The sequence below is a fragment of the Eschrichtius robustus genome, chromosome 3 (assembly GCF_028021215.1).
Source record: "Eschrichtius robustus isolate mEscRob2 chromosome 3, mEscRob2.pri, whole genome shotgun sequence".
NCBI lineage: Eukaryota > Metazoa > Chordata > Mammalia > Artiodactyla > Eschrichtiidae > Eschrichtius > Eschrichtius robustus.
In genome coordinates this window covers 96772420-96843509 of record NC_090826.1, presented here as the reverse complement: position 1 = coordinate 96843509, position 71090 = coordinate 96772420, and the positions used below count along the sequence as shown (strand labels likewise).

Sequence of the window (71090 nt, the reverse complement as noted above, 5' to 3'; positions counted from 1 at the left end):
CCGGGTGTATAGTAAGTACTCTATCATTGCTGGCTGCTTTATATATCCATCTTAGCCACTACTGTCAAATTGATTTTCCTAATGAGCAGCTTTGATTCTGTCCGTCTCTTGCTCAGAATCTTTCTTTGACTCCTTCTTGCTTGTTAAAATAAGCCCAAACTCCTTTGCCAAGCATTCAAAGCCCTCCTTGATTGGTTCCCTCCTGCCTTCCAGATTTTATGGTCTGAATTTCTCTACTCACTGGACCCCATACATACTCCTGGTTTTCCCTCCTCTTTAGCTTTGTTCAAACTGTTCCCTCTTCCTGGAATGCCCTTCCTCCTCCCATTTTGCTCAGCAAATATTTGCTGAGTAAATAGATGCTATCCTTTGGAAAAGCTCCTCCCGAGAAGCCAGTTCTTATCCACGCCTTATGACCCTCCTGTGCTGGAGACACACAAGGGAGCTTATGTTTATTTTCAGCAGGACTCTCTGTAGGGGAGACATATATACAAATAGAGAGGTTTTAAAGAAGTCACCCCTGCTCCACAGCCCTCTCCACCCCTCCTGAATACTAATGCCACATAAAACTGATGCCAAGAGGAGATATTGCTCATGTCCTCTTGTTCAGTGAACGTCTCAGTTCAGAGCATGTTTTTGGAATACCTACCAAGTGCTCTGCAACGTATTGGGAACTGTGGGGGTCAGAGCACATTTAAGACCATCTGGTTGGTGGAGAGAAGGCTTATGCAACAATGGCAGACAGTGCATGGGAGTTGAGAATCAGGATCTAAATTCTGTGATGCCGAAGAGAAGTATCTGACCAGGATGAGCCTTTACACTAGAGAAGGGGTCAAAGAGGCTGCAGCCAGATGATGCTTTGCGACAGCCATGCCTGGGGTGAGTTTCCACGTCCTGCATGCTTTGAGAATGTATGGTATGCTAAAGCAAACATCTGAAGTGTGCTGGGGAAATGCAAACCAATGAACTTCTCTCTTCACGTGATAAGCCAGGCCCAGGGCAGTTCCTTAAAAGGCAGCTTTCCTAAAACCACTGGTAACTTTCTGCTGCTAAAGGCATGGATACAGGTGGAGATTTTTTCCGAGGACCAGCTTCCCACACCAAATGCAGTCCATTTGGTTCAGCACAAGCTCAGTTATTTAAAATGCTAAGGTATCTTTAATAACCCTAGGAGTGATAAGCTTCAGGTTAATGAAAAAATGAGCATGCGTAGCCTTGTAATTTTACTCAAGACCTTAGCCCACCTTAACTCAATATCTAGGTTCTCAAGGTCTCTAATCTATATTTTAGTTCCAGAACATTCTCAGCTCCTGGATTATTCAGAATAGGATAAGAGTTAAGTTCAATCACTTACTAGCTCTGTGACTTTGAAACTCAGAGAAATGCTCTATGATTCAATTTCCTCATTTTGCCCGTTGGGATGGTACCACTGATGTTAAGGTTTGTTGTAAGGATTTAATGGAATGACGTGTGGAGTGCCTGAAAGAGTAGGTGCTCAATCTTTGATGGTTACTGGAGGCCCCTCTACCATACTCCATTCTATGCCCAAGCTCTCTCCTCCAAAGCTACCTAAATTCTAAATTCAACAGCTTCCTCTGTATTTCCTTTACACCTCTTAGTAACAATAATAGTAGGTATTAATAACAATAGCAACAGCCCAGCTATAATAGTGGGCCTACTGCATGCCATGCCCTGTGGTGGGACTTTCTAAATTTCATCTCCAATCCTAATTATTTCCAGTTTACAGTGCAGGAAACTGAAGCTCAGGGCAAAGAAGTGCCTTATCCAAAGTGGCAGAGTTGGAATCAGAACTCAAGTCTCCTTTCTCTGAAGCATATGCTCTTTCTACTCAACCATATTTTCTCTCCTGGGAGGACATCCCTTTTCTGGACATGAGGATCAGAGACACTAGCTACACCTTAATAACTTTCAGATCTTTTCTAATAATTTGCCTCTGTAACTGCAGTTCATTCATTCATTCATTTCACAAATGTTTAGGGAGTGTTCACTAGGTGCTAGGGATATAAAATTGAATAAGACAGTCCATGTCTTTAAAGAGTTCACACTCTCCAGCAACATGGATGGACCTAGAGATTATCATACTAAGTGAAGTAAGTCAGACAAAGACAAATATTAAATGATATCACTTATATGTGGAATCTAAAAAAATGATACTAATGAACTTATTTACAAAACAGAAACAGACTCAAGACAGAAAACACACTTACGGTTACCAAAGGGGAAGAGGGAGGAGGGCTAAATTAGGAGTTTGGGTTTAACAGATACACACTACTATATATAAACTAGATAAACGACAAGGACTGACTGTATAGCACAGGGAACTATATTCAATACCTTGTAATAACGTATAAATGAATCTAAAGAAGTATATATATATATATATATATAACTGAATCACTTTGCTGTACACCTGAAACTAACACAATATTGTAAATAAATCAACTATATTTCAATTAAAAAAAAATAAAGACTTCACCCTCTCATGGAGAAGACAGACAAATGGATGGGAAATCAATGATTAAATAAAAGGGCACAGTGGGACCCCAGAATCCAGGTAAGGTTGAGGGGAGCAGTGATGGTGTCAGATAAAGCTTTCAAAGGAGGTGATTTGAGTTGATTCATTATCCTGCTCTTTATTTCATTCATTCCCGAAACATATTTTAAGCAACTACTGTGTTTCAGGCTTTAGGCTAAGCCCTGGGATTAAACACAGGCAGTCTCCATCCAGTATATGCCCCTAAGAAACTTACAGTCTAGCCAGGAAGGATGGATTGTAAATAACTCAACATCATTAAAATTGTGTTAGGGTGCACAAGGAATGGTTGATGCTGTAGGCCAAGGGTTGTTTCAGAGGTCCAGTTTCTTTTAAACGTGTTTTTTTCTCTTTCCTATTCATCCCAGTCTTCTGGCACTTTAAACACCTTTGAGGATATTCTATAGACCATGCCAAGTAAAAATAGCCATCCCAAACTACATTTATATTTTACGATAATCTCTAGGGGAAGAAGCTACAATTCAAACCACAATATGTCAAGATGGGACAATGTCTCCATAACCAGCAACATCTTGGTAAAATGAAGGAGATGAAACTTTGACCACTGTATTACAAAATGCAGCTTTAATTATGTTTTAACTGCCTGTTATTTGTCCACTGTTGTCCTTTCTAGAGTGCATAACAGTGCAGGACAAAGTCTAGCTGTACAATGGCATGATTCTCCTTTCATGAATCATTTTTTAGACCTACTGAACCTCAGACCCTGTAGGTAAAAGATTTAATAATAAGTATTCAAAAATAAGGAAATTTAATATATGATAAAGATGTCCTTTGTATCAAGGACAACTGTTGGCCATTTGGAAAAATTTAATTTGATATACTCTAATTTTTCCATACTCTATGCCTTTACACCAAAATAAAATCAAGATGAATCAAAGATATTTAATCTTTGAAAAATGAAATTTTAGAAGCACCGGAAGAAAACATGAGTGAGTTTTTGTTTTCCTTTTCATAATCCTTGAGTACGAAAGGGCTAAAGCTATAATAGAAAGCATTGATAAATTCAGTCACATGAAAATCAAACATTTCTGCATGGCAAAAAAAAGAAAAAAAAATCACCATAAATAGTCAAAGTAAAATAACAAAGTGGGGTGGGGGGGAATATCTGAAACTTAATAACAGCAAAAAGGACAATATATAATATCTTTTTAATATAGTAATATATAATTATGTTATTAATATATAATGCAGGTATGATTATATATAAATTATTATTTTTGGATACTGCAGATAGATCTAAGCAATTCTGGAGGGAATTACATATATATACAAAATTATTATACGTATATATATATATATATATATATATATTTTTTTTTTTTTCCTCCAGTTCCCTCCAGAATTGTTCAGATCTACCTGCCCCTCCAGGACCTCAGTTGTTTGCTCAGTGAAGTGTCTGGCCACTGCCCTTGTTGCCTTGTCCCCAACACACTGCCTAGCTTGTCCTCCACCAGGATGAAGCCTGGGCTAGAACCACAGTTGCATTGATGCCCAGATCTGGAAGATATAATTCTCCCCTCTTTTGAACTCAGATTAAACATCATGCCATGGGACATGGGACCTGGCTTCCCCACCAGCTGCGCCGGGTGATGTAACCCAGAAGTGCAGGGCAGTTGACGCCCTGTGGGGCAAATGTTGACCTATGAGAGACTGCAGATGGGGGGGTGGGGAACTGACAGATAAAATTCTCCTCCCCATTTCCACCATCCCTCCACCTCGACATTCATGAACTGAGCAATTGTGTTTCCTCATGAAGCTGTGGCCAGCTCCATACTGTACCACCTTGTATTTGCTGCCCCTCCTTTTTGGCCTCACTTCCATTTCCCCCTGCACTCTTGCTATCCTGGGATTGCACTCCCCCAGTAAAGCATGAGCATGTGAACTTCCTCTCAGCCTGTTTCCTAGGGAATCTGAGTCAAGACCATGTATAAAGAACTGCTAGAAGATAGTATGAAAAAGACCAACAGCCCTAGAGAAAAGTAGGCAGATATGAAAAAATAGTTCACAAAATTTACTCTAAAAGCGACTATAAATAACTTTAAAAAATATGAAAAGATGATTAATCTCACTCATAAGAGAAATACAAAGTAAAGTTATAATGATATGTATTTTTCAGCCGTCACATTGAACAGTCTGATAACATACTGTGTGAGCAAGGTATAGAGAAAATAGGCTCTCTCATTGCTGGTGGAAATATATATCTATATAACCTCTAAGGAGGATAATTTAGCAATATCTTTAAAATAAAAAATTTGCATACTCTTTAGCCCAGCAATTTAAGCTCATTGTTGTTTTCTTTGTAAAAAGATTGGAAATAATTAGAAGCTGGTTCAGTAAATTATGGTACAACCGTAAAGGGACAACTATGCAGCTATTAAGAAAAAAGAAGAGATTTTTAAAAACAATGTACTGATATGTAAAGATCTTCAGTTTATACTAAGTAAAAATATCTCTAGAAATATACACAGGAAACTGGTAACAGTGGTTGCCTCTGGGGTGGGCAGTCTTACTTTGCACTTTTGTACCTTTTGAATTTTGTACCACATGGATCTATTTTTTCCTTATCAGCTTTGTTGAGGAATAATTTATGTACAGTTAAACTATATCCATTTAAAAAGCACAATGCAATGAGTTTTGAAAATTGTATACACTTGTGAAACCACCACCACCATCAAGATACAGAACATTTACACCATCCCCAAAGACTCTCCATGCCCCTTTGCTGTTCATCTCTCTCTCTTCCCTGGTCCCTCACAACCACTGAACTGCCTTCTGTCATTGGGAGTTAGTTTAGTTTGCATTCCATATAAATGGAATCATATAGTATGCCCTCTTGTATCTGGCTTTTGCACACTGCATAATGATTTCAAGATTCATTGATATTGTTATGTGTATCGATAGCTCATTACTGAATAGTATTCTATCATATGGTTGTACCACATTTTTTTATCCAGCCAACTGTTGGTGAACATTTGGGCTGTTTACAGATTTGGGCTATGTGAATAATGCTGCTGTGAACCTTTGTGTACAAGTCTTTGAATGGAACTATGTTTTCATTTCTTTTGAGTAAATACCTAGAAGTGGAAAGCCTGGATTGTATGGTATATGTACATTAACTTCTGAAGAAATGCCAGTTTTGCAAAATGATTGGACCATTTTCCATTCCCACCAGCAGTGTTTGAGAATTCCAGTTGCTCTACATCCTGCTAATACTTGGTGTTGGTCTTTTAAATTTTATAATGAATATATAATGGTGTATTACCTAATTTAAAAGATACACTTAAGAGTAAAAATAAATAAGTTGGTATTTACTTATAGCATTCCCCCCCAAGTCTGTAAATAATATGATAATAAGAAAGTTAGGTGTTGAAATTTTTAGAAGGGAGGGGTGTTAGTTTTCTATTGCTGTGCAGCAAAACACCACAAATTTAGCAGCTTAAAACAATCTGCATTTGTTGTCTCGTAGTTTCTGTGGGTCAGGAGTCTGGGTGTGGCTTTGTTGGGTCTTTTGCTCAGGGTCTCACACGGCTGCAATCAAGGTTTGAGCCCAGGCTGCCTTCTTTGTTGGAGCTTGGAGTTCTCTTTCAGCTCACATAGCTGTTGGCAGAATTCAGTTCCTGTGATTGTAGCACTGAGGTCCCTGTTTTCTTGCCGGCTGTCATCTGAGGCCTGTTCTTTAGCATCTAGAGGTCACCCACATTTCCTCTCTCAGCATGGCAGCTTACCTCTTCAAGCCGGAGAATCTCTTTCCTCTGAGATAGTTTTATATAATGTAACAGAATCACAAGAGTATCTATCCCATCACCTATGCCATTTTCTACTGGTTAGGTGCAGGTCACATATTCTGCCTGTACTCAAGGGAGAAAGTTATACAAGGACATGAGTCACTGGGGGACATTGTACATGTGTTCATCACAGGAGGCATACTGTGCCAAACTTGGCACGGCTCTCAGATTTGCGTGTGCACAAGAATCACCTGGGGGGGCCTGTTGAGATTAAGTTAGGATTCCTGGGACCCATCCTCAGAGTTTCTGACTCAGTAAGGCTGGGATGGGGCCTAGGAATTTGTTTTGCTGGTTGGCAGTTAATTTTTCAGATGTGTCTAAGCCAGGGTCCCCAGGCCGTATCTACAGAAACACTGTCATGGAGGTTACTTTATGACTTTGGAGAGGGACACACTTGGATCTGAGCCTCCCCTTTGCCAATAAGCAAGTGAGACTGACTGATTCTAACTTCTCTTCTTGAAGACCAAAGGAAAGACTGGATACTTATCAGCAGAGCCCCACAGAGGCAAAGACCACAGCCAGGGACAAAAAATTCTACAAAGCAGAAAAACTCTTAGGACAAAGTAATCCACTAGGACATTGCTGAAAGGCAAGGCTAATGAATCAAAGTAAAACCAACTGGTAATATAATATTTAATACAATTTAAATTATGGTTCTACAACTTCTAGATGTAAAACATTGTCACTTAACCTCCCTGAGCCTCAAAGCCTGCAAAATGAGGATAGTATCTACTTCCCAGATTTGTTACCACATGTCAATGAGACACTGTCGGCCAAAACAAAACGAAAAAAAATGCCCACTTTCAAACATCTGCCAAATCCTACCTAAAAAACTAGAATTTCAAAAAGGATTCAAGGCTGTCAAAATATTACCACAGAGGTTGGTGCTTCTGTTTCTCCACAGAGACAAGTTAAAGAAAACAGGAAAGGGACTTCCCTGGTGGCACAGTGGTTAAGAATCCGCCTGCCAATGCAGGGGACATGGGTTTGATCCCTGGTCCGGGAAGATCCCACATGCCGCGGAGCAACTAAGCCCGTGCACCACAACTACTGAGCTTGTGCTCTAGAGCCCGCGAGCCACAACTACTTAAGCCCGCGAGCCACAACTACTGAGCCCGCATGCCACAACTACTGAAGCCCGCGTACCTAGAGCCCGTGCTCCGCAGCAAGAGAAGCCACCACAATGAGAAGCCCGTGCATCACAACAAAGAGCAGCCCCTGCTCGCTGCAACTGGAGAAAGCTTGCCCACAGCAACGAAGACCCAACGCAGCCAATAAATAAATAAATAAATAAATAAATAAATAAATAAATAAATTTATATTAAAAAAAGAAAACAGGAAAGTAAAAAATGGTGCAATAAAAATAAATATAACTGACAATAAAAGATCATACAAGTATATCATTTATATTACATGTCAATGAGATAGACTTCCCTATGAGGAGAAAATAAGTTTGAAGACCGGGGTATAAAATAAATATAACTATTCATTACCTATAAGAAAAATAATTAAAGCCAAAAGACTTTATTTATTTTTATTTTTGGCTGCTTTAGGTCTTTGTTGCTGTGCATGGGCTTTCTCTAGTTGCGGTGAGCGGGGGCTACTCCTTATTGTGGTGCACGGGCTTCTCATTGCGATGGCTTCTCTTGTTACGGAGCACAAGCTCTAGGTGTGCAGGCTTCACTAGTTGCAGCACGTGGGCTCAGTGGTTGCGGCTTGCAGGCCCTAGGGCGCACAGGCTTCACACTGAGCCATCAGGGAAGTCCAAGACTTATTTAAAAAGGACTAAAATGATGGAAGTATTCTAAGTTCTCTTATGAATGTGTAAAAAACATGATGTCAAATAAATTAGATTTTAGTCACAAATATTAAGGGTGATAACCCAAACTGAGCAAGGAGTGCCTAACAATTCTCACGTTTTTGGTCTTAAATAATGTAATAATAAAGACATGTAAAAAGCTGGTAAAAATTAAAGAGAAAAATAAAAAACAATTGCATTTGGATTCCGTGGCACTTCATTAACTAGTTAATTTTCACTTTAAAAGAGAGAAAATTAAATCATGTATGAAAAAGAAAAGCAATTTTTAAGCATATATATTTTTAATAGTTGTTGAAAAGACTGTCAATAAAGTTTAATATTTATTCCTTTTTAAAGCTTTGAAACAAGGTGTGGAGATTTTTATTCTTTGATGAGAAAAATCACGTACTTAATTTGAAAAGCCAGTGTCACACTTACTGGAGATATGAGTTCCTCTCCTTGAAAGCAGGAACAGAAGGTTCACCCAGTGCCATTCTTTTCAACATGGTATTAGAAATGCTGATAATAGCTATTTGGGAAGGATATAAAAATTTAGGGATAAAAAAATACTGCTTTTTATATTTGACATGATTATATACCTGAAAGTTCCAAGAAAAGCAAACCCTAAATTACTAGAAATAATAAATGAATTCAGCAAAGATACAGCCAAAAGAAACCCACATAGAACAATTGCATTTCCATCTGTCAGTGAAATACAGCTGCATATTAATTAAAACATAAAATAAAAAAGGGAGAAAGATTCCACTTATAACCACAAACCAAAAATAAATTTGAGGATTTTCTTTGAGCCATCAGATTTATTCCAAGAAAATACTTGAACCATAACAGGAAAAGAAAAGGAGGATGTGAACAAATGGAGAGATATACCAGATCGTTAATGAAAAAACAAAATCTAGTAAATGTGACAGTGTTAACAGATTTAATGCAATAGTAGTTAAAGGCCTTATAAAATACTTACAGCAGCTGAGTAATTGATATGAACCTTAGAGAATAATGGGAAAAAAATAAGGACTCTCTCACAAGATTTAAAATGCGTTATAAAAAAAATATTTATCAAAACTATAGGTCCCCAAACAGAAAAAATAAATCAGTGGAACATCTCTACTTGGTATAGCATCTTAAGCTTAAAACAGGACCAATTCCAAAGTCCAAAATATTCCTCCAAATCCCAAACTGAGTCTGCTTCATCTCAGTAAATGGAAAACCACCTTTCCAATGTTCTGGCCAAAATATGCGGAGCCATCCTTGACCTTCTTTTTTACCACCCGCCACATCTAAGAGGTGAAAAACAGGTCCAGAATTGACCACTATTCACTGCCTCACCTCCATCAACCTGACTGAAGCCATCATGGCCTCTTTCCTGTACCACTGTCAGGGACCTCCTAACACATCTGCCATCTCTGCTGCTCTCCTACAGTCTGTCTCAGCACTGCAGCCAGAGTATACCAGGCATATTTCTCCTCAAGGAACTTGACGTTCTTTTACAACTCTGTTCTCTCGACTGGAACCTTCTTTCTCCCAGCTATTTGCAGGCCTATTCCCTCCCTTTCTTCAGGTCTTTGCTCAGATGTCATCTTCTCAGTGAGGTCTTTAAGTTCCCCATTGAAAAATTCAAATTTTCACCCCCCATGCCAGCCTCACTATTATTCTTTCCTACCTAACTTGTTATTTATCCATCTATCAACTCTTTTAAAAGTTTGTCTCTTTCCCCCCATTCCTCCACCAGAATGTTAGCTCCATGAGGGCTGGGATGTTTGTTTTGTTCATATCTGTATCCTTAGCACCTAGAACAGTGCCTGGAACATAGTAGGTGCTCAATAAATATTTGCTGAGTGAATGAAACAAAACAGAAATTCTTGTAGCACAGATGTCCTACTTTAGAAACTTAATTTACAACAAAGGAGAAACAATACAACAATGCAGAAAGACTTCATTGCTTCATTGCTTATTAATTGTTTGGGTAATGGGATAATAAGGAAGTTATTTACTTTAGAGTGATACATCACATCATAAATAATAAATTTCAGATGCATTAGAGTAAAACATACACTAGTATTTTTAAGAATGGGAAAAAATAACATGGCTATCTCATGTTTGAAGAGGTGATAAATGTCTGACTGTTAAAGAAATGAAAAATGTTATTAAGCACAAGATAGAGAAATATGAATATGTAAAGATTATTCTAAATTTTATGGTAGATACATATAAAACAAGGCTATAGAAAGAAAAGATATGTGAAAAATATAGTTACTAGCAGCTTATTCCAAAAAAGGAAAGAACTGATACAAATATATAGTTCATGTCTAGATTCCACTCTGTAAGTAGCCAAAGAAGATGAAGAGTTCATTCCCAAATAAAAAGGAAGAACAAATATCACATAGAAAAATATACAGCCTTGAAAGCGGTAAAAAAATTTATATCTAAACAACTTAAAGATATCATTCTAGAACTATTAAACTACTTTTTTCTTTCTTTTTCTTTTCTTTTTTAAAAAATTAATTAATTAATTAATTAATTTTATTTTTGGCAGCGTTGGGTCTTTGTTACTGCACCTGGGCTTTCTCTAGTTGCGGTGAGCATGGGCTTCTCACTGCGGTGGCTTCTCTTGTTGCGGAGCAGGGGCTCTAGGTGCGTGGGCTTCAGTAGTTGTGGCAGGCAGGCTCAGTAGTTGTGGCTCGTGGGCTCTAGAGCACAGGCTCAGTAGTTGTGGCGCACGGGCTTAGTTGCTCCACGGCATGTGGGATCTTCCCAGGCCAGGGCTCGAACACGTGTCCCCTGCATTGGCAGGCAGATTCTTAACCACTGAGCCACCAGGGAAACCCCTATTAAACTATTAAAGCAAATGAAAATGATAAACTGCTTGTTAACAGAACTGTGGGGAAATAGGTACTGATTTGTTGCTGGTGACAATATGAGTTTGTGTAATTCCTTAAACAATCAAATGATATGTGTCAAAAGCTATAAAAATATTCATATCTTCCAGATTATTCCATTTTAGGAAACTTAGCTACAAGGAAGTAAATAAACCACAAATTAAGCAAACAAAAGAAAAAGTAACCTGTTTTTGTACTGTGTAGAAAAGCGAAGAATTGGAAATGACCCAAGTGCCAAAGAGTAAAGGCATTTCTAAGAAAACTTCTTATAATAACACGTTGGACCATTACAACTGACAATGTGGGGACTTTTTTAACACTTGGGAATGTGAATGTCAACACAGCATAATTACCATGCTAAATGTTGAACTTAAGGTGTGATCTTTCTGTAGTCAAGTAGAGGTCAGAATTCTCATCTTTGGGGCAATGCATCCAAGAACGATTGCATCAAGTGAAGGACTACCTTACACAGCATTATGCTAACTCTTCAGAATGAAAAGTCTAAGGAACTCCTTGGTGAGGCTTGAGGCTGGAAGTTAGGATTTAACTTAGCCTCTTGGGTGCTATTAACTTGGTCTCATGGGCACACTTGTCCTGCGGTAAGTGGAAGGGAGGAGGAATGGCCCAATAGGCAGGACTGTACAGTTCAGAGGCTGAGCACCCACTGAGGAGGAAGCAGTAAACCATCTCAGAGGCTCCTGGAAACTAGAGGACCTCACAGGGAGCCCTGGGCCTGGGAGCTGCCCTCAGAAGCTCCAGGGGTGGCAGGTCTGAGGGTGGGAAAATGCCAGAGGAAGGGTCCAACACTAAGGAATTCCATGTGGACCCAGAGCCCTCTGCATATGAGGCAGGATCCCTGAAAGCCCTAGACAGACAACGTGGCAAGATGGAGAACAGCTGCAGTTTATTTGTCCAACTCACAATCCAGGTAATCGGGAAGATGAGGTGTTTGCCTAATGGTGCTGGACTGCCTGGATTTGAATTCTGACTCCACCACTTATTAACTGAGTGACCCTGAGCAAGTCACTTAAGTTCTCTGTGGCTCGGTTTCCCTCTGGGGAAAATGTGGGGTAACAATAACACCTACCTGCCTCATAGAGTCGCCATGAGGATTAGGTGCAACAAAACAGGTAAAGCTCCGATGCTGGAACTCTTGTCATTTTTATGCACTTGGGGTGACTTGCTTAAACAACAAAGTGCCTGCGAGCACAGCTTGGAGAACTAGAAAGGGCTGGATCATGTCAGAGCATAAGGAATTTATAGCTGAGAGTTACTGAACCAAGTGAGATTTTACCCAGACTCATTTTTTTTTGTTGATGACATTAATTTGGGAGGAGGAAGAAGGAAGACCTTCAAGGTGCTCACATTGGAGATGCTGGGCTGGCTTGGGGAGGTGGGACGTCCCCGAGGGTTTGGGCCCGATGGGCTGTCAGGCAGGTTTCTCCTCCTTGGAGTCAGCCTCGGGGCCCTGGCTGGAGGCAGTTCCCCTAGAATTTCTTCTTGTGACAGAGGGCTGGTCCTAAATATGTCCAAATGGGACCACTGGGGACTCAGACCTCTCTGTGTGGCAGACAGATCTAGGAACACGCCCAAGAATTTAGGAAATGGATAGTGCTTTTTTTTCTTTTTTCCCTTGATAGCCTAGCCATTGGTTGAGAGCGAGTACTGTCAAAATTAAATCCTGATGCTCATGTGTTTTCCCTGGGAACAATTACAAGTTTGGCTGCCTGGGGCAGTGGATGGGCAGGCAAGTGGAGAGACTGAGTGAAGGGGCCTGGAGGAGAGGGAGAAATGTCTCCAGGGCATTTTTAGGAAGCTTTGCTGTGTAATGTCCTCCTCCTCTATGTCTCCAAGAGAATTTTGCTAAAGACTGATTCATCTTTTAAGGCTTCTTTGAAGTTAGATTTAGATTTCATTGAAATGTTGTTCTGTGATGGTCCTTAAGGTGGAAGCAGTCCATAGATATGAGGTTATTTATTTGTATAATTATTTAGTAAGCACCTACTGTGTGTGAAGCACCATATTAGGAATAGAAGTAAGTAAGGTAGAATCCTTGCTCTCAAGTTGCTCACAGTCTACTAGAGAGACAGGCAAATATACAATGAAAAGGTAAATTGTAAGTGTAATGATAGTCAGTAGGCTGAATAATGCCTCCTAAATATATCCGAATCCTAATCCCTCTGAGTATTGCTTATGCAGGTGGACCCTAAATGTCATCAGAGGTGTCCTTGGAAGAGAGAGGCAGAGGGAGATTTGACCACAGAAGAAAAGGTGGTGATGTAATAATGGAAGCAGAAACCTGGAGTGATGTAATCTGAAGATGAAGGAAGGGGCCACAAACCAAGGAATGCAGGTGGCCTCTAGAAGCTAAAAAAGGCAAGGAAAAGGCTCCCTTCAGAGCCTCCAGAAGGAACCAGTCCTGATGATATCTTAATTTTAGCCCGGGGAAGCTGATTTCTGACTTACAAAGCTGTAAGAGAATAAATTTATATATATATATATTTTAAATTAATTAATTTATTTTTGGCTGTGTTGGGTCCTTCTTTCTGTGCAAGGGCCTTCTCTAGTTGCGGCAAGCAGGGGCCACTCTTCATCGCGGTGCGCGGTCCTCTCACTATCGCGGCCTCTCTTGTTGGGACCACAGGCTCCAGACGCGCAGGCTCAGCAATTGTGGCTCACGGGCCCAGCCGCTCTGCAGCATGTGAGATCTTCCCAGACCAGGGCCCGAACCCGTGTCCCCTGCATTGGCAGGCAGATTCTCAACCACTGCGCCACCAGGGAAGTCCTATATTGTTTTTTTTAAAAATAAATTTATTTATTTATTTATGTATTTATTTTTGGCTGTGTTGGGTCTTCGTTTCTGTGTGAGAGCTTTCTCCAGTTGCAGCAAGCGGGGGCCACTCTTCATCGCGGTGCGCGGGCCTCTCACTATCGCGGCCTCTCTTGTTGCGGAGCACAGGCTCCAGACGCGCAGGCTCAGTAGTTGTGGCTCACGGGCCTAGTTGCTCCGCGGCATGTGGGATCCTCCCAGACCAGGGCTTGAACCCGTGTCCCCTGCATTAGCAGGCAGACTCTCAACCACTGCACCACCAGGGAAGCCCCTATATTGTTTTAAGCCACTAAATTTGTTGTAATTTGGTACAGCAGCAATAGGAAGTGAATACACTAGTGTTGAGTGAAATAAGTGGCACATAATGCAATGGATGCTCTGACTGTTGTCCCATTGACATGCGGTACCCACGGATATCAGAAGAATTCAGAGAGGTGTTGCCATTGATTCTTCCAAGTGGGGAAGGACTGTTAAAGCCATCTTCATAGCACTCTCAGGTGTGGAGAGGTGAAGGGATTGTCCAAGGTCATACACATTCTTTCACTAAGCGAACATTTATTGAGTATCTGCTCTGAGCTGGATCCTGTGTTGAGACTGATGGGGATCTGAAAATGAATACGGCAAAGCTCTTGTCCTTAAGGAATTTACACTTCAGCAGGGAATAACTTGGCATAAAAGCCCTGGGTTTGTCATTATACTGGACCAGTGACTTAACCTCTTTGGGTTCAGTTCCTTCTGTGTAAATCATAAAAAGAGCTACTTCACCAGATGTTGTGAGGACCAAATGATAAAATACATGCAAAGGTGTTTTGTAACCTGTAAATCATTTTGTAGGGCTGAATCCTGGTCTTTCCATAAACCCTTCTTAATCTGCAGATTTCCCTGGGCTTCCTCGCTTCCACCACCTTCACCTTAGAGAGGGTCCTGGCTCCTCATTAAGGTGTCCAGTATTAAACCCAGTTGGTGTGACTCCAGTCGGGGCTCATCCCACCAACAGTGCTATCTCAACAACAGGCACAGAGTCCGGGGCTGGCCTCCATTAGCCTTTTCTTTAAAATATACTGCTCAAGTTAAAAAAAAAATTTTTTTTTTTAATGAGATGGCTGCTCACTGTCAATTCATGCGAAGGATGAAGAGAATAGTTTCTGGGAGAGATGATCTGTTATTGTGAGCCAAAAATCAAATACTGTTTAAAGTATGTTCTATTTGGACCTCTGCTGATATTTCCATATCAGATTACGTTGTGCTGAAAAATTGATGGAGAGAATGTTTGCACTAGAGCAAAAGTCCCAGCTCAACGTTTGGTTCCTGGGTAAAAATAAAGAGGGAAATAATTGATTTAGAAGTTGTATTTGTCTTCTCTTTCTGTTTTGTCCCTTCCAGCTCTGCAGAGCTGAACTGAGTACCTTCTCTGCCCGGCCGTGCGCTGCGCGGTAAGCCGGCTCTGTGAATGAGTTCAAGTCTGGTGAGGCTGTGTGTCAGGTGTGGTTCCTCTACCTCAGTATTTGAACTTTTAAATCAAAGGGTTATGACTTTTAAGGAAGATTCTGAAGCCCATTTCAAATCTTTCCTCCTCTGTGTATTCTTCACTAAACGTTAGCTAGAATGACTCTGTCTCTCTCTCTCTCTCTTTCTTTTTCTCTGTTTCTGTCTCTTTTTATGTTTCTCTGTCTCTCTATCTCTCTCCCTTCCCCACCCCCTTCCTCCAAGGGTAGTCTTTACTCCGTATCCCCCAGGACAGTTCAGATTTCAAATATTTTGCCCCACAATCCCTACATTAGAATGTGCTACAAATACAAATGTTTTCACAACCAAGCAACAGCTTCAGAAATACTTCTGTGTCCCAAAATAATAAAAACAGAAAACACTTGCATAGTGCTATTTTCCAGGACAGTTTTGAGACAGGTACTATTATCGTCCCCAATTTACAGGTGAGGAAACTGAAGCACAGAGAAATTAAATGACTTGTCCAAGGTCACCTTGGTCAGATCCTGTGGACCAGTTTTTAGCTCAGAAAATAATGGTCCTCACAATCACCCATCCTCACAGTGGTCTCTTTCACTCCTCCCTAGCCCTGTCTGAAAGCTTTGCACATCTATGTCCTTCATCCCCTCATGGACAGAGACATTGTTGTAGTCACATGCCTTTGAATGCTCCCCCGTACCTGCCTTGTACAAAGTGGAAGCTCAGTTAATAACTATGGATTCGTTAATCAGCTCAGAAAAACATAGAAGATAAAAGAATAAATAATATTTATAAAAATTGTAATGATATGAGAAATGGTTCATGATTATGACATTAAGTATAAAATTGATATAAAACTGTATATACATTATGATATTAACTATATAAAAATCTAAGTACACTATTAAAAGACTGGAAGGAAATACAACAGAATGTTGGCAGTGGCTATTGATAAATGGTGTGGGTAAGAGTGATTTTATTTTTTTATTTATACTTTTTTGTATTTTCCCAATTTTCTGTAATCACCTTGTGATAACTTTACAAACAGAAGAATGTAAGTTTTAAAATATATCATCCACTTAAAGGAAAGCAAGAACAACATGGAAGAGACTGGTCGATTGGAGGGTCTCCCCAGGGATTGAGCTGTGTGAGTAGAATTGGGGTTGTAGTGTGGCTCTCACAGCCTGTGTGTGTGTTTGTGTGTGTGTGTGTGAGTGAGAGAGAGAGAGAGAGAGGGAGAAAGAGAGAGACAGAGACAGAGACATCTGTGCCACAATCTGATGGTATACATATGAGGACATAGTTTAAATGATTACTTATGAACTAGGAAACAAAAAATCTCTCTCTTTGGTATAGTTCAAATGGCCCATGAACTTTGGAGGAAACTGATCCCAGAAAAGATTAGCATGTCAGAGTGGGAAAAGGGCCACCAAGATCTAAAATCGAATCTTCTTTTCTTATAGATCAATATCTGATGCCTATGGCTTGAGCTAGACCAGGAAGGAAAAGGTAGAAATCAGAAATAGAATTCTCACTTCTTCCTCTGTCTGGGTCAGACCTGCAGTCTGGTCCTGTTGCCCGGGGGGAGGGACACGTAGGCATGCCTCCGACGGTGGGCTGCTGCCCTGGTCTAGCCCTGCTCAAGGTACCTGTAGTTGTCCCTCGTTGTCCTCACTGCCGGGGAGATCATGTCTCTGTGGTTGTGTGTGTGTGATGTCTTGTGGTGCGTGATTTGGAGGAGGGCACAGGGCAGTGGGACTGGGCTTTCTGAAGACCCAAGTCCACCGGCCAGGCCAGCTAAGCTAAAGAGTCTGCCCTGCTGGCCTTCCTGATGAACTGTTCTCCACTCCTGCTGTGCCCCTGTGACCGGCAAACTGGTCTTTGTGACCAAAATGACCATTCAGAGACATCAAACAACCAGTGACCAACCAGTAACTTACCAGTAACTTGTTCAGTTGGTCAAACTGCTTTGTTTGTTTAGATCTTAGATCTTGTTGCAGAAGGTAACATTTTGTGGTCCTGTGGATGACTTCAGGAAAATCACAACTTTACACACAGAAGAAGGTTTTACAAAATATTAAAAACAATTTTCTGATTATAAAAGAAATGTGAACATATTATTAGGAATTAGAAAATATAGAAAGAATAAAGAAAGAAAATAAATCCCCCATAATTCTAATCCTTAGTTATAGCCTCTATTAACATAATTGTTTTTCCTTGCAATTAGTGGTTCCCTCCAACCTTTTTTCTCTCTATAGATATATGGCATAAAGTATATATTTTTTACTCCTGCTTTTTCCCCTTAATGCTATATGATAAGCATTCCCCATGTCCCTCAAAATTCTTTGAAAATTATGATTACTGATAAATGCATAAAATTCCATGGTAACAATTAACCATCATTATGCGATTATTCTCCTAGTATAGGAGAATACGTTTAAGCTGTTTCTAAATTTTAAAGATGAAAATATATAATATCATTTATATTCAATTTATGGAAATGTGGGTGTCAGAGGAACACACTAGTGACACTATAGCACTGCAATCAGCAAAATCCAGATTCCAGGAAACTCTACAGGAAAAATGAACCAGTTTTTTCCAGCAAATAAACTACTGGGGGGAAGAGATCAGGGGAAGGGGTCCTATAGAGTCCTGTGGATGAAAAGAGGCTTAAAAAGCATATCAACCAATTGCAATGTATAAATGATATTTGGGTCCATATTCAAACAAACGCTAAAAAAATTTAAGAGCGAGAAATGGAAACACTAACAGATATTTGATGATATTAAGGAAGTATTAATTTTTTCAGAAGTGGTAAGAGCATTGTGGTTATGCTTCTAAAAACAAATCCTTGCCTTTTAAAGACACATACTGAAAATTGTTCATTTCAAAAGATATATTTGGGGTTTGCTTCAAAAGAATGGGAGGGAAGACAGGGGATAGTGTGTGGAGATACAGATGGGTCAAGACTGGACACAATTGTTGAAGCTGAGTGATGGGTACAAGGAGGTTCATTTTACTACCTCTTTGCTTTGGCATCTGTTTGATATTTTCTATAATTAAAACGTAGGAAAAGGAACAAAGGAAAAGGAAGCTGGCATCTCTGATGCCAAGTGCTGAGTTTCACTATGGAGGAAAGAGCCCTGTACTTGAATAAGACAGACTTAATTTTAGTCCCACCTTTCATACTTACTGGCTATGCATCCTTGGGCTGCTTTCCTCACCTCTTTGAGCCTCAAAGCCCTCACTCATAAAACTCATACTATAAAGCCTGCCTCACAGTGCTTCTGTGAGGAAGAAACATGGTCTTATCTGGGAAGTGCTTGGAAAACTAAGGAACACTGGGTATTTTATCTTAAGGGATGAGTAGAGCATGAGGTCAAGGGGCAAGGACAATGTGTACCTCTTTCCTCCTCAGGCAGTTAAGTCTCCCCAATTTTTCACTGACAGCTGGAGTGTGAGTGAGGCTTTTATAGAAAAGTACTCAGGTATGCCATTTTAATTCCCTTGTCAGTTCTTTTATTATGTATTTTTGGTTGTTTTCTTAGTGGTTGCCCTGGGGAGCACCATTAGCATCTTAACTTACAACAATCAGTTTAGATTAACAATCAACTTAATTTTGATGGTACACAAAAACTTTCCTCCTATATAGCTCCATTTTTTCCCCTACTTTATGCTGTAATTATCACAAATTACATCTTTTTAAATACATTTTTTATCCACCAACATAGATTTATAATTATTGCTTTGTTCAGTTTTCTTTTAAATCAATTAGGAAAAAAAATACACTCATACTGTCTTTTGTCTACAGTGTATACTGTAAATATACACTGGTATATTTACCAGTGTAGTTACCTTTACTAGTGCTCTTTATTTCTTCATGTGGATTCAAGTTACTATTTATTATATTTTTATTTCAGCCTGAAGAAGTCTCTTGGTATTTCTTGTAGGTCAGATCTGCTTCATGACAAACTCTCTCAGTTTTTATTTATCTGGGGATGTTTTAATTTTGCCTTCAGATTTGAAGGATAGTTTTGCTGCATATAGAATTCTTGGTTGACAGTTTTTCTTTCAGCATTTTGAATAGGTCATCTCACTGTCTTCCAGACTTCATGATTTCTTTATTTTTCTTTTTCTAATTCCTTTAGATGGTAGGTTAGGTTGTTTATTTGAGATTTTTCTTGTTTCTTGAGATAGGCCTCTATTCCTATAAACTTCCTTCTTTGAACTGTTTTTGCTGTATCCCATAGATTTTGGAAAGTTGTGTTTCCATTTTCATTTGTCTCGAGGTATTTTCTGATTTCCAATTTGACTTATTCACTGGCCCATTGGTTTTTTAGTAGCATGTTTAGTCTCCACGTGTTTGTGCTTTTCCCATTTTTCTTCCTGTAATTGATTTCTAGTTTTATATCATTGTGGTCAGAAAAAATGCTTGATATAACTTCTATCCTCTTAAATTTAATGAGCCTTCTTTTGTAGCCTAAGGTGTGGACTTCATGATTTCTGATGAAAAATCAGCTGTTAATCTGATTGCAGATTCCTGGTACCATATGTCACTTCTCTCTTAATGCTTTCAAGAGTCTCTGCCTTTTGAAACTTTGCTGAGCTTCTTGGTTGTGCAGGTGAATGTTTTTCATCAAATTTGGAACGTTTCAAACATTATTTCTTCAAATATTCTTTATACTCTTTTGTTTCTCTCTCTTTTCCTTTTTGGACTCCTACTATGCATATGCTGGTATGTTTGTTGATGTCCCATTGGTCTCTGTTCATTTTTCTTCATTCTTTCTGTTATTCAGTATGAATAATCTCAATGAATTTATCTTCAAATTCATTGATTCTTTCTTCTGGATGTTTAAATCTACTATTGAGCCCTTGTGGGGAAATTCTCATTTAGTTATTCTAATTTTCAAATGCAAAATTTCTATTTGATTCCTTTTTTATAATTTCTACATCTTTGTTGATAGTCTCTGTTTGGTGAGACTTGTTCTCATATTTTCCTTTAGTTCTTTAGACATGGTTTCCTTTAGTCTCTGAACACATTTTAAATACTTGATTTAAAGTCTTTGCCTAATAAGTCCAATGTCTGGGCTTCCTCAGGGATAGTTTCTATTGATTGCTTCTTTCCCCTACATAGGGCCCATACTTTCTTGTATTTTTACATGCCTTGTAATTTTTTTGTTGTTGTTAAAACTAGACATTTAAAATGACATAATGCAGCAACTCTGGAAATCAGATTTCTGCCCCTTCCCCAGGATGATTTTGTTGTTGCTGCTATAGAAAAATACTCTGAACATAACACAGGCCTTGGGCCAAATTCCCTTCAAGCCTGAAGCTCTTCTTTGGGTAAGTAGACTGTCAGAGTGGGCTTCTTGCCTGTGGGCATGGAGCTCATTTTAGGAAAACCAGCACAGATTAAGCACCCTCAGTGCACTCTGATCATGATGCCTCTTTGAGGCTCTCCCAAACATCACACTCAGGAGGAGGGTTCTGCTCCTTCCACTCCTCAGCCTTTGGCTTGTCTCTCCAGAATCACTAGAGTGTGTTGAACCTGTAGATGTCACATTTAGTGGTCCTGATCCAGCCTTGCCCACACAATCCTAGCCAGGCCTGGATAACCTCCCCTGGGTGTCTGGCTGGGTGTGAGGAGAACAAATTTCCAGCCTCTTCATCCAAGAAGGTCACATCAGGCAAGATAAAAATGATGCTAAAGCCTGTTACCAGCTGGAGTGATCAGTGCCCAGATGTCACCTGGGCCAATAATTAACCGGGGGCCTGGGAGATGCCCAAAAGGCAGGCAGGGTGAAAACATATGGGTTACAAAGGGTCCAAGCCAAAGGAAGCCAATGGGAGGACTGGTAGTCAAGAAGGGCCGTTCCCAGAGGCCCAGATGGTGGGCACATTGCCCAGGAGGGGCTTCCTCCTTTCATGGTGGATTCAGGGTTAGGAACAGGGCCAAGAGAGTAGAAATCTGTCATAGGCACACCTGCTATCCAGTGCCAGACTAAACAGTCCTTCTGAGGGGAATAAGGCAGAGGATGCTAAGGCCCTGGGGACCTTCAACCCCAGGCTGGCACAAGCTGTCTGTTGGCGCAACAAGTATCTGTCACTAGGGTGTGATGTGACAAGAGTGTGGGCTTTGAAAACACCCAGACCTGGGTTCAAATCCAGGCTCTGCCACTTCCCAGCTGCTGTGACCTTGGCCAAATTTTATGTTTCTCTAAGAAAAAAAAAAGAGGATATTAGCACCTAGCTCATGGGGTTGTTGTAGGGTTGAATGAAATTGCATTTTTATAGAGTACCTCACACATAACAGGTAGTTGATCAATGAAAACTGTTCATCCTTGTTGGCAGCATTGAATAAGGGAGAGGAATAGACCATGCCACACTGCTTGAAACCATCTCATGGCTTCCTCTGCCTTAATCATTCTGAAGGCCTGCAAGGCCCTGCATCCTGCGGGCCTAATGCACCCTGCATCCTAATCCCCTATTAGAAGTTCTCACAGCACTTGTATCTTCCTACATCTATTTACATTTTATGATTAGACACTTATTTGTGTGGTTGTTTGGATAATACCTGTCTCACCCACTGGCTCTTCTGCTCACCATTTTGTGCTCAGTGTCTAGCAATCAGTGGGGAAATGAATGAGTGCATGAGGATGAGGCCCCAGCCCTCACAGACCTCACTAGGTGCACACATATAAGGAGAGGCTGGGGCAGGAGTCCAGGACCTCAGGGCAGTGATGGGGCCTGTGGGCCAGAGAGGCTGGAGTCCAACATGGAATTCTCACCCAGCCATCCTCCAGAAATTCACCCAACAACTCCCTTGACCCAGCCTTCTCCACTCCCCAATCCATAACCTCTTCTGCCCCACGGCCACCCAGTTCCTGAGCTGCATCCACGTGGACTCTACACAGGGCCATGGGGGTCAACCTGTGGGCTTCCCTGTGGTCCCAGACCAGGGATGGGACCACAGCTGCCACAGCCCCGGCAGGGCTTTGGGAGCGAGCCTCTCTGTGGTTCCTTACTTTGCCAGGGGGCCTTCCAGGCTGGCACAGTCCACTTTGTTCCCTCAGCAGTCCCAGCATCCAGGGCGGCAGAGCCTGGTCACCCCCCTTCCCAGAAACTGGCCCAGGAAACCGGCCCAGGAAACCAGGAGACAAAAGTGCTGCTCTGGTAGAGGGTGCCTTCACTGGGGGCTGGGGGCCCTTGTCGGGAAACATGGTCTCTTTCCCCAGGGCTGCCCTGCAGCTGACCTGGGCCTCAGGCTGCCTAGTCACTGCCCACCCCCTAATGACTTTAGCTCCTCATTCAGGGGGTCATCAGATACCCACCCAGGCCCTGCCCAGACCCCAGGCCACCCCAACCCCTTCCTTGCCATGGCCTGCAGTCTGCATGAGGTTAACCTCAGGCTTCTTCCTGGTTGCCTCTGATTCAGTTTCCTGGCTCTGGCGGGATAATGGTTTGGGGTTTGGCTGGGCCCTTCTGCTTGCATACTCAAAGCCGGAGTTCCTGACCCTGCCCGCTAACAGGCACCCGCTATGTCCCAGGGCCATTTCCTGCTCAGTCTCCTACCTGTCTTTCCCTTCAGCCAAAAATCCTTGAGCTACAAGGTATCTGAATCCTCATCCCAGCAGGAAGCGCCTGGCTCTGCCACCTTCTGCTGAGTACAGCCAGGCTCTGGCAGCATCCTGGGTCCCCAGTGCCTGCCCAGGGAGGAGCTGTGTTTGGCCTGGGCACCATGGGATCAGCTGACAAGGGCAGCATCAGAACACACTTTATCTGAGGGCAGCCTTTAGAGTCCACAAGGTGCTTTTGGGTTTGTCCCTGCATTTGAACCTCAGACCAGGTATACCTGGCTTGTATTCTTAAACCAGTTCTAAAGATGAGGAGAAACCTGAGGTTCAAAGAGATTAAATACTTCCCCAAGTTCACACAGCAGGAAGAGACCCAAGCCAATGGCTTAAGTTCTTTGGCTCTGAATCCAAAGTTGATGTCGTTCCACAGGTACGACACTTCTGAAGCAGCACCTGCAGCACATGAAGCCCAGGAAAGGCTACTGAGATTCTCTGGCATTTCTTTCTGGATACCTCCTGGGGCCTCTGGAGAGGCAAGTGAGGGGCAGGGGCATTTGTTTGTTTGCCAATCCTTGCTTAAAGTCCTTGAAATTACATTCCATCTACTGCCCAGTGATCAGTTAGGGTTCTAACCTAGCCCCGTCTCCAACAGAAGCCAGGGAGACCTGCTGAAAATACCTCCTCTACTAATGAATTGTAGTTATTAGATATACATTCCATTGGCTAATATCAGGTAAGCCCCTAGAAAAGGCCACCATTAAATCTGGTCAGAATTTGCCTTACTATACCTTTGTTCATGCATTCAGTATTAACCTTTTGATGCACATTTATTGGGCACCTACTGTGTGCCAGATACTCTCAGGCACTGGGATGCAAGGAGGGATACAGCACAGTTCCTGCCATAGCCAGTGGCCCGGTGGGACAGACAAATAAACAGGCTCTCAGTCTGTGGGAGAATAGGGGAGGAAGGAACTGAGCTAGGGTGGGCCTCCGGGGCCTGGGTCAGGCTGGGAAGCTTCTCAGAGGAGGCGACTTTTAAGTTGTGACTTGAAGGAAAAAAACATGAATAAGTTTCTTCAAAACTCTTTTCTGAGGAGCTTTTGATAGAAAGGGAAGAGCTAGCTTAAGGGAAATGATCAGAGACAGGGTGGTAGTGGGGGCTCAGGGCACAGAGAGGGGTAAGTGAGATACCTGGGTACTTAGTTCCAGGCATGTTTGCTTGGTGCCCGTTCTGACCCTATAACCTTGGTCTCCTAAGTCCGGGGACACAAACTTTTGTGCAGCGCTGTCCAATATGATTTTGGAGATGATGCAAATGTTCTGTTTCTGTGTTATCCAACATGGTAGCCACGCGTGGCTACTGAACTTTGAAGTGTGGCTAGTACTACTGAAAAACTGAATGTTTACTTTTATTTCATTTTAATTAATTTAAATCCAAATAACCTCCATATCAGACAGCATAGCTCTACGTGCTTCTCATCCAGGATCACATTTGAATTACTTGAAATGTCTTGAAAAACTTCTGATGCCTGGTGTCTGAGCCTCACCCCTGAGATTCTCATTTTGTTGATCTAGGGTGGGGCTTGGGTACCAGTATTTTTGGAAACAACCCAAGTTAGTTTCAGGTGAGCCAGGGTTGAGAACCACTGATGCAAAACTTTGTCCACCACACTCTTAGTGGTGGGGAGGCCCCTTTTATCCCAGCCTTGCCCAGGGTGTGTGTTTGGGCTATGCTGGGCCTTCAATCACTCTGGACCTTCCCAACACCCCTCTGCCCCTGGAGGTCTGCATCCTTGGTCTCCTCTCCACTCCCAGAAGGAAAATCAGGGCTTAAGGCCACTCACAGAGCTTGCTGGCTCTCCCTCTGCCAGCCTCGCCTAGTTCCCAGTCCAGAGACAGTGGTCATTCACCTCACAGCCTGCTAGGACTTGGACAGCAGGGGTCAGTGGTCAAGGAGACTCATACTTACAGGCCCCTTGGGCCCTTGGACAGAGCCCAACCAGCCATGCTGGGCTAGGCTGGGCTGGGGCAGGGGCTGGTGGGCAGGCCTGAAGTTGGGCTGGTTTCTGTTCGTTTTCCTATTAAACAGATATGCAGATGAATGTGTTTGGGACAGCGATAATGCAGGAGGTTTTGGTAACAAGACTGGAAGTTGGAGAGAACCCTCCTTCCCCACGTACCTTGAAAAATGCTTTCTGAGCTGGGTCTCACCCAGCAGCTACTGGTCACCCCCCCCCGACTCCATTTTTGCCATTCACACACCAAAAGCAACTTTTCCCATGACCCACACATGGCAGCTTGTGCACTTCTTTTATTATTAAATATATAAGCAGCTTCCTATTTTTTAAATAGATATTTAAATGACTTCATATAAAATAATTCACCACTTCCAAGTATAAAAACAAAATCTCACAGTGTGTGAGCCAATGTTCCCTCTCGGCTTTCTCAGAGAAAAGAAGGGCTCCTGTTCAGGTAGCTGGGGAGCCACCCAGAGGGGGCTCTGGGGCCCCTCCCACTCCTGTGTCACCAAGAGCCCACAAAGAGTTTCTGTGATGGATTGGATTTGCTTTCTTGACCTTTAAAATACCATACGTTTAAGGGGTGGGGAGTGCGGGAGGAATGCTTTTTCTGTGGGTTTTTTTTCCTTCCACTTTTAAATATATATCTTTTAGTATCAAATATAGAGTCTGTGACTAGGAAAAGGGACCCCAAGGGGAAAGTTCTCCACTGCCCTTCCCTCAGCTGACAGCAACAGGACAGGGGAGGCAGGGACCAGCGGACCCTCACTTTTAAGGGCAGGAAGGGAAGCTCCTAGGCCCCAGTCCAGTGGCCAAGTAGGGCAGGGTCTCTCAGTGGAGGGCCCAGGGCGGCAGGAGAGGAGGGACACAGTAGCACAAAGGGACCGAGGGTAATCAACAGCCCTGTCACCTGCTGCCCAACTCTCAGAGCCACAGCCATGGGCTGACCCAGGAAGCTGAGGCCCTCAGGCAGACTTGGAAGCAGACGCCTGGATTCTCCAAGTCCCTCTCCCACCCTGGCTTGCCTGGTCAGAGAGATGGTGCTAGCGAGGGGTGGGATGAGAGCTAGAGGGTGTCACTGCCTCCCAGGCTCCTACCAGGGACAACCACTCACCCCAGGTGCCAGCCAGCAGCAGCCTTGAGGCTGTGGTTGGGGCAGGGGCCTGGTACAGGGCAAGAGGGCAGGCTGGGGGGTCAGGGGTGCAGACCCTTTCCCCCACCTCAGGGGCATGCCCTTAACTTCAAAGACCTATTTTCCGTCAGAGCTCACCCTGCAGCCTCTCTCTGTGTCTGTCCCTGCCCTCCTTTTCTCCCTCCCACTAGTCACTTCCCTCTCGGGAATGTCAAAGTGCAAGATGCAGAAACCTGGGCGAACAACGCAGCCTGAAGACCAGCTCTGGCTGGTGGCCCGGGCAGTTCTCCCACCCTGATCCACCCCAGGGATTCAGAGCCGGGTCAGCAGAAGGTCGGGGCTCAGGGGCTCCCTCAGTCGACGGGCGAGGCCGGCTCGGGCACTCAGTGCAGGAAGCTGGGGAGAGGCTGGAGGGGTGGGAGGACGGATAGGTGTTTGCTCTCTGGGATGGATGGGGCAGGCTGTTCAGCAGGCAGGTTCAGTATTCACAGTGCAATGGCTTCCTTCATGAGGAGAGCCTCTGCGCGGCCTCCTGGAGAAGCTCTGGCAGGGCTGGGGGGACGCTGGGGCCGAGGCCAGAGCTTGGTCTTGCCCTTGGCATCACGAGCCAAGCCAGGCAGGTCCTGAGGGTAGAGTTGGCATCCCCTCTCCGCCTGGCCACCAGCAGAGGGCAGTTAGGCAAGTGGAGGGTGCAGACCCGCTCTGGGCTGTCAGTGCAGACCAGCAGGCCCAGAGGCCTTCTCTTCCCGTCTTTTGGGCCACACACCTTTACGGGAAATCCAGTGACGCTGTCCTGCCCTGCGAATCTCATGCTTCTCTCTCTGGAGACGAGTCCCTGCTTGTCGGTGTTGGGATCCCTTGGCACCAGGCGGGTCCTCTGGCACAAGGGCTCTTCCATTGCTCAGCGCCCACCCTGCTCTCCCATGTCCCACGGGCCTCTGGGTCCCTGGCCCAGGTGTTGGCTTGGAGGGGAATGGGAGGAGGACACAGCCCCTGAGGGGCAGAGGGTCCTCAGCCGGGCTTTCCAGCCTTCCTCAAGCGGATGGGAGCCTCCAGGGCCCCCGATAAATATCAGCAGCGTGGGGGGCATCCTCCAGCCCTCTCTTAGTCAGTCCAGAGTCTGAGGGTCGAGGGCTGAGGGCCCCAGCCTCGCTGCTCTGGTCTAGTCCTGCTCTCCTGAGTCCAGGAGCTCTCATGGTGGGCAGGCCACATTCCCAGGAGAATGGCTGGGGAGGGGTGGTGGTGGATGTCCCCATAACGTCTCCTCACATGGAGAGACTGTCCTGCGCGCCCAGCTGTAGGGGAGAGAAAGAAAGGCTGGTCAGCTGGGTGGGAGTGAAGGGAGGGGTCGCTGAGGACATGGGTGGGCGAGGTAGAGCATTCCTGTGGGCCGTTGGTGGTGCTGCAGACAGGACTCCCCCCATCCTTTCCCTCGCCTTCCCCCATCCTTTCCCTCGCCTTCCCAGCCACCCCAGACACCACAAGGGACCGGGCAGCTTTCTCTGGCAGCAGCCCAAGCCACTGGGCAGACTGGCCTCACCTCCTACCTCCTCCTGGGGAACCAGGGACCATAGGGGGAGGTAACAGGGCCTGGTAGAGGTCTCAGCAGGGCTGGGGTAGGGGGCATTGCTCAAGTGGAGGGGTCTGACAGGGAGGGAAGGGGGCACTTGCATGTCCTTAGACCCCTCCTCAGGAAAGACCATTTCACTGTCCTTGGTCTAAAAAAATCAAGAGTGAATCCTGCTAACTCTAACAAAGAAGAGGAATTGCTCATTCCCACCTCCTCACCACTCATCACAGAGGGTCATCACACATGATATTCAGGACAGCAGGGCAGAGGTATCTGAAGGGGAAGAAGTAGAGGCAGTTCCGGACAAGGAAACTCCCACCCTGCCATTTGGCATGCTAACCCCTAAGCAAGCCAGCCTCCTGCCGGATGGACCAAGGGACTTGCCTCCCTGCATCATCCGTAGGAGTCAGGGCCCTGCTCTCTCCAAGCCCTCCCCCATCCTTGTCCTCAGAACGCTTTGTTCCCAGAGCAGAAATCCCCTGGACTCCATCCAACAGTTTGACTTTGGACCCAGTGTGGAGCTTCCCTCCCTGACTGTCCATGGGCCCTACTAGCAAAACCCGTGATGGGTAAGGAGGAAAGATGGGACCACAGCTTCTGGCTCCCAGCCCATTCCCATGTTCTGGAAGGGGAAGAAGGGAGGACCATAAACTGGACATGAGCCATGCTGGGTACAGCCAGGCCACAGGCCCTGCTGGGGCCAGGAGGGAAGAAGAACCAAATGGGCAACCTCCAGCCCATTGCCCCTATGTCTTGGTTGCTTGGAGTGGAGGGTCTGGTGTCCACGTTTCCTTTCTGAGGGTCCCTCTCTCAGACCTCTGCCTCTGTGTTTCCCCCTGTCATTTCTCTCACTAGAGCAGCAGTAAGTCTTGAGGCTGGCCCTGAGTCTCCCTGAGGCTCCTGCCACCTGGCCTGGAGACCACTTTAGGGCTGGATCCAAGTGGAGGTCTGGATGTGGCCCCTGCCCTGGGTTCCTCGCTAAGTGAAATTTTAAGGGGAGGAAGAGGAAAGCTTGGGAGGGCCTGAGATTAGGCAGGCAGAGGGCCAAGACCAAGGGGGGAGGCAGGCGACCAGTCAGAGGGTGATGCAGCTTTGAGCCATGAAGTCCCTAGGGACCTTGGTCCCTCCTCTGCTTGCCAGTCCTGATGGGGTATGCGTCATTCTCGCAGCCCTGCTAGTGTCCCATCTGACCCATCTTAGTTCACCCTACCAACAAGGTGGACCCCAGGATTCCAGATGTGTTACTTCTCGCTGTTTTCTAAATAGGCTCCCCTGGTTTTCAGCATTTGGCAGATCCCCTATCTCGCTAGGAGTGGCCCAGACCTGTCACTCTACACATGAGAAGGCCCTGAAGTGCTGGCTTGCATTTGGCATGGGATGTGACTGGAAACTTGAATGGGTTCACTCCAGCTAGTCAGCCAGCCTGCCAATCAGCAACTTAGGCAAGCAGCCAGCCAGTCAGTTGGCCAATCAGCTCACCAATCGACTAGCCAGTTAGGCAGTTACTAGCTAGTAACTGGTCAGAGTCACCCAGCCAGCTGGTCAGCCATTCAGAGTCAATTAGTTAGCTGGTTAACTGGTCAGCCAGAAGGCTAGACAGTTAGAGACAGCCGGCCAGGGCCAATCGGCCAGTCAGCCCTGAAGCCAGTCAGTCAGCATTTATTGAGTTCTTAGCAAGTATGAAGAAGCCCTCTCTGTTTAGGACTCAGGATAGAAAAAGAAATGCAAAAAAAGTAGAAGACACAGTCCCTGCCCTCAAGGGGCTTACAGACTTCTTAGGGGTACAGAATGTACACGTATGCATCAAGTAAGATTTTAAAATGTATAAAAACAAACAACATCCAAGTAAGTGCAAATCGATATAGTATTAACCAAATACAAAAGAGCAGAGGAGTATGAACTAAAAGAGCAACCAGAGGGTGATGGAGACCATCAGGAAGGGCTGATTCCTGCAGCCTGATTGTGGTCTGAGGGGAAGGAAGGGAGGAGGGCCGTGGGCTGCCTGGAATCGGGGAGCCCAGGGTGAGGAGTGATAAGAGGCACATGTTTATCAAAAACATGGGCGAGGACAACAGAAGACACTCATCTATGTGCAGCAGACACAATTGGGAGGGCTATGAAAACAGAATTAGGATTTAAAACAATTTCAGTAGGCTCGGATGATAGGCCTGAGCCCACAAGGTGGTTTTAACAAGGATGAATATAAATTCCTGCACATTGGTAAAAAGAGTAAATTCTCCAAGTACAGGAAAGAGTCCGGCTTGACAGAGGTTTATGGGAAATGGAACTAGGGATTTTAATAGACCACAAGCTCAACATATGACAACAGAATGATGTGGTTGTTAAAAAAACAAACAAACACGAATGCAATCTTAATCTGTACGAATAGAAGAACACTGTTTAGATCAAGGAAGGTAACAGTCCCACTGTACTCTGAGCTGGTCAGACAACATCTGGAGCACTGTGTCCAGGGCTGGGCACCACATTTTCAGAGGGACATTGACAAACGAGTGTGTCCAAAGGAGGGCGAACAGGATGGTGAGGGGTCTGAAAACCATATCATATAAGGAATGTTTGAGGGACTTGGCCACACTTAGCTTAGAGAATTCTTAAAGGGGACATGGATAACTGACTTTAAATATTGGAGGGCTCTCATGAGGGAGGATGGGGAAGGGGCAGGGAAGCCAGTTATACCTCTAGTGAGGAACGACTTCCCTACAGTGTTATTGGGAGAGGGCAGGGAGCTTGCCTGCGACTGAGAGTGTGTGACCAGAAGCTGGCTGACTCCCCATCAGGGATGCAGAGACACTAGGCCAAATGACCTCTGAGAGCCCTTCTAAGACTAAGCCTCTATGGCTCCTTGCATCTAAAAGCAGGGAAGTAGAAATGATCTTGGTTGGGAAGAAGGGTCAAATCAGGGTGCAGACAGAGAGGAAGCTGGCAAGAGGTGCGTGTGAGGGGCAGCTGCTGGAGGAGCTTGGGTGCCAAGCTGAGAACGTTGGGTTTGAAGTGATGGGTGATGTAGAGTTGCTGAAATTCCCCAAGAGGCTAAAGACCTTAAATAAGAACAATTTGGTTGCTCTGGGATGGAAGGTGGCAGCAAAAGTAGGAGCCCAGTGCAGAAATCATAGCCCGACACAGAATGAACAGTGCCTGGCCTCAAATGGGGTGGAGGGAATGAAGGGGCAGTGGGAGGCCTGAGGACCCGGGGAGAAGAGGGTTGGCCAGACCTGGCGATAGATGGAAAAGGGAGTAGGAGAGAGAGAAAAGGGAGTCAAGTGTGGGTGCCTCAGGGGAGTTGGTGGTACCACAAACAAGTTAGGGTGACTGGAAAATCTGGGTGTAACTAATTTTAAGGAGTGGCGAGAGATCCAGATCAGAGTCTTACCTTAGAATTCCCTCTACACTGGCAGTTCCACCTGTCTGTCCTCATCCTGGGTCAGGGGGCTGCGGGCAGAGCACAGGCTGGCATAAATAAGACTTTAGCAGAGGCCAGGGAGTGAGGGGATCCCCTAAGTTTGCCCCCAAGCCCGCATGCACATGCTCCAGCCCTCTCAGATTTAGAAGACCCAGAACTGCCTAACCCTAAGAAGAAACTAGGAAAAGTCCCAGATAGCTAGGAAAGAAGAGACACCCCTTACTTCTCCCCACCCACCCCGGAATCCTGTTTTGAGCCTCATCTCCTTAGAGCAAGCGGGAGAACGTCTCCTCCAAATCTACATGGGAAATAGATGCCAAGTTAGGTCCCCCATGCCTATCAGAGCCCCCCCACCCCGCAAAAAAAAAAACCTCTCACCTGCCCTCTGGTTGCTCCATGGGAGAATCCACTGTCTGAGGCTCTCGATGGCTCTGGGGACAGAAAATAGCAGGCTCACTGAGGAGCTGAGGGAGCGTGGGGAGGCCGCGGCCCCACCCGCAGGCAGGGCTGCTCAGGGACTCTACGAGAGAGTTACCAAGCCTCCCCACCCTGGATCAGCCAGAGGGCCAGGGGGCTTCCAGAGGCCTCTCCTATCCTCACACCCCAGCTCTGCAGAGCTCCCAGGGAATGCCCTGCCCTGACCTCACACGCATCACTTTCCTCCTCCATCTCCCCTCCCATCTGGGTTCTCATCCTGCTTTAGTCCAAGCACAGTGTCTCCTACTCTTCTGCCCCAGTCCCTTCTGGTTCATCTTGTAGCCTGAGCCTTCCCTGTTCTTGAAGAAACCCTCCATTTCAACCTCCCATCCTCTGTGCTCAGTCAGCCTCCTGTCTCTCAGCGTCTGAAGAACCCAGTCTGAGCCCAAGTCGTCCTCCGACCTGCTCCTGCAGCCAGGCCGCGCCCTGCCCCCACGCGGAGCCCTTCTCTCCCGCACCGCGCTCTTCTTACCCGCCGCCTCCGCCTGTAGAACAGGAGGCCGCCGACAGCCAGCAGGACCAGGATGACGCTGGGCACCAGCAGGCGGAAGACAAAGCCGGGGAGCTGGGGGTCGGAGGGCTCCTTGTGTTGCCTCTCACGGCCTGCGTCAGTCAAAGGAACGGAGTTAAAACGGGCTGGGGGCCTGGCCGCCCCCTCACTTGCTTGTCCTCCTTCCAGCTCTGCGGTGCTCCTCCGGTCCCTGGTGCTCCTCTTGCCTTCCAGCTCCCCAAGGGGCAGCACGTTGCCCCAGGAATGGCTTCTGGGAAGCCTTGGCTGAGAAGAGGGGGCAGAGGGACTGCTGAGGCCGTGCGGGCGCAGTGCTGGGGCCCCGGCAGAGCCTGGCTCCTGGTGGTCTCTGGGCGAGGCAGATGAATGGTCTGCGTTCTCAGGTGTGTGACTCCAGGCCTCGGTGGGTCTCACGGGGCCCACCATGGGCAGTGGTGTGCTAGTTACATCCGCAGGCTGCCAGCCCTTTCCTGACGCAGAGACTGGTGAAGATGCTGAGAGGAGACGGCTGGGCCAGGCAGTCTCTGCCTGGACGCTGCCGCCCCGCAATGTGTGGGAGGCAAGCTCTGCCCCTTGGGGTATAAGACCCTCACTAGCCTCTCCGGAGGCCTCTTCCAGGGCCAAGTTAGTGCCCAGCACAGAGTCAAGAATGTCCTCCATCCCAGTGACAGGAGCTCCGACAGAGTGCTGGGGCTGAGGTGAATCTCCAGTGGGGTGGCCCTCGACGCCCAGGGTCTCTGGTGACTCAAAGCTCTGGCAGGTGCTCCTGGGTGGTCGCTGCTTGGCACTGCCTGGGTCCACTGTGCGAAGGGCCTGCTCTCTGGGCAAGAGGGAGCTGCCCTCTGTCCCCTCAGAGTCAGCCCAGGTCAAGCCAGCCATAGGGGCCATGGAGGGGGCGAGGGGCTGCTGAGGGGAGACAGAGGCCAGGTCACTGCTAGGGGTGGCTTTGGGGTACAGGCAGTTGCAATCAGGCTTGGTCACCACATCTGAAAGAACCACAGAGAGAGAGAGAGAGAAGGACGGGGAGGAGATAGAGTCACCAGCCTCCAGCACAGCTTTCCCAGAGGGATGGAGAGGGGGATGTGGGTCTGGGGGTCCCCCCATGCCCTAACTCAGCCCTGGGGCTGAGGAGAGGACAGGACTGGAGCCAATGCTCATGACACAGGCCTTAGACAGGGAAGGTGCAAACTGCAGGAAGGTTCTTTGCAGGAAAGAGCAAAAAGTGGGGTTTAGACACACAGATTGGGGGTTGGGGTCAGGCAAGACCAGAGAACAGCCCTTCCTGGAGTTCCAGCTGGCCAGACGCCAAGCCAGGGGTGACAACAGCCAGCCAGAAGGTTGAGTAGTGGCCTCTGGGACTAACACAAGACACCCTCAAGCCCCAAAGACACTGTTGGTTGGAAAGCAGCAAGGTGGTTTCATGCACAGCAAGGGGCTAAACAGTCACGGCCACAGGCGGGAACAGGCTGGGGCTGGAATGTGGCCAAGGCTTGAGGCCTTGGGATTGAAGCAACGAGACTGGACTTGGCCATTGGCAGGTCGCAGGGCCTCAGCCCCTGCCTCGGGGAGCAAGGTTGAATGTAGGTGGGCACACGTGGCACAGGACGCAGAGACGAGGACAACGCAGGGTAGACATGTGTGCAGCTGGGCCAGCACTGGGAGAGTTTGAATGATGCTCAGACTTCAAATCCAGCCTTGTCCCTTGAGGGGACACTCAAGGCATCCTGGGGACTTCTGGAGCCAGGGTATCCTGGTGATTCGCAGCAGGGCTCCCGGAGCAAGGGCCCTGAATCCCCGATGGAGCCTCTGCTCTCTCCACGGTACCCCCCATACGTTCAGCCAGCCTGCAGAGCCGGTGGGAAAGCCTCCATGCCTACAGGGCTCTCTGAGAGGGCCCCCTTTTCCACTCCCTGATCTCACAGCCACCAGCATGATCCTTCTTGATGCCTCAACATGCAGACATATGTAGGTGTGCATGCACACACATGTCAGAAAAGACATGTGCCTAGGATCACCCAGAGGTACATGAAGCCACATATGTACACAAAACGAGCACGTCTACACACACAGGAGCACGAGTAGCAAACAGGTTGCCTCCCAGGGGTCCCTCCAGCCCCATGCGTCACCTCCCAATGCAGCTCTGTTCCACATGCCCTTCCCCAACCCCACACTTGCTGGCCCCTTCTGTGCTCACCTTGGCTGGAGCATTTAGCAAAGCTATTGTTGCAGTTTTTGCTGAAAATGTTCCAGTCCTTTTTAAGGAGATTCTTTGTTTCATTAAAGACATTCTTGATCTTCTCCAGCAACTGGAGAGGCGTCTCATAGAAAGTTCGGACACAGGCCTGGAAGGAGAGCAGAGCCCCCCTTGATGAGGATGAGCACTGGTCCCACGTCTCTAGCTTGTTTGTCAAACTCCCTTGGCCTTTCTCACATCTGTCTTCTTTTTCTCTTGTTTTCTCCCTCCCCTCTACCCTGGTTTGCAGGACCCCTATGTCCTGAGTTGGTGAAATTTATCATTTATTCATGGCTCCATTTAACACATATTAATGTGCCAAGCATCTGGTAACTACCTGGGAATCACGCAATGAACAAGAGAGAGGTGGTCCCTGGCCGATTTGGACGTTGAGTCCAACAGGGCATCGTTATTAAACATATTGTTACAAGTGTGGTGAGTCCTAACAAGAATGATCTGAGAGTGTATAACAAGGGGAACTAAATGAGGGCCTGGGGGAGTCCCCAAGGAACTGACCAGAAGATGAGCAAGAGTTAACCAGGAAAGGAGGCGGGGTTGGAGAGAGCTGTCCAGGTGGTGAGAATAGACTGTGCAAAGGTCCTGACGCAGGAAAGAGCCTGAAATGTTAAAAAATGAAAAAGAAAGCTAGAGTGGCTATAGCACAGCCATATAGGAGGAAAGTGACAAGAGATGCAGCTGAGAGAGGTCAGCAAGGACCAGGTCCTGCAGGGCCTTGTTGGCCATGCCAAGAACCATTAACCTGGGCTTCCCTGGTGGTGCAGTGGTTGAGAATCCACCTGCCAGTGCAGGGGACACGGGTTCGATCCCTGGTCCAGGAATATCCCGCATGCCGCGGAGCAACTAAGCCCGTGTGCCACAACTACTGAGCCTGCACTCTAGAGCCTGCAAGCCACAACTACTGAGCCCGTGTGCCACAACTACTGAAGCCTGCGCACCTAGAGCCCGTGCTCTGTAACAAGAGAAGCCACCAGAATGAGAAGCCCGTGCACCGCAACGAAGAGTAGCCCCCACTCGCCGCAACCAGAGAAAAGCCCGCACGCAGCAACAAAGACCCAACGCAGCCAGAAACAATAAATAAATAAAATAAAATAATAAAATAAATAAATTTATTTAAAAAAAAACAAAACATTAACCTTCTCCGCAGAGCAAAGAGTACTGAGGGGATGTTGGGGAGGTGAGTGGAGCATAAGACTCCAGTCTTTTAGAGAGATCATCCTGTGTGGTGAGGAGAATGGCCTGGAGGAGGCCATGGGGCTGTGGGTCCTTCTCTGGCACTGGTGTATCTTGGAAGGAGAGCCAAGGCTGCCCCAGCTATGCCTGTTGAGCTGCTCTTTTCTCTTCTGCTCGTGGGACCCAGGCTCCCCACACCCACTGGAGCTCTGAGAAGCTTCACACACTCCTGGTTTTCCTCCCACCCCTTGAGCTGCTCCGTCTCAGTCTCCTTACCAGGCTGGCCCCCTCCACCTGACTTCCACAGGCTGACACTCCTCAGGGCTCAGTCCTGGGCCCACCCCTACTCTCACCCCAGACACTGTGTCCAGGGCTTCATTACATCTATGGCCCACCTGCCAATGACTCCCAAGTCCTTCCTTAAACTGACCTGCATGGGGAAGAACTACAGGCTTTACTAGGTGCTGAAGTCCTTGAAGGCATCACCCAGGGGCTGTGCATAGTAGGCCCTTAGTAGGTGTTTACCAGATAAAGGAGAGAATGAATGCGGGAATGGGAAGACCCGGACTTGGCTACATTACTCACCAGCTCAGAAACACTGGCCAAATGAACTTTCCAGCTTGGGCTCATCTCCTCATTTGTAAAGTCAAAACAACAATCCCTGCCTGCCTCCCGCCCAGGGCAAGTGTAAGGAACAGGTAAGCTGGCTTCTTCTCATCTTTCTTATAAAATCTCTGTGTCCTTCATACCTCACCTCATACTTCACAGAGAAAACAAGGACAGAAGGTCCCGATGTCTACCTGTCTCAACAGAGTCTGTGCCTTCTTGCCTCCCGAGCTCTGAATCCCTCCCCTGCCGGCTCCTCAGGAGACCAGCTCCTCCAGCTTCACTGGCTCCCCGCTCCTGGGGTCTGCCCTCCTGCCCCCAGCATCCCATGCAGTGTGCAGGGTGGGTGGCTTGCTAAAATGCAGATTCCGAGGCCCACCCACAGACCCAGGGAATCAGACTTTCTAGGGGTGCATACTGGGAATCTGCATTAAAAAATTTTTTTTATTAAAAAATGTTTTTTGAGTTTTATTTAAAAGGAAGGTTTTTTTTTTTTGGAATCTGCATTTTTTAAAATGAAGAATTCCTTTTTATTTTTCTTTATTTTTTGGCCACGCAGCACGTGCAATCTTAGTTCCCCAACCAGGGATCAAACCCGCACCCCCTGCAGTGGAAGTGCAGAGTCTTAACCACTGGACCACCAGGGAAGTTCTGGGAATCTGCATTTTAAACAAGCTCCCAGGTGATTCTTATGAACCTCAACATTGGAAAACCACAGATCTAATACCTCTCTTATTTAAAAGTCTTTCCTCCCTTCATCCCGCACTCACTCCAGCTACCTCTCTTTTTCTGCGGTTCTTTGGAGCCAGGTTCTTCCACAGTGTTGCCTCTAATTCCTCACTTTCTGTTCACTGATCTGGCACCTGCCTCCAACAGCGACCTCCACGTTGTCAAATCCATTGGACACTTTTCAGCCCTTCTCTTGCTTGGCTTCTCAAACCCCGTTCGATAAAGTTGACTACTCTTCCCATCTTGACACGCTCTTTTTCATGGGCTCAGGGATCCCACACTCTCCTGGGTTTCCTCCCACCCCTTAGACTGCTCCTCAGCCTCCTTGCCAGGCCCCCTCCTGTGCCTGACTTCTAAATAAATGGTGGGTTTCCTGGGCCTGTTTCTCTTCTCACAGTGGGCAGTGTTATACAGTCCCCTGGCTTCACCGATGACCTACAGACCAACACCGCTTACGTCTGTCTATCACCAGACAAACTCAAGACCCATACGTCCAGCGGCCTGCTCGACATCTCCACTCGGCCATTTCACGAACATCTCAAGTGTAATGTACCCCAACATGAACCTTCCCCCAAACCTGCTCTGCCCCATTTCAGCATCACGGCAACTCCACGTGCTGGAGACAAAACCATCACGACTCTTCCCTTCCCTAAACAACTCACGGCCGCTGCATTACCAAGTCCTTGGGTTCTTTCTCTAAACTCAGGAATGCGTCCCCTTGCCTCACCTTCACTGCACAACCCTAGTCCAAGCCGCCTGGACTTGCACCTCCTGCTGGCCACCCACCCTCCATCCCTGCTCCCTACATACCATTGTGCGCACAGCAGCCAGAATGGTCTCCCAGCGCAAGTTAGACTAGGTCCCTTGCTCTTTAGACAAAATCCCCCATCTTTAAGACCCCAGATGATCTGGCTCCCACCTCCCTGGCTCTCTCCCCTTCACTCCCCTGCCTTGGCCGTGCTGACCACACCTGGGGGCCCTGAATGTGCACTTTCCTGCTCACCTAGGGCTTTGTGCCCAGCGTTCTCTGTTCTGGAATGCTCTAACCAGCCTTATTTCTTCCTAACTCTTACTCATCTTTGGACCTCAAGTGAATATTTTCTTACTCAGAAGGCTTCCCTGTCTCTTCTTTCCCACTGCCTTTTAAATCCAAGTCCTGTTTCTCTCTCCCGGAGCCCCACATACTTCTCCTTCCTGGCTCACTCCCGCACCTGCTTCAGGTCTTCCCTCTCTGGTTTTCTTTCTGCAATGCAGTTATTGACACTTTACTTATACTTTACTTACGTATTTCGTTAACTGTCTCACCATCCCTACATGTAACCTCCATGAATGTGGGGAATTTTGTTTGATCACAGCTGTATCCCAGAGTCTAGAACAATACCTGGTATGCAATAAGCACTCATTAACTATTTGTTGAATGAACGAATAGTCCTCATGGGTTAAAATTCTATTTACCTGTGTCATTGTTTGTTTAATGGCTGCCAACCTCACTTAACTATAAGCTCCAAGAGGGTGGGAACCATGTAGTTCTTGCTCATGAAGACATCGTCAAGGCTTAGCACTGTGCCTCCTGCACAGTCAGTCCTCGGCAAAGGTTTATGGGATGAATACGTGAGTGAGAGAGCAAGTGAGCAGTGACATGGGTGAGGCCAGTGAGTGCCTCTGTGCCTGTGGGTAGGGATGGTACCACCGCAGCTGCCCTCTGCCCGCCCTCACTCAGTGCTCCTGGCTCCAGGGCCCTCCTACCTTGTCCTGTTCTTCATAGTCCCTGGTGAAGCAGCTCCTCAGCCTCAGAGAGAGTTCCTGGAGCTGGACAATGACATTGGCATTGGGGGTGTTGTCTTTGAAGCGCATGGTGTCCTCCATTATGTCTTGCACCAGGAGAAATGCCTTCTTAAGGTAGCACACGGGGTCGTTCTGAAAAGTAGAACCTGGAGTTGACGACCTGGCTGATGCCACTTGGGAGCCCAAACTCTGTGCTGGATGCCCTCATCCCAGGCAGATGGAGGGCTGCAGCCTGCCCTACCCTTACTCCTGAGGAGAGGGGCCACCCCCTCCAGTAAGAAGGAGAATGCTGCCCTCAGCTGGCTTTCATTCTCCCTTGTTGGGATCTGGCGCTGCTGGGGATTGTGGTAGAGGGAAGGAAATGTGGATTCTGACCAGAGAGATCCACAGATTTCTGAACGATGAGGCTTTAATCAGGATGAAGGTGCATAGGTAGGGTGGGTTCTGGGGAACTTCTATTTTTCTGTCTCTGACCCTCTTTTGGCTTGCTTTTACACAAAGCCCTTTACCATATGGCTCCTTCTAATCCTCCAGGCCATAGGGATACTGGAGACTACCTCGGGGTCCAAAGAATGACCTCAGTGTTTTGTCTCCCTAAAGAGATGGTGGGTGCCTCAATGAAGACTCTGCTTTTAGCTCTGTATTCCTAGCACCTGGTGCAATGGTTCCTAGTAGTAAATGCTTGGTAAGGTGTGAGTGAGTGAGTGAGTGAGTGAGTGGAACACTGAGGTTACTCCTTGGACCATGAGGTGGTCTCCAGTTCTAATAGAAATGTGTATGGGTCAGGTGTGCAGAAGCTCAGAGATGGGAGCAAATTCTGGGCATGATGGCGATTTTCTAGGAGGCACAAAGAAGAACAGATGTGGAATAAAGGCTGGGGTGGGGGCAGCTGGAAAGGCATTACGGGCGTCAGAAAGAGCTTGTGCAAAGGCTTGGAGGCAGGAAGAAACAGGGAATGGGGGTAGTGGGTTGGGCCGTGTGATAGAGACTGGCGCTTGTAAACCCCAGGCTAAACAACCTAGGCTTTCTCCTGGAGTGAGGGGTCTCCAGGTTTGGGGGAGGCGGTGAGGATAACAGGCTGTGGTTCAGAGAGCTCCCCAACTAGTGGTGGGGTGAGGGGTGCACTGGAAGCAGGAAGGCCATTTAGGAGGCTTTTGAAATTGTCCAAGCAACTGATGGGGTGAGGCCCCAGAAGCCGGAGATGCTGGGAGGGAGAACCAGCAGCACTCAGTTGGGTGTGGGATAGGAGGAAGAGGGAAAGGGCTGGACTGATTCCCTGGTTGCTGGTCTGTCTGCTGGATGGAGGTGACATCCTTAAGCAAAACATTTGACCCAGAAGAAGTACTGGTTTGCCTTAGGCCTTAGAGCCAGCCTGCCTGCGTTCAAATCACTTACTACCTATGTTCTCTCCCTTAACCTCTCATGAACAAGAAGAGTGAACCACATAGTCAGGATCAAAAGTGCGTGGCACATACTAAGACCTTGACATGTGCCAAGCCAGCAGAAGGTAGCAGCAGGGGACTTGAGCCCTGGCCCCTGCCCAGCTCAGCCCTGGACCCTGGCACCCCAGACTTGAGTACCAGGGGTCCTTACACCATACCCTGCCCAGCTCTAGGACTTCTCCTGCCTTCATGCTCCCACATACACCCACCCTGGGAACTTCATACATGCTGGCACAAGGGCCTTGTAAACAGCCATAACTCACCAACTGCTCCTGGTCTACAAACTCGAAGGCAATTTGGCACGAGGTCTCCATCTGACTGTCAATCTGTAAAAGAGAGCAGGCCAGTGGTGGCAGGGTGTCTGCACTCGACTGAGCTTGCCTAAGAATGGGGACTAGAGTTTCTGGATGGATCAGGGTTTGATCCTCATCCATCTCCCCCCAACCACACCTGGAAAGACAGAGCCAAGGCTAGGGGAAGACCTGTGCCTTCCACATGCCCAGGGGAGGGTTATAGAAGAACGAGAAGTCTCTGTCTTGTACCTCCCACTCTGAAATCTCACAGATGCCAGCTTGTTATAAGGAAGAACTATCTAATATAGGACATAATCTCCTGCGTAAGGTAGTGAGCTCCCTGTCCTGGAAGGAATTCAAGCAGAGGCTAGACAAGCTCTGGGGATTCAGGATCTGTAGGGACTGGGGCTAGATGCCCTTAAAGCCCTCACTGGCCCTCAGAGCAGTGGTTCTGTGATTCTAAGCCTCAGAGAATGTGGTGGCTCTTGGTCTACCTTGGATTGCTGCAGCAGCTACATACAGGAGGTAACAGAGGCAGGAGGCCCAGCCTATGGGCTCCAAGCTCAGGGCCCTGGAGCTGGCCTTAGCCTGTGGTGCTCCCCCCTGCCTGGCTGGCTAGAGGGATGGTAAATTCTCTTCTGAGCAGGACAGCAGCCATGACAGCAACCTGATTCTGCCTGGCTGAACCACGTTTGAAATTGTTGACGACTCTGCTGGCACGATTAGAGTGAGGCACAGGCTCCTTCATGGCCCGGGTGATCAGGCCATCCCAGCCCCAGGGCTCGGGCAAGAGCCAGGGAAGTGAGGGGGGAGGGCTGGGAGTTAGGCGGGAGCCTCCCTTCCAAATCTGGCTGAGGCCCTGGTGCCAGGCTGGCGGCACATCTGGGAGTCCAGGAGCTAGAGGCAACATCTGGACACAGCAGGCAGACTGGGCTGGCTCCTCAGAGGAAGCATCCCACCGAGGGAGAGCAGGCTTTACAACCTTTTTCAGAGTCCACGATTGACATTCCAGGCAATCATTAACCTAGGCAACCAGCTAGAAGCCCACCCTGTCCACCGCCGGCAGGGGAGTGGGAGAGGGCTTCAGGATTGAGGGGGGGGGGCTCAGAGGCACTGACCTTTAGAAGGTCAGTGAGAAGAACATCCGTGGAGCTAGTGGGAGCCACGAGCCACATCCTGCATGGCCGTATTTCTCTGCCTACAACCACTCTCTTTGGCCCTGCTCCCTGACTCCTGCCTCCGTTTCCCCAGTGGGGAGAAGGTAAGGTAGGCAGGGCCACACACTCACCAGCTGCTGCAGGAACTGCAGGTGTCCGTTCCCAATCATGTGGCTACAGTTCTCCGACACCTCCTCGGTAGTACTCCTGCTCACGAGGAGACAGGCCAGCAGCAGCAGGGGGCCCAGCCATGTCTGCGACAGAGAGGGCATAATTTCTCCCCAGCTCTCACACTCCCCAGGAACCCCCACGCCCTGCTGAGGGTGGAAAAGCAAGGACCTCAGACCCACAATGCTACAGACCTGCCCCTCATCCCAGAATGCAGCATTCCCCAAACCCACCTTCCTCAGGATTTCCTAGCAGCCACGCACAACGTTGCTCTCCCTCGCTAACAATCCAAATGTCGTCTCCTCCAAGAAGCCTTCCCAGATTAACCCAGGCCAAGCCTTACTACACACTGAACTTCTAATGAGGACATGGGAGGTATGCCTACCAGTCTAAATGCCAATTACACAGGAAACTCCTTGAATGCAGGACTTGCACCTACCCATTATTCTGTCTCTGCAATATCACACACTGAGCCAGGCATCTTGTGAGCTGCCCACACCTCTCAAGTTCATGTTCTTGCACTGGCTGGCTTCCAGACTTGGAGCCAGAGGTATTTGCCTTGGCCCAGCCCTTCCTCCTACCTGATTCCACACAGGTCTGGCTCTGCTACTGGAAAAACCAGGGGCCCAAACTCAGTTTCACTGGGAACCTATCCCGCACCACAGACCTTTGGAGCCCTGGGTATGTGTGTCAAAAAGAGCCCAACCGATTAATCAGAGGCAGCAGTGCCAGCTCTAGACCATCCCTGGCTGGCACCTGCCTATCGGAGCCCCATCAGGCTCTGCATCCAGCCAGTCAGCTCTTAGCATTTCAAGAATGTTTTCTGAGATCTCTCCCCTCTTTCAGCACCCACCTGGCCAGGTAGCTGCTTACCCTCAGAGTGATGGGACAGGCTCCTGACACCGTTGTTCCCCTTCCCTCCTCCTTGCCAAGGTCCCCTTAGCCCTCTCCCTGGCTCTAGGTCTCCCCTTCTCCAGCCAGAGGCAGAGAAAGACCCTTGGGCTTTCTTTCCGAAGCTGGATTGCCTCCTGGCAGATTCAGGGAAATGCTGTCAGGATGGGGTGCGGGCTGGCGCCTTCCTGGGTTCTGGGCTCTGGGCTCTGCCTCAGTAATTCAGATGACGAGACAAATACTGCAAACAAATAGCACATTGGAGGCTATGAAACAGCCCACAACAACATGCTGATTTACATATAACTAAAAGCCCAAATGTTTGTCAGCTCTTACTAGGGAGGAGAGGCCCTGGCTGGGCTCCAGGGAGGTTGCAGGGAGGAGGGGCCACAGTGAGGCCTTGAAAGACGGGGAGAAGTTGATGGCAGAGAGAGGGAGGGAGAGGCCTGGAGGAAAGAGGCACAAGATGGCCCAGTGCCATTCAGCACAGGGATCTGGTGAGGGTCCTGGTCTGACCTGGGGGAGGGAGACTGTGGAAGAGGGAGAACAGTCATGGAGGAAACATTGGGCTCTGTTGCATGGTTGAGAAGGTAGCTCTGGGTGGGAATAGCTGCCCAGGCCCTCAGGAACCTGCAATTCAGGACCCATGCGAGAAAACTGGGCCATGCAGAAGGTACATCTCTGCCCCAGGCTGGCTGCCCCTGAGGCTCTGAGCCCCAGGTGTCAGTGGTATGGAGGAAAGGGCCTATGGGGAAGGGGATGCTCAGGAAGACAGCCTTGCCGCACGCATTTCAAGATACTGATGTTTGAGGACAGCAAGGAGAGGGCAATGCTTAACCCCAAGGGCTGCCTGGCTTTTGGAGTTATTTCAGGCACCATGTGGGAGGCTGACTTTGAAGGTAGCCAAAGGGGGCCACCCTGCACCTGGGGCCCTGATTTGGCCTCAGAGGAGGATCTGGACAGGCACCAAAGGGTTAACACTCTAGCTTGCATCTGGCTGGGCCAGCTCTTCTCCCCCCTTCTTTCTTCCTCCCACCCACCAGCCTTGGCCTCTGGGGCAACCACAAGGAATCTTTGCTTCAGTCTCAGAGAGATGCTGGGACATCTCAGCCCAGCTATCCATCCTCACCTGCCTCCTATCTTGTTCTATCTTCCCCATCAACAAGGTCCCTGGAGAAATCTTAGCATGAGTGGACCCTTGGGCTGCCCCTGTCTAAAACCAGCCTCTTTCTTTCCACCTTTCCTTTCCTCCTCTTTCCTCGTGGTCTCACTTCCAGCCCCTGTTTGTCTTGTTGCCATCACCTCACCCTTCCTGATTTCCCCTCCTAACCCCATCTCTTCTCTCTCAGTTGGGCTCTTCCTCCCCCATGGAAGGGCTCTTCCCTCTTACCCTACCTGCAACCCCCTCCCTCATCCTCCGAATATTTTTCTGCTTCTCTCCCCCCCGAGTTTCTCCTCTAGGATTCCTCAGAAGCAAACCCATTGGAAGACCACTTACTGTTCATTAACGGTGCCACCCTGTGCCATCTAGGAGCTGTCCCACGGTTGGGGCAGGACAGTCCCCATGCAGTCCTGAGCAGCCCGTTGCCCCTGTCCACAGTTCTGCAACCCCAAACCTTCCTTCCACCTCCTCTACCACCACCAAGCCCAGGATCCCCCCAACGGACTAAACCAGGTTTGGCAGGAAGATTCAGAGCTGGCCCCATGCAACTCTGGGACGCCGCCCCCCACAAAAACATACTTGATCCAGCCACCCAAGTGCCCAACGGCTTCTGTCTGTGAACCGGAACAAGTAGTGGCTTGCCCTGCACCTTCCTTCTGCCTTGGCATTCTATAAGCTGGATGGCCCCTGAACTTTCCCCATCCAGAAGCGCCCACTCCCCAGCAGGACCTAGAAGCATGTGTATGGCCCACTGGGAAGGCACCACCCTCAGCGCACAGCCACTCCGCCTGTCCCTTGGCAGTGGCTGATCAGAAGGGAGAGAGTCAGGGACGCAGCCTCTGCCCCGTGGCTGCGAGCCCCTTTCTCTTGCCAGCGGATGGCTCAGTGTGCCTCTCCATGCAATGGGGTGAGCAGTCTTCCCTTTCCCGAGGGAGTGCCGCAGCCCCAATTGTAGCTGCAGGGCCGCCTCGGGTCCCAGCCAGAGCGCGAGGGGCCTCGCGCAGTCCGTGCGCAAAGATGGGATGGAAACCGGAGCCCACTGCCGGGGCGGAAGAGCCTCGGCAGTCGGCGCGCCCGGGCAGCGGGCTCCCAGGGGCCGCGCCGCGCCGCCGAGCTCCCACCCCAGCCCGGCCAGGGCCCCGCGCCACGGCCGTCGCTTACCGTGGGAGGGCAGCGCCCGGCGGCGCCCCGCGCGGTCATACGGGCAGCTGGGTCCCGGCCGGGCGCCTCGGCCGCCCTCGCTCTCTCGTTCTCTCGCTCGCTGGCCGCTGCAGAGTCCACGCCCCAGCCGAGGGCCGCGCTGCTGTCCCAGGAGTGCGGAGGGACCCGCGGCGGCGCAGAGAGCACCCAGGAAAACTTTCACTTTCCCCGAGCCGGGCTCCACTGGCCAGCTCCTCGGCACAGCCTTTTAAGCGGACTTGTGAGGCATGTGGTTTATGGGAAATCACCTTGGACAGGCGCCAGACACACACACACACACACACACACACACACACGCACGCGCGCGCGCGCACTGACACAGACACACAAACTCCAGAGGCCCACTGAACCGCCTCCCCGCCCCCACCCCGCGGGCTGGTCTTCTCCGCTCGTCTTCCAGTCGCCTTGTTTGCTGTGCTCAACGCCAAAGCCTTCAAGAAAATAACGCGGGCTTCACCGCTTCCCTCCCTCCAGCGCGCCGGCTTTGGACAGAGCCTTGCCTTTCCTTCCGCGCTCTCCAGGCGGATCCGGTGTTCTCTCTCTCTTTCTAATATTCCTTTCAAGGGACTTTCCCTCTAGGCCTGAAAATTCCCAAATCTGAGCAGGAAATGGCCTGAGAGCAGGGGCAAACACTGGACACTGGGGCCTCCCCCGCTGCGCTTCCTGCAGCACCTTGTGGAACCCGAGTCAGCAGGTTTGTAGGCAGCCCTCTCCTTCTTATGCAGCCCCCAAGCCGCCCGCCCAGCCTCTGTCTCCTGTTCTGGTGTCAGGGTAGAGGCCAGGCTAACTACCTGGCCAGAAGGAGATGAGTTGTGTCCTGTGACAGGGAGCTGGGAGGCTCTGCTGTGTGCTAGGAGATGCTCCCAGCACCTGACCTGCAGGTGATGTAAATGCTGGCTGGTACCCATGCTCCCTTCTGAGCCTCCAGACCTGAGGAGATTGGCACCTGGGCCCTAGATTTCCCTTGAGGCTTTTGGAAATGCATTTACTGAGATGATTAATCACATTTTGTCTCCACATGAGAATGAATCTAAATGAGGCCTAATAGGATGAGCCTATTAATCATAATGCCAAATTCAGGAGCTTTCTCTTTCTTCAATTCACTATGGTTCAGTGTTTCAATCTCTCTGTGACTCCACCCAAACCCAGCCCCTGGGAAATACATGATATACAGCCAGGTCTGGAAGGGGCATCTCTTGTCACTTGCTCCAGCCCCAAGAAGTAATTTTACACCTGCATGCTCTTGTTCATACTGGTTCCTCTGCTTAGAATTATCCTTTCCCCACTTGTCCTTAAGGCAGAAACATCTCACCCTTCAAGGCTGAAATCACACCATATCCTTCACCAGCAAATCCTTCTTTGACTCCTCAGGCAGATCAATGGTTCCTTTTCCTGTGGTCTCACTGAATTTGGCTCCTTTCTCTGTGGTCTGCCTAAGTTGTTTGTCTTTCATTCATTCATTCTCCACATTATTCTAAAAAGTATTTCAGGTGGTGCTGATAGTTATATTCTGGATCGTCAGACTGAAACTTCATCCCCACCCCGGACTGAGAGTTCCTCCAAGCTGGTCCCATGTTTACCTCCAAATCGAAAGTGCCCAGCACATAATAGGTACCCAGTTGATAGTGATCGAATGAGACCATTAGAGAATAATTCACTCATTTAACAAATGTGCACCATGTGGCTACTATGTGCCAGGCACTGAGCTAGGCTTGGGAATGTGATGATGGACATGTCGGCATATCCCTGCTTTCATGGGTTTGGGAGTAGTCAGAGCTTAAAGGGTGTGGGGCAGGCCTGGATGTTCAGAAACTTGAGGAAGGAAGGCCAGAGACAGAGTCCAGCCAGAGGAAGGAGTCTGAGGGCTTACTTCCCCTGGGCATTGTCAAGTGGTCCCAGTACAAAATGATTTAAGATAACATGTTGACACCACTTGTTCTGAGAACTGATAAGAGGTTAGAGGAAATGATGTGAGGAGATAAACCTCTTGACTTGTTGAGCTGGGAGTAAAATTTTACCTGCTCCCTCCTTCACCTGACCCGACGCTGTGGGCTCACTGAAGCCAGTGTTAGGACATAGCTCTGCCTCTGGAAGTCAGCCTTCCTCTGTCAGCACAAGCCTTGGGTTCTTGTTTCCCCTAACGGAAATTCTTTACACCCCCAGATTTGAACCCTGATTCCACCACTTACAAGCTATCTGACCTTGCAACTCTGCCCAGTCATTTGTTGTATGACTCGAGACAAACCTCTCTTAGCCTCAGTGTCTTCATCTATAAAATGGAGACGTTTATATTTCTCACCAAAGTGTTGAGGATTTAGTAGGATGATGCCTGTGAAGTGTTTAGCCCAGGACCTGAAGGTAGTAAGTGCTATTGGTATCAGCATTAGCATTAGCATTAGTATTAGTATTACCTGTCCACTCACATGCGTCTTAAGCAATGACACCACAGTAGTGCAGTAAACTTGCAAGTCCCAATGCCAGACTTTAGTCCCAGCTCTGCCATTCATTTGCTGTGTGACTTTAGACAAAGCCTTTATTCCTTCTGAGCCCCCCTTTCTTCATTTGACAATGGTGACGATAAGCCCTTTCCCCAAGGAGTGGATGAGAGGTCAAATCGGTGACAAATGGGGGTCTCTAGGGCAATGAACAGCACAGAATAAGTGCTTGGTTATGAAAGAACACTTTGGAATTGTAGGCTATGGGATGCTGGGAGGCTCTGCCTGTGTGGAGCTGCAGAGGGATGAGCAAGGTCCTGGGTAACCGTGACTCCACAGTGGGACTTGCAGCTGTCTCGTCTCTGTTACCTTAAAAGGAGAGGTTGTGAATCTGCTTGACCTCAGGCAAGCTTTACCACCAGACATGGAGAAACTGAGGCTGGAAGAACTTATGGAGTGCCTGGTAGGGCTCCCCTGGACAGCATCTCCTGGGCTCTCTCCTGCACTGGGCGGATACTCCAGCCCCTGCCTGTCTGGCTGGGAGACCTTGGGCAGGCAGGTTCCGGCTGAATCTCAGGGCCAAGCCAGCAGGATGGTTTCCATCTGCACGTGGCTCCTTAGCTGTTTACACCCGTGGAAGCCTGTGTGTGCCCATTGGTGGTCACAGAGTGTTGGAACCACAGACCTGACCTAGAAGCTGTTCCACCCATATTGCCTCAAATGAGCAAACAGAGTCTCAGACAGGCGAAGCCACCTCCTCCAAAGTCACACATGATTGGTGCAGTGTGGGGTGGGGGCCTCAGGAGCGAGGCCTGGATTGACCCAACTCTGGATCCCCTGTGTTCTCCCTGGTCAGAGTAGCTGCTATTCTCCCTGCTGACTACTGGTGGAGTCATGTCCAGAGCAGGGTCCTGGGGGAGGCATAGAGGAATTTGGAACAATCCAAGATTTGGGGTTTCAATGATTTCCGAACGTAGCATCATCGAGAAGGCAGTGCTCAGCTGACCCTGGAGGAGGGCAGAAGGGAGTACCAGAGGGACCCTGCTTGCCAGGGGAATGAAGCAAGGGTGGGAGGAGAGAGAAAAGAGAGAAATGGAGACGGATGGCAGGAAGTGGGAGGAAAGCTTCATTTGCTAGTTGTCAAGATGTCATTTCCTTGAAATTATTTGACAGGCAATTTCCCCTTGAGATCTTTTCTAGGGAGTTGACTTCTATCACAAAGGACTCCTTTCTTTCTCTTTCATTTTCTTTCTTTCTTTCTTCCTTCCTTCCTTCCTTTCTTTCTTCCTTCCTTCCTTCCTTTCTTTCTTTCTTCCTTCCTTTCTTTTCTTTCTTTCTTCCTTTCTTTCTTTCTCTCCGCCTCTCTCTTTCTCTCTTTTTTCCTCCCCTCTTTATTTCTTTCTTTCCCCCTTTATTTCATTCCCCCTTCGTTCCTTTCATTTTCCTTCCCTCCTCTCTCCCGCCTCCTCTTCCTCTTCCTCCTTCGTTTTCTTCTCTCTCTCTTTCTTCCTTCCACTAAAGTGGCCCAGGGCCCTTTAAGAAGTGGACTGGGGGTGGATAGCGTAGCCTTGGAAGTTGGGGCTGCAGAGGAAATGCCGCTTTCCTGTCCCTGTGCTCCTGGCAAGGTGCTGCAGAGATGGCCAGAGTGTGCTAAGACGCCCCAACTAACCCATCTCCTATGCTGCCCCACCCAGGTCTATTACTCTGTGGGCTGCCCTTCTAGTCATGCCTTCTCTCTTTTTATAGGGCAGTGGTGGGCGGGGTGGGGGGCAGCACAAAAGTGGTAAAGTGGCCATAATGGAGGGACCCTTGGACTGGGTTTCTCATCAATTAAATGGGAATGGTTGGGACTTCCCTGGTGACTCACTGGTTGAGAATCCGCCTGCCAATGCAGGGGAAAAAGAGATCGATCCCTGGTCCAGGAAGATCCCACATGCCGCGGAGCAACTAAGCCCGTGCGCCACAACTACTGAGCCTGTGCTCTAGAGCCTGTGAGCCACAACAAGAGAAGCTGCCGCGATGAATAGCCCACGCATCGCAACGAAGAGTAGCCCCCGCTCACTGCAACTAGAGAAAGCCCACGCCCAGCAACGAAGCCCCAACGCAGCCAAAAATAAATTTAAATAAATAAATAAGTAATAAATGGGAATGGTAGCTCCCAGCCAGGTGGCTTCCCAGGGCTGCTGTGAAGACCTTGTATTTGGTAAACTACCAAGAACCAATATTTGATACTTTGGAAAATGACTGATAGAACTGTTGAGACCAGATCTTCCCCTTGGAGGACAGCCAGCTATACCTCTTGTCCCTGCAGGTACAAAAACACTTGTGCTGGCTTCAGCACCATGCCACCAAGAGCCTTGCCTCTGAAGGGCAGGCATTCTGGGAGGCTGTCTGTATCAGGGGCCCAGCTCTTTCTTCTGCCCTGAGCTTCCTGCCAACACCTTCTAGACCTGGACAGGCTCTCTCAGGTGCTCATGAAGTCCTCAGAGCTGATCAGTCTAACCTAGAAGTGAAGAAAAAATTTATTTGCGTGAATTTTGGCTTCCCGAGTACCCTCCCTACCTGCTAGAGTTATAACTCCTTAGCTGAGGACCCTTCTGGAATGAAAGTTTGTCCTAACCGTCATTGGAAAAAAAGAATCATGAAGAGGATCATGTGTCTGCTGGTTTCCAAGCAACAGACAAGCGTACTTCCTATCTTTGGCCCTGCATGACTTCAGAGCAAATAAGGCAGAGAATTACCTGGAAACAGGAAGTGAAAATCTATGCCATCTGTAATCATGTGTTAATGCAATAGGCATTTTTGAATGTCTGCTGTCTGCTGGGCCCTGCGCTCATCCTGATCAGTTGCATTACATGCCCTCCCTGCTCACAGCCTGCCAAGGAGACAGACGCTTCAGGGACAATCCAACTTGAGGCAGTGAGTGTGATGATGGGAAAATGTATGAAGTGTGCCAGGAGCCACTTGGCTTCTGGAAGTCACTGAAGGGAGCCAGAAACCTGGAGCAGAGAAGAGCCTGAGGGTTGGAAGGGTTCTAGTCCCAGATACGGCTGGGGGACAGACCCCTTTCTCCCACCTCTTGTGATTTAAGGCTATTCCTTGCCTTGGTTCTTTATGTTGGTTTGCCCAATGCCAACTGGGAAGTCCAAAAGGAGGCTTCCTCACGAGAGTGCCCAGCTAGTTGGGATGGGGAGGCCCAGAGCACGGACATGAGTCAGGAGGGAAGACTTTCCAGGGTTGCCCTATGTGAGGGGAGGAGAGGCAAGAGTGACACCCACTCCAGTCTGCAGCACTCATCTCTGGGGCTGCCCTAAGCCCCGGGCCAGGGTCCTAGCCCAGCCCCAGGCCCTTCAGCCAGATGGCAAATCTCCTTTCCACTGGCTGGTGCTGTGCACTTTTCCCCGAGGAGTAGGAAGAGTCCGAGCAGCCCTCATGGGTGGAGCAGTGAAGTGTGGTAAGAGCATCAGCTCTGCAGCCATAATGCTTGGGTTGAAGTCCCAGCTCTGCCTCTTGCTAGCTCTGTGTTCCTGGGTAGGTTACTTAACCTTTCTGTGCCTCAGCTTCCTCATCCGTAAAATGGGGATAATAATGGCATCTTCCTCACAGGGCTTCTGTAAAGTTGAGTTATTATGTATAAAATGCTTAGGACATTGGCTGGAATATAGTGGGTGCCATATAAGGGAGAGAGCTATCATTATTAAGGAAGAGTGAGACCGAGAGGGCACTGCGCCTGTTGTCCAGTCGGTGCTACTCGAGACTCCATTAAAAGAGGACTCCAGAGCGGCTGTGCTATTGCCTCCTCAGCAGTGCCCTAGCCAGGCAACAATGGGGGCGGGGTGGAGGCGGCACATGGCCAAGGCTGCTTCCACCCCAGAAAAGCCCCTCTCCTACTGTGAACATTCCTCTGGATCCTGCTGTGGAGAGAGCCCTGCTCTGGGGGCCAGAAGGGTGCGGGGTTGTTGAGGGGCAGGCTTCATCCTGGAGCCAAGGGAGTGGACAGGGTCTGTGCTCCCAGCTCCCACTTGGAGTTGCTGTCAGAAACAGGAATGCAGTGTTCCTTGGGAGCCTCTTTCCTTCCCCTAACCACAATTGGCCCACAGAACCACAACTACCAATCGGTCCATTCATTAGAAAGCCTCCTGATTGTCCAGCCGGTACAGCTGCCGCCCTCTCCCTCACATTCCATCTCCCAGGCGTGGGGCTGCTAGCCCCCAGAGCAGCCTGGTCATCCGGCCTGGAGCGCCCTTCCCTTCTCTCCTCCCAGGAACAGGAGTCTGGGACAGAATCCAGGCAGTCCTACGATGATGCCTGGGGGCTCTTTGGGGCTGTTAGGTTAGAATTCTGTTCCTGGGAATTCCCTGGTAGTCCAGTGGTTAGGACTCCACGCTTCCATTGCAGGGGGCCTGGGTTCAATCCCTGGATGGGGAACTAAGATCCCACAAGCCACACGCTGTGGCCAAATGAAAAGAAAAGAAAAGAATTCCGTTCCCGGAATTAATTCCTTCTAAGAGACTACACTGCCCAGCTCTGTGCTAGAAGGCAACAGGGGCCAAAACTGGATGATCCAGTCCTCAGTGTGGTGTTGCAGGATTTGGCTTCACCTCAGACAGGGACTTTGGCAACTTGCTGGAACCCTCTGCACCTCAGTTTCTTCATCTGTAAAATGAGGATTATAACAATTGTGAACTCCCGTGAGTAGTGTTAGTATCAAATTAGAAATTTCCTAGAAAATACTCTGTCCTCTTGGAAGACTCCTGCAGATGCTGGCCATCACTAGTAAAGGACTTTGGGTTTGAAACTGGGTTTCAGATCCAGATCTGCTTTCTAGCTGGAAAACCTGGAGCAACGTAGGAACCTCTTTTGAGCCTCAGATTCCTCATCTGTTAAGTGGAAATAATACTACCTGCCTTAGAGAGTTTATAAAAAGTCAATAACGGAGATAACCAGACCCTTGTTGCAGAGCAGATGTTCAGTGAATGTTAATTACAATCATTCATAGAAGTAGTAGTGATGATATGGCCAGAGGGAACTGGCCATGGAAAGTAAACCGGGTTCACACACATTTTCCCTTCTACTAAGCTGCAGCTCCCCATGCTGTAATCACTCAATAAATATTTGCTGATTGATTGAGGACGATTGACTCTGGATTCTGGTGCCAATATCCCTGCACCAGGCCCAGGACCTGCTTCAGGGGACATGGAACTGTCTTGCCTGGAGCCCCTCTCCCCTCCCTTTGTCCCTGCCTTATGTCAGATATTTGCTTCCCTTAAAGCTATTTCATAAATAATAAATAAATAGCTCATAAAACACTATTTCACTTATACAAGAAGACTGTCATGCCAAAGCTATTTTATTATGAAGAAAGCAGAAAACCATAGAAAAAATATTTTTAGAACACAGCAGTAGAACTCATGTTCTGGTTCTTCCTTGAATTTGAAAAAATAAGGTCATGGACTATATGCCTAATTTTTAAGCCAACTTCAAATAGAGGTCTTTCTAGAGCTGAGTTTTGGGGGGTCCTAAACTGTGGACTCATGCCATCTTAAACACTCTGGGCCCCAAGGGAGTTTCACCCCTTCTTGCAGGTGGGAGCCAGGACTCAAGAGGAAAATTAAACATGTTCCTCTGAAAACACTGGCACTTCTTCAGACATTAATTAACTCGTTCACTTAATGAACATTGAGCACCTACCAGTTGCCCGGCCCTAGTCACTAGGACTAAAATCATTGAAGAAGACCCATCCCTGCCCTCAAGGAGCTCTCGGGCTTGTGAACACATTGCTCCCACACAGAGCAGCAGTGCTGGATGGCATTTAAAGCAGGTGGGTGGGGAGTCAGGAGGGCTTCTAGGAGGAGGAGACCTTGGAGCTGCATTGAGAGCAATAGTACACCAGGTACAGAAATGGGGAAGGGAATTCCAGAGAGAGGGAACAGCATGCACAGAGGCCAGGAGAGGTAAGTGACAGTGTAGTGGGCTCTGGGCAGTATATTCTGGAATGACTGGAGCTGGGGAGGAAGTGTAGAAGTGCGAGAGAGGCCTGGAGGTCATACACACAACACTTGACTTTACCACGAGGAGTTGCTGAGGAAGCTGGAGGGTGACAGGATCAGATCTATCCATTCAGTGCATGTTTTTTGAGCTTAGGGCCCCTTCCTTAGGTTCTGAGGGGCACGTGAAGAGATGCATATGGTACGGAATGGACTATTGTCCTCGGGAAATGCAGCATCTAATCAGGAAGTGAGGGGATTTGGGGGTGCCAGAGACTTAACTACATTTATCAGCTAAAGGGACATTGCCCAGAGAGAAAGAGGCTAAACAGATGGAGAGACAGAGGTCACTGAAGGAGCGGGATCCTGGGGGTGGGCGGGGGTAATATCAAGGATGCAAGGAAAGATTTGTGGGGTCAGGAGAAGAGGTGTTTTGCCTTTGAGGTCAATGGTGTGGGTTTCAGAAGAAAAGGGGTTCGGGAGACTAAGTGCTGTTGAGAGTTCAGGTGATTGGTGGTGGGTCCTGGTGGGGAGGGAAGGAGGAGGGGCCAGGAGAAGTTCACTGCCTCAATCAGCAAACAAGACACATCATTACTGAGCACAGCCGAGGACCAGGGACAGAACCAAACCGCCATGGTTCCCTCCCCCAGGAGCTCACGGCCTTCTTCTGCCTGGCCTGCTGTCCCTTGGGACCGCTCCCAAGTCCTCCTGTGGAAATCATGTCTTTTAAGGCCCTCCTGAAATGGCCCTGCTCAGGAAGCCTTCCCATTGCTCTCAGCAGGAATGCTTTTTCCCTCCTCTGGATTCCATGGTGCTTTGGTCTCTGCCTCTCTTTTGTTTGTGTCTTCCTTTGCATGTATATTTCTTACCCTTCTGCCAACTAAACTAGAGCTTCTAGAGATAGCTTTTGGTCTCCCACAGGACTCAAATATACTAGGTGCTCAATAAAAGTCTGTTGAATGAATGAGTGAATGAATGGACTTCAAGAACTCAAGTCATTCCCCCTGCTGGAAATGACCTCCCCTCCCCTGTTCCTAAGCTGAGCTCCTCACTTCCATCCCACGGTGGCCTATCCCAGGGCTGGCAGCTGGGTCACATGCTTGTCACAGGTCCTCTGCACTTGACTGAGGTCATGGGCTCCGGCAGGATGCCAGAGCTGCAGGGTTTGAACTCACTCTGTCCGTGAGTCAAGGTGTGAGCAGAACCTTGGGGGCCTGTCCAGGCTCACTGAAGGCTCCGGGGACCTGTGTGCCTACCAAGATGCTGGAGCAAGCCTTCCTCCCTCGTGGCCTCTCATTTCTTTGCTCTAGCCCTCGTGTCCCTGCAGGGCAATCCTGTCAGTGGGCACCGCCAGCCACCGTGGCTCACTGAGTGTTCCAGGGGCTCCATGCACCCCCGCTTGTTTGATGGCAAGGCCTTCCTCCGGTTGGGCCTAGCCTTCTACTTCAGACTCATCTTCTATTATCCACCTGTAGGCCCCCCAAAATTGGGTACACCTCCACTCAATAAATCTTTATTGAATGTCTCCTATGGCCCAGCTTAAGGTTAGTTGCTGGAATTGCCAAAATATATAAAAGACAGTCTGCACTCAAGGAGCTCACATTCCAGCAGGGCTAGAGGTGGTTGGACAAGTAAGTAGCCGACTATAGCGCCCCAGCCCGTAGTTAGTGCCATGGGCAGGAAGCCCAGGTGGGGACGTCCAGGAGAGGGTCGGGGAGTCAGGGGAGTGGCGAGCCAAGGGAAGAAGAGAAGGGAGAGGAGGGGCATTCTGGGTAGGGGGAGCAGCAAAGGCAGAGGGGCAGAGAGGAGTGTGGTTTGGGGTGGCCGGGTGTGGGCGACACAAGGTTTGATGGGGAGAGGACTGGTGAGGCCAGAGACCTGTCATTAGAACCCCACCCCCAGCCGAGGAAGTAAACCTCTCCTTAAAGCCCTCTCAGCTGTCACCTTCTCTAAGAATTCCTATTTCCCCAACCCATGTGGTTTCATCAGAAGCCTATGGCATTTTGTCTTCCTCTGGGGGCCCCTTTCCATGTTCCAGTTTATTTTAGGCGTATGTGTGTACCTGCTCTGCCACCTCCACTGGACTGGGAGCTCCTCCAGAGCAGGGACATGTCATTTCAATACGCTCCACAAATATTGAGAGACGACGTACTGTGGGCCAGGTTTGGGGTACTGGGAATGCAGCAAAGACTTAGATGGACACATTGAATTAAAACACCAAAGTGTCCACCCATATCACCTCTGTCCTTTTATCAGGCTCTCCAGTGACTCATTGGGAGGTTACTTAATAAGCAAGGAATTCATCGAAATGGAGAGGAGTTGTCTGGTGCCACTTGCTGTGTGACATTTAACAAATCTTGTAGTATCTCTGACAGGGATGAAAGAAACTCCTGCCTCAGGACATTGTCATGAGAAAATGCAGTAACAACTGTGGAGGGGCTGGGCTAACTTTGCAGCAGCCTCCAGAGGCCAGAAGTTTGAGGGTGAGGTGCTCTGCCACTGCTCCCGCCAGAGTACACCTTCCAAGAGATACTCCCTCTGCATCTGGACTCTCTGCCTGGACAAGGTCCACAGGCCCAGCTCGGCTCAGCTCAGGGCTCCTCTCCAGCTTGCCCAGAGTCTTTTTTTTTAATCAGTAAGGAAAAGCTTCTCGTACTACTAGGAGATCTCATGCATGGGGGTGTGATTTCCAAGACTGCAATTTATCCTCTGATTCTAGAGGATCTGCTTCTTGGTTCCTTTAACCTCTGGGTTGAGTTGCATCCAAATTTCAATATCAGGGGAATGGGAGGTTCTCAAACATGTTCACATGGTGGAGCCCCTGGAAGCCAGCACTTTTGTGGAACTCACATACACAAAAAAGTAGTATGTGCAACCTCCAATCACCCTTACTTGTGCTAAATCAGAGACCCCTGGATCCTTAATTCTCATGGAGATAAACAGTAGCAGGGGCCAAGGTTTAAGGTTTAAGGTTTAAGAAGAATGTGAGGATCTCCTGTCCGAAGTGGAGAATATTTCACACTCGATCTTCAGATTGAAGGAAGGGGATCTTTATTTACGTTTAGGAGTGGGACTCTTGCTCCAGGGAACAGAATTTGAGAGCTCTGGGTCTCAGAATTGAGCCAAACCTCAAAAGCAATGGCCCAGGGTCCTAAGGGCTCCACTGGCCTCCTGGCTGCCCTAGCTTTCTCTATTTTCCATTTTCCTTTCCTTTTTAATAGGCTCCACCCAAATGCCTCTGACCTCCTGACTTTCCCTCTCTCTTCCTTTCCCTTCCTAGAAAGGTCATGGAATGTGGCAGCTAAATAGGAACGTGGGCCTTGGAGGAAGACTGCCTGGCTTCAGTATTTACCGTGTGACCTGGGACAAGCCTTCTGTGCCTCAGTTGCCTTATTTGTAAAATGGTGAGGATAGTAATAAACTGGCCTCACTGTCATTGGTGAGGAGTAAGTGAGTTAACACAGGGCTCAGCGGACCTGTTCTGTAAAGGGTCAGATGGTAAGTATTTTTGGTTTACTGTCCATACTGTCTTTGTCATCACTATTCAGCTCTGCGGTCGTATCTCGAAGGCAGCCATAGACAGTACATACATCAATGGGCATGGGGACCAATAAAATTTTGTTTATAAAAATAGGCAGGGAGCTGGATTTGCCCTGAGGCTCACAGTTTGCTCTACCAAGTTAATATGCGAAGAAAGTGCTGGCTTGTTGTAAGCACTCAATAAATGTTAGCAATTATTATTCATTTATGAATAAACTAAATATTTGAGCACCCATTCTGTGCCAGGCACCGTCCTCACAGCCAAGAGCAACATAGACAAGGTCCCTGAGCTGGTGGAGCTTACGTTATGGATGGCGGACAGGAGTAAATGAGGAAACAAATGACAGAAAATCGCAGATGGTGGTAAGAGCTGCTGTGAGAATGATCTAGGGGCTGGGATAGTGATGTCAGGGCGGCCTCCATTAGAGGTGCGGTCAAGGAAGGCCTCTTAGAGGCTGTCATGCTTCAGCCAAGACCGTGACGAGGACCCAGCTCTGTGGCAACTCTGAGAAGAGAATTCCAGGCAGAGGGACAGACTAGCTCTGGCTCCCACTTACGAACCAGCTGCAGGGTCTGCAGTGCTGGGAAGACTGGGAGATGGGAAGTGAGAAGGAGGAAGGATAGGACAGAAAGGAAAACCGGGGTCCCTTCTGATCTGCAACTCAGGGCGCTGCAATGGCTGTGGGAGGGGCCCTCTTGCCCCGCAACCCCTCTCCCGGGATATGTTCCTTTCCCCGAGGTCCCACCCCTCAGCCCAGCTCCCCTCTCACCTTCTCTCCTGCTGCTGCCTGCCTCAAAGCCCTCAGCCCAGGCCTGGCACCCACATCTGCTCTTCACCTCTGTCTCTGGGGCCCAGGCTTGCTGAAGCCAGCTACTCACCACTGCAGCCGGAGACGTCCCCTTCCTGCCATCCAGCAGGTGAGCAGCAGGGTCTGGATTCTGCTTCCTTCTGTGCAGGGGAGAGTGGAACTCCAGACACAGGAGATGGAGTGGGTTTCAATGGAGCTGCTCCCAGACACAGAGCCTGGAAGAGAACTGGAACGGAACTGGAGGAGAACTTAGAAGTCCTGCCCTCTGGCTCATGGTTCCCACAATCTTTGGTGTGCGTATGGGTTCTGGACCCTGCTCCAAGTTCCCTCTCTTCCCTACTTCCACACCCAAACTTGCAACTTGCTCTCTCTCTCTCTCTTTTTTTTTTTTAATGTTTTTATCTGAGTATAATTGCTTTACAGTGGTGTGTTAGTTTCTGCTTTATAACAAAGTGAATCAGTTATACATATACATGTGTTCCCATATCTCTTCCCTCTTGCATCTCCCTTCATGACCAATTTTTTTAGATTCCATATATATGTGTTAGCATATGGTATTTGTTTTTCTCTTTCTGACTTACTTCACTCTGTATGACAGCCTCTAAGTCCATCCACCTCACTACAAATAACTCAGTTTCATTTCTTTTTATGGCTGAGTAATATTCCATTGTATATATGTGCCACATCTTCTTTATCCATTCATCTGTTGATGGACACTTTTAGGTTGCTTCCATGTCCTGGCTACCGTAAATAGGGCTGCAATGAACATTGTGGTACATGACTCTTTTTGAATTATGGTTTTCTCAGGGTACATGCCCAGTAGTGGGATTGCTGGGTCGTATGGTAGTTCTATTTTTAGTTTTTTAAGGAACCTCCATACTGTTCTCCATAGTGGCTGTATCAATTTACATTCCCAACTTGCTCTCTCTTTCTCTCTCTCTCTCAACATCTGTATTGAGGTGTAAGTGATATACAAACAACTGCACAAATTTAATGTACACAAGTTGATGAGTTTGGACAGATGCATATACCCATGAAACCATCACCACAACCGAGGTAGTGGACATATCCATCACCTCCAAAAGTTTCCTTGTGTCCCTTTGTGTTTTGTTTTGCTTTGCTTTGTTTTTGTGGTAAGAACACTTACCAGGAGACCTACCCTCTTAACCAAATTGTAAGTGCATGAAACTGCATCGTTAACTATAGGCACTTTAGCTTTCTCTTACTAAACATTCTGGCTCCCATGGAATTCTGTGGGATGGTCTAGCCAAGGAACTAGGCCACCACATGTGACGTCCCTCTTCTATAGAGAACAAATTCTAAACTCCAACAATTTTGGGGTTGGAGCCAGCCTGCCTTGGTAACTGCCACAGTGAGTTAATTCTTGCCAGCTTCTATGTTAGAGGGATGGGTTACTTGATCTGGTCCCAGTTCCAGAATACACCCTTCTGGGAGCCTGCAGCCCTCTGCCCCCTCCTTCAGTTCTCACTTCCTTAAGAAGCCTTGCCGGATTTTGTCCCCACTCTGATGCCCTCACTGGCTCCAGTGTCCGCCTGAGAGCCAGAGCTGGCTGGTGTGACCCCTTCGTCCCGACCAGCCTGCAAGAGCTGGAATGGCGCTGTGGACCTCACACCTCCCCAGCTGGCGGTGAGAGGGTTTCCAGGGCTGCCTGACTCACCAACAACTGGTGTTGTCAGACTGGCTGTCATGTGGCACCGTGGGTCCTGGGTGGGTGGGCGGGTAACGTGGGTTGGGCGGGCATGCTCCCAGCTCATTCAGGGGTTCCCTCCCCACTCTTTGCTGTCCTGTGTTGTTGTCTTGGTGTCCAGGAAGCCTCCGGGGAAGGGAAAGTCTGACCCCTCTTCCTGTCAACAATGACTTTCTGCTCGGAGCTGACCCTCCGGGGTGAGTCACCAGGGAGGGCAATCAGGCCCTGTGATGGAGAAGGAAGGGCCGGGGTAGGAGGTTTCCTTCCACGGCCCAAGGCTGCTAGAGGTCTGAGGCTTGATTGGGGTCTTCCAGCTGAAAGAGGGGCTTGGAACAGGCCCCCTGGGGCCCTCCAAGTGGGAGTGTTCTCCAAACTCCTCCTCTATCCCCCTGCAGGCCACGCCAGAGTGATGTTCTTAAACATGGCTTTGGCCATGTCGCAGCTTGCTCGTAATCTTTGGCGGCTCCTTACTAGCTCTGGGATAAAATTTGAATGCCTTAGCTTAGCCCAACCTCCCTCTTGACCTCATCACCCTTCACCCCACTCCTGCCCTCCACTCCCATCAGGCGGCCTCCTCTGCCCCTGAACGTGACATACCCATGGCCATCCCCCCACCTTTGCCTTTGCCATGCCCCTTCTCCATCACTCTCTGTGATGCCTTTTCCTTCCTAGATGCACCCATACTCTAAACCACATTTCCATCCTCACATCATCCATCCACTAAAAAAATATTTGTTGAGCACCTTCTACTAGAATGCCAAGTCCTGTGCCAAGAGCTGAGGTTTTGACCAACAACAAGCTAGACAAGGTAAGCACTAACAGACCTGCCAGGCTTGTGGATGAGACAGACATAAACAGGCACTTGCAATGGAGCAAAGTGAGCTCAGGGTGCTAGGGTGACACCTGGGAGGTGCACCTCACCCAGCCTGGAGAAGATCATAGAGGGCTTGCTGAAGGAGCAAGGTTGATGCTGCTGATTTCTTGAGGCGTGAGTAGGAGTTAGGTAGGCAAGGGAATCAGGGAGGGAAGGGGGCAGCAAGGATGCTGGGACCAGAGGAAGCAGAAAGTAGGAGAGCCTAAGGCAAGAGACAGTCGTTCTAGGAACTGAAAGTTGATCATAAAGTTTGGAGTAGAGGGTGTGAGAGGGAGTCACAAGAGGAGAGGCTGAGAGTTACCCAGGGGCCCTGCAGAGTTTAAACTTTATCCTAAGAGCCATGAGAAGCCAATGAGAAGTTTATAGCGGAGACTTACAATGAGCAGATTTGCACCTTAGCTGGTCAAGAGTGACCAGAGTGTAGCCCATGGATGGGAGGAGGGCAAGCGACAGGTTCAGAGACCTATTAGGAGGAGATTTACATGGTCTGGGCAGGAGGCAGTGGTGGCTTGAACCAAGTGATGGCTGGGGAGCTGAGGCCAAGAGGAAGGGGTCCAAAGCTCTTAACAGCTAACAGGACTTGGTGATTGCTTAGGCATAGGGGTGGAAGGGAGAGGAGTCAAGCGTGGCTCCCAGGTTTCTGATTAAGCAGTTGGGCAATGGGGCTATTTTACTGAGGGGAGCAGGTCTGCAGGCAGGGGATGATGAGTGCAAACTTGGACGTGTTCAGTTTGAGCTCCTGGAGGGGCTGCTGAGGGCAGGCAAGTGCCAGAGACGGTGGGTAAGGCTAGATTTCTGGAGAGAGTTCTGTGTTGGAGGGATAGACTTGGGGGCCCAGGTGTACATGGTCATTGAACTGGGAGAGGACGAGCTTTCCCTCTTCCATGAAGCCTGCCCTGCTCCCTCCAGTTGACTGCACCCAGCCCTAGCTCCCTCTCTACATAGTACATGCTGCTTTGTGCTATTGAGCTTTTCTCCAGGTATGGACCATCTTTCTGTTCAGAGAATTATCAGAGGTTAGCTTTTACAATATCCTCATCACAGGGGTGGGGGCCTGATCCAGAAAAAGAGAAAACAGATACAAGAAATATTTTAAAACAGGGTTTAATGGACTTGTGATTGACTGGGTGTGTGGGGTAAGGGGGCAGGAGCCGTCACAGCTACTCCCAGCTTACCAACATGGGGGATGGTTCAGACCAGAGGACAAGAAGAGGAACAGGTTTCTGGAGGAAGAACACGGGATCCACTGAGTTTGTGGTGATGCCTGGAGAAGCTCTAGCTGGGAAAGTCCAGAAAGACAGAGGAATTGGAGTCTGAGGTGGAGTCTGGAGTTATATGTGAGGCAGCCTCAGCCACTACCCCTCCCCCTGCTCCAGCCACAGTAGCCTTCTTTACAAGCTCATTTCTCACCTCAGGGCCTTTGCACTTGCTCTTTCCTCTGCCTGAAACTCTCTCTTCTCAGACATCCACATGGTTTGTGCACTTAATTCAGGTTGCTATCTGGAGTAGCCCTTTACCCCATCACTCTCTATCTGCTTACCCTGCTCTAATTTTCATCATAGCATTCATCACTCCCCAACATTCCATTGTAAAGTTGTTTACATGTTCTTCTGTCTCCACCACTGGAATGTGACTTCCCTCAGGGCAGGGGTTCAATCTGTCTGGTTCACCTTCACCTGGAAGGCACCCGAGGAGAGCCCAGAGTGGGCAGCTGGTGAACACTGGTGATGGAATGACTCACCAGGGAGTGTGACAGCTATGCCAGCAGCAGGGGCAGGAGGGAGTCACAGCCGGATGCAGTCAGAGTGAAAGGAGAAGGGGCCTGGGGCACAACCCGGGAGGGACCTCAGGACAACACTGAAGCCTAGGGCCAGGGAGAGGGGCCCCCAGAGGAGGGATGAAGGATGTCGAGAGTGGACCTTGTATAGGCATTTGTATTTTGCACCTCAGACGGGGGCCCCAGGTAGTACACGCAGAGCCAAGATGCCCCGGCAGCGGAGAGTCCCAGCAGGGGGAGGGGCTAAGATCACGGAATGCCTCAGAGAGGTCTCCTCTGAGAAAGACCCTTGGAGTGGGCCACTGGTGGCAGTTTCTGTGGCATGTGGGGACAGACTCCAGATATAGTAAAGAGTAAACCAGGAGAGTAGCAGAAGAGAGGAACTAGGCACAGTGTGCCAGGCTCTGGAATGCTAACTGGGGAGGGAGATGGATATAGGGGAGGGGGGACCAGTTGTGATGAATGATGATCACAGCCTCCTAACCGATATCCTGGTCCCACTTTGGCAGTGAACTCCCCATACAGAGTAATCTTAAAAGTATACATCAGATCAGTTCACTCCCCTGCTCAAAACCATTACTTAGAATAAAACCAAACTCCCCAACATGATAAACAAGGCCCTCCAGTCCTGCCCTGCCTTCTCCTCTGACCTCATCCCCCGCCACAGCCCCTGTTTGCTCCACTCTAGCCACGCAGGCTCCAGGCTGGTCCTTGAGCCAAACATCTCCCTGCCTCAGAGTGTCGGCACTGCTGTTCCCTCTGCTTAGAACGCTCTGCCCCAGAGTGTGGCCTGGCCCTCTCCCTTACCATACTCAGGTCTCTGTCCAAAAGTCACTTCCTCCGAGAAACTTTTCCTGAGCATCTTGAGATGGTACTATCCCACCTTATGTCACCTCATCCTTGCAGAGCAGAAAATTATATTTATTGTATATTAAATGTTTATTCATTTGCTGGTTAGTTTCTTGTTCGTCTTCCTCACTAAAGTGTAAGCTCCAGGAGGACAGGGGGTTTTGTCCATTTTGCTCATTGCTACATCCTTAACAATGGAAGGTGGCCTGACACATAGTCGGCATTGATAAGTACTGCGTGGAACGGATGCGTGAATCAATGAATAGCTGTGGGGAAGGGTAAGAAGATGTGACAAAGTGAGAGAGTGGCATGGACATATATACACTACCAAACGTAAAATAGATAGCCAGTGGGAAGCAACCGCATAGCACAGGGATATCAGCTCTGTGCTTTGTGACCACCTAGAGCGGTGGGATAGGGAGGGTGGGAGGGAGGGAGATGCAAGAGGGAAGAGATATGGGAACATATGTATATGTATAACTGATTCACTTTGTTTTAAAGCAGAAACTAACACACCATTGTAAAGCAATTATACTTCAATAAAGATGTTAAAAAAAAAAAAGAATAGCTGTGTGTCTAAAGCAAATTTGCAAACAACACTTATACACAATGGCACTTCAAGCAGCTTTGCAAAGGGACATCCTCATTTTACAGAAGAACAAGCTTAGGCTTGGAGAAGCTGAGTGACTTGCCCAGACAGAGCCCGAGCCCATGGCTGCTGTAGGCAGGGGACACAGACCAGACCCCAAGTTATTCTCACCATGCCCTGCAGACCCTCTGCAGAGATGCAAACCTAGGCCTTCTCTTGGCTTTCTCCTGGTCCAGGGGGAAGATGAGAGGAAGACTGAGGGGAATAAAGAAATGCCAGGAGGAGCATTGGGAGGGGAGGAGGAGGAGCCTTGAGGAGCCAGGAAGGGTGGGGAGGGATGGGGAAGGCTTGGGGTGGGGTAACCCGCCTCCCATGGGAACTGAACACCTTGCATCCCAGCCTTGAAGGGGCACCTTGGATCCCAACAGCCCACTTCTACCTCCAGGGGATATGCAGGGACTTCCCTCAGGAGGGGCTGCCCTTGCTAATGAAGCCCTGACCCCGTTTAGCAGCCCTCCACCCCCTCCCCACAAGCTGCTGGGAATCTCCCACTTCCTGGTAGGAACTGTGGAGTCCTGGGGGGATTTTCCTCAGCCCAGGAATTCAGGACATTGTCCAACTTTCCTCATAACTTCTTCACGCTCTGCATACCACCACCCCACCCTCACCGACGCGCAAATTGGAGGGGGGTGAGAGGGGGAGGGCAAGGTATCCTGGAAACCTCTGCACTTGACCCCAGAGCAGGCACTTCCTCCCCGCATCTCCCCAAGCCCTTTGTCGGGTCATTTTGAAGCCACCCTTAGGGAACAGGCCCCCTCTGTCCTCTTCATAAGGTGGGAGACTCGATGGCTGACATCAGAACTGCTGAACACACAGCCCCTCAAACCAAGATGAGGCCCAATCCACAGTGGTAGGGGGAAGGGCGGGGGGGGGGGGAAGTTCTGCAGGTGCCTCTCAGGCCGCTTCTCTGCTGTTCCCGTGAATCACTCCAGCAGGGTCCCCGTAGCTCCTGACGCTGCCCTGCTGGCTAGAAGGGCCCTTCCCTGCACCTGGCCTCGTGCAGGAGAGAGTGGCTACAGGGTGGGTGGGTGCTGGGAGGCCTTGGTCAGTCAGCCGGCCTCGGGGAGCCCCACTGGGATGAGCAGTGTTCCGCTGGTGCCTGGGTCGAGACAGCAGTCCCGTGAACCATGAGCGCTTGTCTGGTCTGAGACACTTCCCAGGCCAACTGTTGACTCACAGGTCCCCAGAACACCTGCTACTTCCCAGCAACTCTTTCTCTTAATTCATTTCAGCAAACACTGACTCTACCAGGACTAGAACAAGGCACTGGAAGGGGGAAGAATAAAAGAATGAAGGAGACACAGCTCCTGTCTTCTGGGAGCCTGAAGTTCATCCTAACAAATCACACATGGTGCTTTTACGACCTGCCAGGGTCTGGGCAGGGGTGTGGGGACTTAGAGATAAACATAGCATCTTTCTGAACTCAAGGAACTTCTGTTCTAGCTGGGGAGACGGATACAAACCAGTAATTCCACTCCCTGGTGGAATTATCGGTCCTTCGCCTTTCTCAGAATGCACCATGAGCCTTTGTCGTCTCCCATCAGCTCGCCAAGCACCCCAGCGCTCCCACCAGGATATGAGCACCTCGAAGGTAGGACCTCTTCTCTCTTTGTATCCTCAGTGGCTCATACAGCTAAGCATACTTGCAGTGTAAGTGTTACATGAACAACTTCTAAACTGCTTACAAAACTGAAAATACATGCTGAATAGAGATGCTGGCACAGCCTTCCGGCTTTGTTGTAGAGGAAGGGCTGATTAATTCTGAACGGTGAGGATCAGATAAGGCACCAGGAAGAAGGTGTGATTGCAGCTAAGCCCTACAGGATGCAGGTGGAGAACGGAAAGAGGGACATCTCAGGCTGAGAGGGCAGCAGATTCAAATCCCCAGAGTCAGGAAAGAATATCGCTTATTTCAGCTAATGTAAAACAACCCAGAGGGGCTGGGTGGAGGAAGGAATAGGAGATCTGGGTGACAAGGAACATGGGGCCAGGTCAAGAGGAGTCTTGAATACTATGCTAAGAAGTTTGATCTTTGTTCTGTAGACACAGAGATCCCCTGAGAAATTCTGAGGATGGGAATCATGTAAACTAAGCAGCATTTTAGGAAGATTATACAATGGCTGAGTAAAGGGTCTATTTGGAGAAAGCATTGCTAGGAGTGTCCTCTCTCTGGCCTTGGCCTCTTGGGAAGAGGGAGAAGCCGGGGAAAATTGGGGAGAGGGTGTGGTAGGAGGGAAGCAGAGAAATCATTTAGGAAGCAAATGTAATGTGAGGAGACATGACAATGATATGAATAAGGACAGGGGCAGTGGGAATAGAAAGAGGCAAAGTTAGTGGCCAATTGGATATGGAAGTGAGACTGAACTTTTTAGCCAGAGTAGCTGAAAGAAGACAAGAGACGGGGCAGGCTCTGGGAGTTGGGGGGGAAAAGGTGAGGCATACCACCGTGTGTTATTACCAGTACACTAGTTCCTTGGGCTTCCAGAGTAACATTGAGAAGAGAAAGAATCTTAGATTTTCTCAGTCTTGATGAATATTGATGACAGACTGTGGGTAGACTGTAGGAAGACTCAACGGAATCCACTTTGTTCTAAGCTTACACAGAATCTCTTTCTACTATTGAAACATTTCACAGTCCCCTCCCAGTGTGAGCCACTACCAGCTCTCCTCTTCCCGCCCACCACCATAGCGAGCCCTGTGGCCTGACAAACAGGTAAGTGTTACCAGGAGAGGTAAGACATGTGGAGGACACAGGGAGGCCCTGCCATCACCATGGGTGACTTCAGTGTCCATGAGAGTGACCCAGCCTCTTGGTTGCTTGGTTTCTCCATCTCTGACGACCTTCTGTCCCACTATCTTGGCCATCCACTCCCATCACCACTCCCCAGACTGAGTCACTACCAGAACTTTTCCACCTATGAAATCACTAATTCTGATATCCTTCTAGCCTCTCAGCTTATTCACTTGATCACTCGGCCTACACCTGTCCTCTGACCCCCTCAGGAGCACCTGTCTCCAACCCTTCCCCCCTCTCCCTATCCAACAACCCTCTTTTTTCTTCACCCCCCCATCACGCCTCAGCTTGCACAGCTCAGAATTTTATTCACTCTTGCCTTTAACACAAACTGCCCTTTATCACACCACCCAGCAAAACCCCAACTGTGGAAGGACTAGCTCTCCTTTCCCTCTGAACTGTACCTTTGTGGTGGGTTAGGTCTGCTGGAGAAGAATCACCACACCAGCAAGCTGACTGGATCCACCATCACTGGTGCTCACCAAGCACCAGTCAAGTCACGCAAGCAAGGCGGTCCTCAGCACCGCCCACTATGTTTTCCCTAGTCTACATCTATTCAACTCCTTGTACAACCACTTTTTAAAACTTATACCCTGTTCTCAAAACTTCAGCTTATTTTACTTGCATTTTAATTCTCAGCAGATGATATCACCACCCCCTTCAAAGATAAAATAGGAACCTGGAGGCCGGAAATCATTTACCATACTGCCATCCTCCCACCAATCTGCCTGGATCCTTCCTTTCCACTTTGCCTCCTGGCTTGATGGAAGATGTATATCCTTCTATCTGATCTTGCCACTTATGTTCTGGATCCCAACCCTAGTGCCATCTCAGGGACCTTGCCTGTTCCCTCTTCCTTCATCTTCAACTTCTCTCTCTCTGTTCATGGCTTCCCATCAACATTTAAACAAGTTCAAGTCTCTAATACTAAATCAAGCCCACCCTTGATCCCACCTCTTCTTCCAGCTCCTACCTTCTCCTTCATGGGAAAACATCTCAAGTCCTCCCATTTACTCCTCAACTCACTGTGATGTATTTTCCCTCATCACAAAACATAAATAAACTGCTGTCACCAAGACCACTAACGACTCCTCCATCCTTTCCGTGAATGCTTTTAGCCCTTGTATGTTTCATTTTTCTGCTGAGGGTCATTTCTTCTTTCTACTACCGTCAGCTTCTGTGATGCTCCCCTGTTTTTCCTCCTCCTTTCTCCACTACCCAAACCCTAAACTTTGGAGTTAATCAGACCCTGTTCTAGGCTTTGTCTCCTCCTTAGATTGACCCTAAGCCACCCCTACATGTCTGATGCTGCATGTGCTGCTCTATGCTGACACGGTCTAGACCTCTGTCTTGTGCTTCAGATCCACGTACACAATTGCCCGTTTGTCAGATTTAGCAAATAGAAATACAGGATGCCCAGTTCACTTCGAATTTCAGGTAAACAATGAAAAAAAATTTAGTATGACCATGCCCCATGTAATGTTTAGGACAGATTTATACTAAGAAATTATTTTTTGTTTATCTGAAATTCAAATTGAACTGGGCACCCTTATTGTATCTGGCAAAGCCTGCATGACTTGACTTCTTTCTTCGAGGCCCCAGAAGCATCTCCACTTCATGGATGCACGACCAAACTTCCCATGGAATGAACTTGACAGCGCAGGGGGTTATACAAGTGAAAAAAGCAAAGTTGTCCTTGACTCCTCTGTTCTTCTTTAGCTCCTGAATCCTCCAAAATATCCTTAAAATCTGACTGCTTGGCTCCAGCAAAAGCCATCTCCCTAATCTAGGCTGCCACCGTCTTGTACCCACTGCAGTGTCCTCTGTGGGCCCTGAGATGTGATTGCTACACGGCAGCCCCAAATATCTTATTTAAACGCACATTTTCTCATGGCTTTCACTGATTTAAATTCCAGAGTCTGAAATCCTGACCATGGCCCCCCATGTCATGTGTGACAGGGCCCATGCCCACCTCTCCCTCCTTTTTAAGGGTCACTTTCTCAGCATTCCACAGCCACTCTGAGCTTTTCTCAGGTCCTCCAAAGTGCTGAGCCCACCTTGCCCTGGGCTTTCCCATGGGCTCTGCCCTCTGCCTGGAACAATCTTCTCTCCTGCTTCTCCTCTTAGCTCTTAATAATTCTTTAGGTCTCAGCCCCTGTCCTTCACTCCCCCTCCGTCCCATGCTTCTCTTTTGGGGCACTCATCAATTTCTAATCACCTGCTCGGTGCCCAGTCCTCTGGTAGACTTTGAGCTCCCCGAGAGCAGGACCTTGTCTGTCTTCTCCATTGTATCCTGAGCCCCTAACACAGTCCCTAGCCCAGCGGAGAAACTCAACTAATATTTCAGGGGTGAATGAGAGAGTAACGTTCCTCCCCATTCAGCCTGGAAGGTCTCCTCTTATCTTCCCGTGAGCTCTCAACACAGAGCACTCCCCAGAACTGGAATGGTTTCCAGATGGATTTAGAATTTACCCACCACTCTGTCCCCCAGTGGGGTATCTCAGTCTTCCAGGTCCAACGTCAGTGACTCAGACCCTGTCACTGTCTGAGTCAGGAGGCAGAGTGACCAGAGACTAGAGGGAAGGCAGGCAGCCTCCTGCAGGATGATGGCGGGCCTGGTGCTGGTGACCTGAGGCAAAGGCCCGGCCACCAAGGCAGCCTTGTCTCCAGGCTTGGCTCCCCCAAGTCTCATGGAAGCCCTCCAACAATGGATGTGTTGTACCTAGGGATTGTGGAGAGCTTCCAACTACCCCTGTCCAGCAGACTCTTGCAAATGAGGGCCTAGAATTGAAGGAGTGATCAGGGCTATAGTGTCACCAACAAGCAAGTTGACCATCAAAGCTGAGACTAGTGGAGAGGGTCCCCAGGGAGACCATGGAGATGTCCAGGAGAAGAGGCCAGTGGCAGAATTTTGGGGACAACTGGCTTAAGGGATTCAGGAAGAAGAGTAAACTACACAGAAGTAGAGAAAGAGGAACTAGAGCTGTAGAGGGAGAACCATGAAGGTGCAAAGGCCGGAAGCCCAGGCGATAAGGTTTAAAGAAGCAAAGATTGAGCAACAGCTGCCCCAAGACGGTGAGCACTAAGTGGAAGCTGGGGTTGGAAAATGGGACATCAGTGGTGACCTTTGAAGAGAAAAATTAGCTTACCTCTCTGGTACCAGACCCTTCTACTTTCACTCGGATGGCCCCTCTATGGGCAGGGAGACTGCTGTCCCCTCCCTGCCCCTTTCTATAAGTGGGAGAACTGTTTATGATTTGGGAAATGGTTGGGAAAAAGGAGAAAGTCAATCTTGGTTCAGCAAGGTCATGGCTACGTGTCCAGTCTCCAGAGCCTGGGACTATGGGCTGAGGAAGATGGGGGTGTGGTCCCCACCCTCTAGCGGCTGATGGTCTAATGGGGGTGTCCAGGCGCTGCTGCTCAGCTCTGCCCCTTTGCAGGCTGGGGGGCTTCCTGGCTGACCCCCTTTGTCTCTGTGCCCCTCCTTGCCACCACGCCCTCTTTTGCCTGGAGTTTGCCTCCTACGTTCCCCTTCTCAGACCCCAGAAGCTGCTTGCACAAAGGGCCACAGTCTCCCCACTTCATTCTACCCCCCAGACAAGCCTCAACATACTTCTTCACTTACATCCACTTCAAGGAAACCAACAGCAAAACAACTACCGGTCCACCCCGGCTTGGGGGTTATGGGGTCTGACAGCTCTCCAAAGCCCTTCCAGCTCTGTGTGGTTCCTAGTCTCCGCTCCTTATCCCTCCCAGGAGCCTCCATGGGCCTTGACCTCAGGAATTTGATCCTGAGGGTAAAACCTCTTTCTCCTTTCCACCCCATATATGCAGGACGCCCCTCCCAGTGCCCCCATCTTCAGTGGGTCCTCTGTCCTGTGGAGCCCTTGGGTCCATTTCGCAGAGCTTCCAACCCATTCAGGAATGTCCCAATGGGAGGTGGTGTCTCCCAGAAGACACAGGACAGATTAATTTTTCATAATAATATTTTATAAATAACATTTTCATCATAACACTCTCATGCTCAAAAACCTTCAGTGGCTCCCAGGCCACAGGGAGACCTTTGGGAAAGGTGGGAAAACCTTTCGCTGGTGCTCAGTGAGCCCGGGCGGGCTCCAGGGGGAGAAGTGCCTTCCTTTGCGGGGAGAGAGGTGAGAGGAAGTCCACCTTGGAGGTCCCGCCGAACGAGGGCATGCCCCCTCCCCAGCACTGCCCCACTGTGGGCTTCCTGAGGAACGGGAGTTTTGGAAAAGGAGGAGAGAAGGTGGGGTGGAGTAGAGAATGAGCTCAGAAGACCTTTGCCTTGGGCTCCTACGCGGCCAGCTCCAGATCGTACAGGATTAGGTACAAGCTCAGCAGCTGGGCATCCAAAGCCCTCTGAACAGCTGGCCCTAACAAATGACCCAGCTGTCAGGAGGCCTGAGCACCAACACCTTCGCCAGGTACTCCCACAGACCTCGGACCAGTACTTGTAGCCTCGGACTCCGTAAGTGAAAATGTGGGAATTGGCTCCTCCGGTCCGTTCAGCTCTGCCATCCTGCAACTCCACGACTCTGCCTTTCCTCCCCACTCCTCCACACACAGCGTCCTGCTCCAGCCTCATCCATTTTCTCAGGTCTCTGAACACAGGCGCCTTTCTCTAGGCCAGAAAGGGCCAGTGCACTTATTCCCACATTAACCAGTTGGTGATGGCAGCATTGAGAAGGAGTCTGCACTCAGAGTTAGTGGGAAGCAGCATAACAATCAGTCAACAACGTCATCCACAGAC

At 48.7% G+C, this 71090-nt stretch overlaps 1 protein-coding gene across 1 annotated transcript; it reads right to left on the bottom strand.

Moving 5' to 3' along the window:
* Window positions 1-25211: 25211 nt before the first annotated feature.
* Window positions 25212-45109, bottom strand: CSF1 (colony stimulating factor 1). Its single transcript, XM_068540452.1, has 9 exons — window positions 44862-45109; window positions 41611-41733; window positions 40293-40355; window positions 38549-38719; window positions 34238-34385; window positions 32008-33029; window positions 31437-31489; window positions 31029-31087; window positions 25212-27365 (listed from the first exon to the last, which is right to left on the bottom strand). Exons 1-8 carry the CDS (start codon window positions 44898-44900, stop codon window positions 31042-31044), a joined length of 1665 nt encoding a protein of 554 aa, XP_068396553.1. The 5' UTR covers window positions 44901-45109; the 3' UTR covers window positions 25212-27365; window positions 31029-31041.
* Between the last annotated feature and the right edge of the window lie 25981 nt (window positions 45110-71090).

Coding starts and splice junctions, on each gene's coding strand:
- CSF1 (XM_068540452.1), bottom strand. CDS start 44,900: ATGACCGCGCGGGGCGCCGCCGGGCGCTGCCCTCCCACG. Junction 40,356..41,610: donor TGCAGTTCCTGCAGCAGCTG/GTGAGTGTGTGG, acceptor TCTCTTTTACAG/ATTGACAGTCAGATGGAGAC. Junction 31,088..31,436: donor ATGGAGCAACCAGAGGGCAG/GTGAGAGGTTTT, acceptor CTCTGCCCGCAG/CCCCCTGACCCAGGATGAGG.